The following is a 72089-nucleotide window of genomic DNA, read 5'->3' on the forward strand; positions in this document are numbered from 1 at the left end:
GGGCTTAAAATGAGAAGACCTTAATAGTTACCCACTTGCAAGATGAGAACATGCAAAAAAATGAAGCCAACTTCCTTTGCAAAATGAATATAATGACTTCAACAAAAGCATATTTGGTTGATTCTAAGAAGTATGTAGTGCAATTGAATACCATAATATACATGCTAATTTACTATGATGACATAGAAATTGCTTTTGGGTTTCAGGGACATGCACACAGGTTCCTTTTTAAAAATTTTTTTTAGTTATAGTTGGGTTTAATACCTTTATTTTATTTGTTTATTTTTATGTGTGCCGAGGATCGAACCCAGTGCCTCACATGTGCTAGGCAAGGGCTCTACCACTGAGCTACAGCCCCAGCCTCACACAGCTTCCTTTAAAAAAAAACACCAGATTTTTATTTGAATATGAGTGAGCGCTCAATTACCTCCCATAAGAAAGGAGTCTTTTACTGCTCACATTAAAGCACACAAATTATCAAAACCTGAGTGACTGGCTGATAGAGAGATATACTTTAGTAATATGTAGTTTTTATAATAAATTTAAATACATATTTAATTTATATATTTAATGTAGCATAATTGAATATATTTAATTAATACATTCTTAATTTAATAGAATTAAATTTTTATATATAATATTATATGTTAATGTATTTGTATGTTAATATATATTATAATCTAATATATTGATATAATATTTACTTATATCATAATATATTAATATATAAATCATTGCCAAGACAAATATCAAGGAGATTTTCACTCAGAATGGATTGGCTATTGCAGCAGTGCTACTAACTTCCATTTCCTTTCACACTACCATCTTCATCCAGTTTCTTCCCCTTCTCCAGTTCTTTGGAAATTTGTGATCAGGGGAGTCTTAGTTACTTATTTGTTTTGACTCTCTTCTTGTATGCTGTGGGCACTGGAGTAGAGATAATTTTACTCATAATGAAATAGCAATATGTATTTCTAGAGTGGATTTAGTCAGCATTTCAGAAAACTCTTATATTTATGGGTTTTAGAGATTAATAAAAAGAAAATATCAAACTTTTAATGACAGCCTTTCTAAGTTCCACTTGTCCAAATGACTTTTTATTGGTTCTTTTTAGTTATATGTGACAGTAGAATCCATTTTGAGATAATTATACAACCATGGAATATATTTTATTCTAATTCAGACCCAAGTATCTCTCCTTTCCCTCCCTCTTCCCCAACTTCTGCTCCCTTCCCTCTACTGATCTTTCTGCTATTTACTCATAGTTATTATTATTTTTAAGTTAATATCTTGTGGATGCACATGATGGTGAGATTCACTATGGTATATTTATTTAACTTCAATATATGAATGAATAAATTGTGGTATATATTTCTTTATTCATTCATATATAAATATACCAAAGTCATAAAGAATAATGACTTTATGGCATTTTTTCACTAAATTAACGAGTCTGGAGACTATTGTGCTAATTGAATTAAACAAATTCCAAGAAACCAAATGTCAAATGTTTTCTCTGATATGTGGAAACTAATGCACAATAGGTGGGGGGGGTATAGAAATTCAGTGGATTAGACAAGGGGAATAAACAGAAGGGAGGGGGAATAAATAAAGGAAAAGACAGTGGAATGAATCTGACATAACTTTCTAAATGATTTTTGTGTACACGTGCCTTAATTGCAGCCATGGTCATCTAACAGGAGTCAACAGTGTCCAGGAGAGTTTAATGTGTTTAACCCATTTTTCTCTCTGATCAGGTTTCCAAAATGTCCAAATCACTAATGAGTCCAGTGTACTATAAACATACATCCATTGAATACACTTATAGCCATATCTCCTTCATATATACTTAGTTCTTGTCATATATATTATTGTTTAGTAGGATATACCTACTAAAAATGTTCTAAAGCATATTGACTGATCTCTGACCTTTCTGACTTTGCCTTGACAACCAAATTTCCTACTCAAACTGTGAACCTCTTAAAGTAAGAGGCTGTTTCCTATTCATCTTTGTATCCCTAGTGCTTAACACAGTATCTGACACATGCTAGTGATCAAGAAATGCACGGATGCTTTATCTTTGAGATTGATTTCCATCTACTTTGACTCCAATTTAGAAATTTGGTTTTGAAATACTATTTATTCATTTGACTTAATGGTTTGATCTGAACTTTTAGAAACTCTTTCTAAGATGTAATTAACCTAATCATAGTGACTTGGTAAAATAAGCCCAGGTCCCTTTCCCTAAAATTGGAATGAAAGAAGTGCAAAACAGAAAAATAATGGTCCTACATATAGTAATGTGGATATTTTACATTAAAATAATTTGAGAATGAACTAACATGAACAGGATAATTTTTGTGATAGTCATTTTCAATAAGCAGAGCAATATAAACATATCATATATATATGATATGTTTATATATATATACCAGAGCAATATTTTGAAAACTAGTTAAAAAATAGTTTTAGTTGATAAAATTTTCTAGATTTGGTAGCCAGCATGGTGGTACATGCCTATAATCCCAGTGTCTCAGGTGGCAGAGACAGGAGGATCGAGTTCAAGGTCAGCCTCAGCAAATACAAGGAGGCAGGCACTAAGCAACTCAGTGAGACCCTGTCTCTAAATAAAATACAAAATAGGGCTGGGGATGTGGCTCAGTGGCCAAGTACCCCTGAGTTTAATCCCCTGTACCTCCCCCCAAATTTGCTAGGTTTGTAGACAAAATTAAGCTCCATGAACACACAAAAGAAAAATCTAGTTTAAATAAAATAACCATAATTTTATTAAGCCACTTAGACTGATTGGAAGGAAAGAATAAATTATATATTTATCAAGGTAAGTTTCCCAAATCCAAAAGCAAAACAACAAGGTTTCTGTTTAAAGTTACATGATTAGAACTTTTTTTTGTATTAATGATTATATAGAAATATGGCCATAAATCCAAAAGATATTGAATTTTTTTCCAGTAGCATTTTGGTCAACTATTGCAAAGTAGGGCAAGAACAAGAAAATTTGGTGTGTTTGTGTGAGTGTGTGTGTGTGTGTGTGTGTGTGTAGAGAGAGAGAGAGATGGGGGGAGGGAGAGGGAGAGGGAGGGGAGAAAGAATGAGTTATAGAAAAGGTGGCAAGCAGAGGGTGTACCTTTTGGATACTTCTTCCGTCTACCACACTACTCTCAGCCCAAGTCACCAGTAAGGAAGTCTAAAAGATGTTTTTTAAAATCTATTTGGAAAAAGTAGAGAATCCTTTAGACCATTTCTCTCTTATCCATGTATTATTGAATTGCAAATGAGAAAAAGCCACTCATATTGCCATCAATAGGACTCTGGAAATGCTTGTAAAATTAGGGAACACTTGTAAAAAGACAAAATAATTCACCAATACTTTATCATGATTTAGATGACAGAAAACAGAAAGGAATATTAATATCCCAATTTTGGTTGAGGAAAGATGGAGAAGTAGTAAATTATCAATTAATTCTTCAAAAGTGATCACTGTTATACCTGGTATTTGCATGCTATTTTATGTCTCCCAATATTGCTTCCTTTAGTACTTACAACAGGACAAAGAAGTAGGAATTATTGTAAACTTCTGATAAATAAAGAAAAAGGATTGCTTAGGTTTCCTACACTTAATAGTTTTGCTACTCCTTTTACCTAGTAATTTGTCATAGTAAATTCCTAATAGTCATAGCATAAGGACTAAAAGTTTGTATTTGCAATTCACCTAAAGCTCCCATTTGTCTCAAGATTCTTTTATAAAGACAGACTCAGGTAGGCTAGCTTATTTTATTAAAAATAAATTAAATCAAATCAAAATTATTTTATCTCAACTGAGTTTCTATTTTCTTCCATGTCAACACAACCTCAGTAAGAAATAATTCCTCCAAAGCAGTGGTAAGAGTTTTTGCCTTAACCAACTAGATTATGTGAATTTTAAATTTTTATATATGGGCAATATTTGAAGCAGTCTAACTGCTTTTATAGATGTTGGCATCTCTTCTCTTTAGCAGTCTCTGAATAGAGCTTCATTTTCTTTTCAGATCACTTTGGTCTAAGATTCTGGAACCCTATGTTGGGGCAGGGTACAAAGTTCCATCTGGCATCCACAGATTTTATGCCAAGAAGTTTGTTTAATCTAACTATTCACTCTGAGGCATTCTTTGCTAAACAAGTGCAAAACTACACTGGCCAAGTACTTTGGGACCAATAGCTGAAAGCTAAAGACTGATTACAGCAACTTACGTATAGTACAAATGGGCAAAGAATAGATTGGATTCAAACGAAACATTGAAATTCACCAATTTCATTTAGATCAAAATTTATAGCATCAATGCAAATCATTTTACTAAGGAACTTGTTTTTCCATTAGTTACCAAAATTCCATCATCTTCTTTATTCATATCAATATTCTATCAGCATTAAGCTTTAATCCTTTACCCTCTTTTCTGGTCTCAAGTACATTTGCTTCTCAGCATCTCGACTACCATGACCCTTGTCAGAACCAATATCACCTCTTGGTTTGACTATATTGCAAATTGGACCCCTGATCTCCACTCTACAAGTCTGACCTTTAAAGAAACAGAAACAGTGTCCTGTAATACCTGTGCTCCTTCTCAGGCTCTGCTATACTAAAAACCATGCAATGAATTCTCATTGCTTAGTATAACAATAATTTTTTTTAATATAACCTGTATGCACTGCTTGGTTTCCTTCATATCTACATCTGGAGTATCATCTTTTCACCAAGCTTCCCTGAAGTTTTTCTTCTCCAATCACACAAACTTTTTGTGTATGTGTGAATGTATTTACTCTAATTATATGCCTGCAATAATAAGAATTTCTCACATATTCCATTAACTAAATCATTCTTCTGGAGAACCTTCACCATTATTTTTAAGCAAACTCTTTAGCATTCTTTTGATCTCACATATAATTTCCCCAGATAAGCTCTCTAACCTCTCATACCATGCCAGGTATATATTCTGATATATAGTCTCATAGCACATGTACTTTTTCTTCATAGCACCTACCAGAGATTTGACTTCACATTTTTGTGTGTATCTGTGATGATTTGATTACTCTTTGTCTCTACTACCCAATTGTAAGTTTTATAAAGGATTAAGCTATATCAATTTTGCTTACCAATTTATCTCCAGATTCTAGCACACTATCTGATAACTGGAATGTATACCACTAACTGGCTGATATGACCTTGGACAAGTCACTTAACCTGTCTGTGAAACAGTTTCTTCATTTCTAAAAGACTGATGTGGAAAATGACTAGTAAAATTAGTTTACTAATGTATCAACACCTCTGTGTGAGGTGTTGATAAAGAGAGCCATGACAGTTTGGTATTATCCTTTTAGGATGGTGCTATCAGAGGAGAGAAGGTATTACTTTCATTGCCAAGAGAAGGAACTTGAAGTTATTGAGCCATTAGTCTGTGTCAGGCTCTATGCTTTGCACTTTATATGCATTATCTCATTGAATCTTCTCAGCTGGAAGTTTGCAGAGCCAATCTGCTTGAGACATATAAAGAAACCAATATGTCTGTCTCTCTTTCTCTCTTTCTCTTTCTCAACATGATATCAAATTGCAGTGCAGCCTAAAATATCACCAAGCACCACACGATGTTCTGGTTGGCAATTAAGAAAAACCTAATCAAACTTTATAGTATTTCTTTCTTCATGTAACTCATATCAATAGACCTGGCTATAGACAATTGTTAATGTATTTTCACTGCTAAATTTAACTTCTGTGTAATTCTTTTTTCAGTCACCTTAGTTAATGAATTAATTACCCTAAAATGTTTTTCAGGTCAGCCAATTTTCTCCTCATTTTACAGATGAGGGAACAAAAACAATGAGATTTCCTTAATGTCATAGCTGAGTCACAAACCCTTCAATATGATACTCCTTGGGAATATTGACTTTTTTGAGTTCTTCCGAGACATCTTCACTCACCTCAGGAACTCAGTATCATGATTTTTATGTTAGTAGTAGCAACATGAACAAACTGAAGTTCAGACTTTGTAGTCACTGCTTTAAGACTTTCATTGCTCTTAGAATTAGTTCTTAGAAGCTGTAATGCTATGGTAAAACTATCAAGCATGATATACATACTAAAAGGCACATTTATGTCTCCTCTATGATTTAATCATATTCAGACAACTCTTACTTCATTAAAATACCAGATTTCTCCATCAACCAGGATTAGTGGCATTAAGTGCATATAAATGGGTGGCAAAATGTGTCAGCATTTACATTTGGTTTTAATTTTTTATTCTAAAGGATTTTTATACTCTATTTCAAGCAAATTGAACAGAAACTTATTTTTATTATATTTTATTTCTTTCATTTTAACAGGGAAAAGGATACAAAATTTATTACTTGCCTAAGGCATGAGAGTATTAGACTCCTCTGTTCCATTTCTCATAGTTAAGATTTCCCCTATCTGGTCAGACAGGATGTAACATTGTGTTTTGTGGAGAAGGGAAGAGGAAGAATCATACCATTATTTTAGAAAAGATATTTAGTACTACAACTGTAAAACTTCCTGATCAACTTTTGTTTTTCTGATTCCATACTTAGGCAAACAATATAGATCAAAATACAGTTTAATATTAGGAATTGCATTTTTCACTTACAAAAAGACAATTTTTTTCAAAACTATGTCCTCGGCAAATCCTACTTCTACCTTTTTCTAGTTTCCTGTCCCAGTCAATGACCATGGAAGATCAGAATGATACAACATTCTCTAGAGTCAAAGAAACAATAATAGTCCCAGGAAAAGAGACTTTGGACTTTTGTGGTGGGCATTTTGGGGATTCCTCGTAAATAAAAGGAAAATAAAAGTAAATTCAGTTGGGCTGTAAAGAATATAAATATCTTTCAAACCTCACCCCCATCATTCAATTAGTTAAGATTTTATATGCCCCCATTTCCTTTTTCTTAATTTTTTTATTAGTTGCTCATGACAATACAATGATCTTGATATATCATACATTTTAAGACAGGGTCTCACTAAATTGCCAAGGCTGTCCTGGAAATTGCTATCCTACCTTAGCCATCCAAATAACTGGGATTACAGGCATATACCACCACATCTAGTTTATACCTGGAACCTATCATAATACTATGCCCAACATTCATACACAGGTGAAGGTAAATTTAAATAATGGTCAAGAAAGACTTGGGGAAGGGATTATAGGCATGTACCTCAGTGCTTCATATGTTTCCTTTTAATTAAGAGATATCAACAATCAAATTCTTTCTTATTACAAATTCTTAATCTTAGATACTTGTGATCTGAAAAAGCCAGTGTGAATTTTGTTTTTTGGGGGGGAGTACACTGGATTGAACTCAGGGGCACTCAACCACTGAGCCACATCCCCAGCCCTATTTTGCATTTTATTTAGAGACAGGGTCTGAATTGCTTAGCACCTCACTTTTGCTGAGGTTGGTTTTAAAATTGTGATCCTTCTGCCTCAGCCTCGCTAGCTGCTAGAATTACAGTTGTGTAGCACCATGCCTGGCCCAGTGTGAATTTTTTGATAGGAATTATTTATGTTTATCTTAGGCTTCATTGAAAACCAATGAGCTTTCCTTCTAAGGAATGGAGAAGAAAAATCACTCTTTTCCCAATTTAAGAAACAACCATACATTAGTAAATTTAGAGTTATGAAGTAGAATTTGAAAACAGAGCCAGCAGGACCTCTTAGATATAAGGTATATCCCTGTCCAAATAGCTCTCAGGTATTAAAAGTAGACTCCTATAAAGGAACCTCTGTTAACCAGAGGAAGCACCATAGTTAACCCAGGGAACAAGGCATTTAAACTGAAACTGAGGCTTCTTTTTCTCTCCATGATATAGTAAGTCTACCAAACACAATGTTACAGAACTTTACTAATCAAAAAATAAATGAATTCATAATGAAATGTTAGCTTTGAAAGTGAGAATCATTTAACATGCTAGAATCAAGAATGTATTGGTTCACAATTTTCAGGCTATATAGGACAAAGACTTTACTGTGTTGCTTAATAAGGGTTTGCTGTAAAGCTACATAAAGATATCTGGGCACTGGGGTATTATTGCTCAGTGGTACAGAGTACTTGACAAGCATGCATGAAACCTCGGACTCCATCTCCAGCACCTCAAACAAACAAACAAAAAAGACAAAACAAAACACAAAAGCGTAAAGAAGCACAGGAAACATTCTCACCAATTTAATAGTCGGTGTCATGGAAGTTTGAAGCATCATTAAAAATTGTATAGTAATCATAATCACCCAAGAATATATCTAGCAATTAAATATTATTAGATTTCAGCATCTCTCTTCTCTTTTTGCTTCTACTGGATTTTACTTTATGGATCATATCCGTACTCTTCACAGGAGAGACTTTATGTCAGCTGATCACTCTCCAATATAGGGTATCTCTTATAAATAGATTTTTTAGTTTTTTTTTGTTTTTGTTTGTGTTTTTCCAGGGCCATTTGTATACTGCTAGCTAGCCTCAATCTCTCTTCCAATCATATATGCCAAAGGTGGAAGACATAATAACAAACCTGTGGCTATTTTTCTCAAAAGGGTCAATGTAATTACAAAATAATGTAAGATTTTGAGTCTTGAATAACAATATTTTTGTTGCTATTTATTACAATAGTTGTTGAAGAGTATAAAGATAAGGTCAAGAGATATAACAATGTGTTTTACCTTTTACAAATTTCTGAAATATTATAAGAAAGTTATGGAAATTTTTAACAAGCTACCTTCAGAAGTAACTCTTTTGATTTCAAGAGAGAATCATGAGCTTTCCTGATAACCTTGTCTAACTTATCCTGTATATTCTATCTGGATTATGGGATCAACTCCTCAATTAAAAAAATAGATATTTCAGTTTTTTAAAAAACAGTACCATCCTCATTGGTATCTACCTTTATTGCCATTTTCTCCCTACTTTCTCCTCTTGACCTTTTTCTAGTTGATCCTCAATAATTTCTAAAAGCCTCTAGGCTGCAATGCTCCCCAGGAATGGGAATTATATTGTTGACTGAATAAACATAAGGAAGAGCTTGTTTACTGGAAAAACATATCAGAACCTTTCAATTAGATTAACTAAACATGTTTCACAGTGTAGTAAAGCATTAATAATTACTTCAAAACTCATTCGTGTCATGCATATGACTAAATCTGACTATTAGAAACAGCTAGAGCATGACAATTTTCTTGTTTTATGACAATTGTCATTTATTATGAAAATGATGACAACCTTATGAATATTGTCTACTTTAATCTGAAATTCTTCTTTCAGTGACTCCATTGCTATTGCACTGATTTGGTGTGCTTGATGATAGAAATGAAAGATATAAACATCAGTTAGAGAACTGATAAAGATGAAGAGTTTCATCCATTGAGATAATGTTTTAAAGCATTATGTCTGTGATAAAAATCCATTAGCTACCTTTAATCTCTTGTACCTTAGGGAAAATTACATGTTACCTTTTTGTGCCAAGGGGGAAAAATTAACTATATTTGAAGCAATAAATAATCAGAAATTGAAATCTTTTAAAATGTGCCTTGTATGGGTTAGAAAATAATTATAAGTGTTTGTTTTAGCATAATTCTTCTACTTATTGGAAGTAAGAATCAACCTGATTCCAAAATAAAACAGAGGCACAGTTTATCTTCCCCATAAAGCCTTTACTGAGTGTTGAGACTGTAGCTCAGTAGTAGAGCTCTTGCCTAGCATACGTGAGGCACTGGGTTCGATCCTCAGCACCACATAAAAATACATACATATACACATGCATAAAATAAAGGTATTGTGTTCATCTATAACTAAAAATATTTTTAAAATAAAATAAAGGTATTATGCCCATCTATAACTAAAAAAAAAAAAAGGCTTTACTGAGCTGCCCCAGACAATTCAGTATTTACATCTTATTTTAGTCTGCTTTTTTTTTTTTTTTTTTTTTTTGGCTAATAGTGACTAAAAGACCTGATGGGAAAAATTTAGAGGAGAAAAAGTTTATTTAAGGTCTCAAGAGTTTCAGAAGTCTTAATCCATAACTAGCTGGCTCTATTCCTTAAGGTTCAAGGTGAGGCAGAACATCATGGTAGAAGAGTGTGTTGGAGGGAAGCAGCTCACAGATTATCAGAAATCAGAGAGAGAGAGACACTCCACTGCCAGATACAAAATATATTCCCCAAAGCCATGTCCCCAGTGCCTACCTCCTCCAGCCACACCCTATCTGCCTTCAGTTACACTAAGTTAATCCCATTATATGATAAAGTAACTGATTGGGTTAAGGCTGTCATAACACAATCATTTCTTCTCTAAACCTTCTTGCATTGTCTCACACATGAGCTTCTGGGGGATGCCTCATATCCAAACCATAATACCTCTCTTTTCTGTAATGGTTCATTTTATGTGCCTACTTAACTGGGCCACTGGTGCCCAGAATGTTCATTATACATTATTATCCTATGTGTCTGTGAGAGTGTTTTTCAGAGAGATAAGCATTTCAATCAATGGGCTAAGTTCGAGTAAGCATTATCCAATATATTGAGGGCCTGAATAGAACAAAAAATGTGCAAGAACATTTAATGAACTCTGCCTTTACTATTAGATGTGGCATTGATCTCCTGCCCTCAGTACTCCTGATTCTTGGGCCTTCAGACCTGCCCTGGAATTTATAGCATTAATTCTTACTCTCAGGCCCTCAAACTATAATACCAAGGGCTGGAATTGTTTCTCAGTGGTAGAGGGCTTACCTATTGTGTGTCAGACATGGAGTTTGATCCTCAACACCACATAAAAATAAATAAATAAGATAAATATTGTGTCCATCTGCAACAAAACAAATTAAAACAAATGAAAAATTACAGTATCAATTTTCCTGTCTCCAGCTTGCAGAAGACAGATTGAGAGACTTCTCAGCCTCTATAATCATATATCATTATATCATAATCATAATTAATATATGAATATTCTTTCTACAGTTATTATATATCCTATTGATTCTGTTTCTCTACAAAACAAATATGTTCCTGAAAGTCTTCTTATACATTCATATAACAACAGTATTACCTAGTAACAGAAGAAGTTGACTTCCAAGCAAAGAGTTGGTTATTGCATTGTAACCTTCCCACCCTTCATCAAGATAGGACCATAATCTTTTCATCAACATATCAACATTGTAGAGGATCTAGCACATAATTCTATTTAATGACAAATAAGTGCTCTAGATCCAGTAAGATAAAGAAAGCCTTACAACCACTCTTATCTCTATATCTGTCTTCTATCTTCTATACCTGAGTGTGTATATGTTAGCATGTATGTGTGTATGTTTGTGTTGATCCTTTTTAAAAATTTTCTAATTTAGTTGTTTTGCTGGGACATTACAGAGGGTGCTTTGTCTACATAAAATAACATAGGCAAAGGGTGACACCACACTTTCTCATACCTGGAATGTCTTTCTCTTTTCCAAATACAACCATTATTTCCTTCATGAACCTCTTCATCCAAGAAATCTGCCTATAACCTAACCTATATTAATTGATATTTGTGTCCCTTTGTGTACATTCAGGATTTGTAATTAAATCAATTCTACTCAAAGAATAACAGTGAAGAAGGCTTTAGAGAAAATTTAGTAAAGTGGCATTAAGATTTATATTGGCCATTGTCTTGGTCAGGGTTCTCTGGTGAATCTGAAACAATAGTGTGTGTGTGTGTGTGTGTGTGTGTGTGTGTGTGTGTGTGTGTGGTATATGTGTGGTGTGTGTATGTGTGCAGAGAGAGAGATTTATTATTAAAAAATGGCACATACGAATATGAAGAATGATCAGTCCAAATCTGCAATGTGGGCTGGCAGCTAGAAACCCTGAAGAGTTGATGGTATAGATCAAATCTGAAGACAGTCTGCTGAAAAATTCCCTCTCGCATAAGAGGTCACATTTTTAATTTTTTAAGTCCTTGATGAACATAATACCTTTTTTTAAGTTTATTTTTATGTGGTGCTGAGGATCAAACCCAGTGGCTCACACATGCCAGGCAAGTGTTCTACCACTGAGCCATAACCCCAGTCCAGAGGTCACATTTTGTTGTTGTTGTTTTATTTGGGCCTTCAAATGATTGAATGAGGCTCATTCGCATTATGGAGGACAATTTGTTTACTCTAAAGTCACCAATTTAAATGCTAATCATATCCAAACACTATCTTCAACTTGACATATAAAATTAACCGTGGCAACCCTAAAAGCTTTCTCAAATGAAATCTTTCATCAATATCATTATCATTATTGTCATTTGCCATTATTACCATCAAAACTGATTAATATTGAGACATTACTATACTTGTTTAGGTTTTTAATCTTTACAATTACACTGTGGTACAAGTACATATCATCATCATCTGCTATGGTTTTGATATGGTTCCTCCCTCAATGTTCATATGTTGGAAGATTTGTTTCCAAGGTGACAATATTGGGAAATGGTTCGAAACCTTTAAGAAGTAGGGTCTGGTGGAAGGATCTTAGGTCAATTGGAGGTATGATTTCTGAAGGCATTGTGGGACCTCAATGTCTCTCTGACTTCCTTTTTCAAGTGATCTTTTCTACACACACTCCTGTTATCATGATACCATCTGCTCCCTTCCCAGAGGTGAAACCAATGGGGCTGCCTAATGTCGAACACTGAATCTATAGAGCTGTGAGGTAATCATTAGCTTTCTTGATAAAGTTTGCCTACCTCAGGTAATTCCTTGTAGTAACAGAAAATGAACCAATACATTGAACTTGTTTTATAGATGAAAAAAGTGAAGTATAGTAAGGTTAAACAACTTGTCGAGGGTTATATAATTAACAATTACTAGACCAGGATTTGAACCCATGCTGTTAGAATTCAGGCTTTTCCATGAGACATTGTTTCCTCAAGGAAATAAAGCACAAATACCAGATTTTTCTAAAAATAGACATTTAAGTATAGCCAGTAAAATTCAGTTGCTGAATGCATTTGAACTCTTTGTTGAACAGATAATTATACATGTACTGTCCAATTCTTATCAGTGTTATTTAACCCAAACTTTTACTATAGACAAGTAGCTAACAATTTATTTTCTCCAGTCTTAGATCTTAGGCTTGAAGAAGAAGGAATCAGGAGGAAAAGCATAAACTGCAATCATGTTTAGGTAGTTGGTTTAAAAAGAATGGTGCTTGATGGTCTATGGAATAGAAATTGCAAATTAGCCAGATGTGATGGTGCACATCTGTAATCCTAGCAGCTTGGGAGGCTGAGGCATGAGGAGTGCAATTTCAAAGCTAGCCTTAGCAACTTAGTGAGACTCTGTCTCAAAGTAAAAGATAAAATATGGATGGAGATGTGGCTTAGTAGTTAAACATTCTTGGGTTCAATCCCAAGCACCTGCTCCCCTCTACAAAAAAAAAATCCAAATTAATGGTTATCCTGTATTAAAAGGATTTTTTGTTTATTCTTAACATTTGATGTACACTTTGGTCTTACCACTATAGTAAGGCAGAGTGCTCTTGGAGAAGGAGGATTCTATTTTTCCTTTTTTTAAAAGAGAGAGGGAGAGAGAGAGAGAGAGAGAGAGAGAGAGAGAGAGAGAGAGAGAGAATTTTAATATTTTATTTTTTAGTTATCGGCGGACACATCTTTGTCTGTATGTGGTGCTGAGGATCGAACCCGGGCCACACGCATGCCAGGCGAGCGCCCTACCACTTGAGCCACATCCCCAGCCCAGGATTCTATTTTTCTATTCTGGGATTCCCTTATAAACCTTACTCAGAACTATGAAATTTCCAGAAAAGAAAACTGACTAAATAAAAACATAATGCAGGGTTTTGGAAAAGGTAGTTTCTCTTTTAGTAAATATCAAGTCCTAAGCCATTTCTAGAGGAAATATGAAGAGGAAAAGTACAACACAGCAGCTAAGAACATAGGCAGTAACAAAAGACAATTCTCACATTGAGTTTTACCTTACTAGACACAGTTTAGCCCTATCTCTGTGCCTCAGCCTTCTGTTGAAAGGTTATTTTACTAGCGTCCTGAGTTGTAGTGAGAATTAAACATGGAAATGAACACCAAATTCTCAGCACAGCACATGGAACTGAATGAGACTTCAAAAATAAAGGCTAATTTGGTGATATTTATCTAAGCAATTATACCATGATTCCTCACCAAGCCATTGAGTTGAGTATTACTGTCATTGCCATTTTACAGGAGAGAACTGAGGCAAGGTAACTTGCCCAAGATCACACAGCTAGTTAAGCTTCTGAAAGGAGGTTCAAACTCACAGTGTCTATCTCCAGAAACTATGCAGTTGGCAGCTGCACCATATTGCCTTTCAGGGTGCAGTTGAACTTGTGTTTGTATGATTTCTCCTATAGAAGATGAGGAATATCCTCTTTAAAATTGGAGAAGTTTTGTCTTTTGTTTCGTGTTGTTTTGTGTTATTTTTTTTAACAGTACTGAAGATTGAACACAGGGACCTGCTACTACTAAACAACATCCTCAGCCCTTTTTGTTTTTTGATTCAGGGTCTCACTGAAGCTGGCTTTGAATTTGAAACCCTCCTGCCTCAGCCTCCTGAGTTGCTGGGATTACAGGTGTGCATCACCAAGCCAGCCCACGTCCCTTGTTAAAGAGACCCTAAATTGCAATAAATAGATGGGTCTTGCATATGGGGGAACAGAAGTCTTCCCAGTTTCTCAAAAGTCACTGGTGGCTACATGTACCCTTTTTCAGAAGGTTTTCCTTCTTCACTGGCCAAATTTAGTGAATCTGCTTTAACTACTTCCCCTTCCCCGTCAAGTGATTGATACACAGCAGGGATGGAGCTGTCACCATATAAATGAAGCTTCCCCAGTCCTGACATGGTGCATTAAAATATTCTTTAAATGTTTTCAGAGACATCAGCCCACTGAAGCAATCATTGTGTTACAGCAGTTACTTCACCTGATGGATATTACAGCTTTCAAATGGGAAGACATCATTTTTCAATACTTCAGTTATGACCAGACTCAGGCTTCAAAATTAAATTGACTTCTGAATGGGATACAATCTCACTGTGAACACATTTCTTTTAAAATTCAGCAATTAAACTAAACAATACTAAAATATCATCAATGATTCATCACTGCACAGCAAATTCAAAAGACATCATTTTGTGAAGTAAAATGTCTTAGGCCTCCATCAGTGTGACTGCATTTAAGAAATATGGGTACATAAGCAGCAGTGATTTAGAGCTGCTACTGGATATGCAAGTACTCTATTTCTGGAGGAACTATACTTAATTAATAGATAGGTTGAATTATAGACAGCTATTGAGGATCTGGGTATAAAAGACTATTCTCTAGCTCAGAGATTCTCAAACCCTGATCTATAGAGAGCAAACTTTCCATTCAGTTACCTTGGGAGCCTTTAGCAATATCTTTGAAACAACATATTGTGCAAAGGCTTGATTGACATCCCTACTTCTTTAACCAGAGTATCTCCCCATTATACTTTGATGTATTGGGATTCTTCATAAGGTTTCCTTTAAATTGAAAAAAAATATATTTTATTAAAATGATCCTTAGAGACAAAGAAAGAATCACATATTTAGGATTTTCAGTGAGACTTTCTGTTTTGCAGGGATACAGAATACACAGTACTAAGCAAACCAGCAAACTATGATTAAAATGTCTTGTGCAGGAAAGAATAATTTTGAGTCCACCCAAGGTCATTACATAATAACCAGAAGAGGAAGCACATTCTGCCAGGCATTTTATATTTATTATCACAATAAATCTTTAACCAAGATAATGTTCTCATCATTACCATTTTATGGAACAATAAACTGAGTTTCAGAGAGTTTTTAAGTAATCTGCATAAAATAGCATAACTAATAAACTCTAGGGAAGGGATTTAAAGCCATGTCTGACTGTCTCCAAAGTCCATGTTTCTTTAATGTTACACCAAACATCTCCAACACATATTGCTATCATAGGATTTCAGAAATACATAACATCACTTTTGGCCATACGAGTCCCCAGAGGTTCACCAAATAATTCTATTGAGTCTAGGGCTCAATTCTATACAGTCTCTTTACCATTTTGCCCATTGTCTATTATAGTTTCAAAAATGTTAAATGACAGAGATTACAGGGACGCTCAGGCTGCATTTAGCTTACAGTTGTGCTTTGTTTGGCCTACACAGAGTTTTATTTTCTAAAATTTATTATTTTAGCATGTATCAATTATATACATTTTAAAATGTATTAATTATGCATATCCATTGGGTTCAGTTTGATATTTCCATACATTCAGGTATATATATATATATATATATATATATATATATCACATTTTGTTTATCCATTCATCTGTAGACAAGTACCTAGGCTGATTACATATCTTAGCTATTGAGAATAGCACGCAATAATCATGGGTATGCAGTTGCTTCTGATGTATGCTGATTTTATCTCCTTTTTATTATATATCCAGAAGTGAGAAAGCTGGATCATATGATAGATCAATTTGAGAAAACGCTATACTACTCTTCATAATGGCTGTACTAATTTACATTCAGACCAACAATGTATGAGTTCCCTTTTCTCCACATTCTCATCAGCATTTTATATTTTTAACTTTTTGATGATAGGCATTATAACTGGGGTGAGATGGTATCTCAATGTGGTTTTCATTTGCATTTTCCTGATGATTATTGATATTGAACATTTTTTCATATACCAATTGGCCATTTGTATATCATCTTTTGAGAAGTGTCTGTTCAGATATTTTGCCCATTTTTAACTGGATTACTTATTTTTTGGTTAAGGTTTTTGAGTTTCTTACATATTCTGGATATTAACTCTCTGTCAGATGAATAGTTGACAAATCAATATTTTCTTCCATTCTGTAGGCTTTCCCTGCATTAATTGTTTCATTTGCTGTGCAGAAGCTTTTTAGTTTGATGAAATCTCATTTGTCATTTTTTGCTTTAGTTACTTGTGTCAATGTTTTCTTCTAGTAGTTTCAGAGTTTCAGATCTTACATTTAGATCTTTGGTCCATTCTGAGTTATTTTTGTATAGGACTGCAGAATTTTAAAATCAGTACATTCTAATTAGGATCCCATTCTTATGTTTGTACATGATGTGGAGTTATACTGGTCGTGTATTCATACATGAATATCGGAAAGGTAGACCCAATTCATTCTACTGTCTTTCTCATTCCCATCCTTCCTCCCTTCCTTTCATTTCCCTTTGTCTAATCCAATGTACTTCTATTCTTCTGCCCCCTTATTTTGTGTTAGCATCTGCATGTCAAAGACAACATTCAGCCTTTGAGAGATTCTAATTTCCAGTTTTCTTTTTTTTTTTTTTTTGAGAGAGAGAGAGAGAGAGAGAGAGAGAGAGAGAGAGAGAGAGAGAGAATTTTTTAATATTTATTTTTTAGTTTTTGGTGGACACAACATCTTTATTTTATTTTTATGTGGTGCTAAGGATCGAACCCAGCGCCCTGCGCATGCCAGGCAAACATGCTACTGCTTGAGCCACATCCCCAGCCCCAGTTTTCTTTTTTGAAACATAGAATTTTTGGATAGCTTGGATCTTACATTTCTGTATGACAGAAATTACATATACCTAAATAGGTGTTGCCACATTTAAATAAAAGAACTATATGTTCTCTAGGTCATCACAGTACTTGTCATTCACTACTGAATTTCATTGGATATTGTCCTCATTTATTCTATGTGCCTGACTTTTGTGGAAAATTCACTTTTATTAGGAACTAGAAACAAAAGGGGAGAGAAGCTTCCTCCAACTATCTACCTGAAAAAGTTACTAGTGGAGGTTAGATTGAGAAGCACATTAATAACCTGGAGTGAGATCACCATCCATGAATAGAGTATGAAAGAAATAGTGAATTCAGTAATTTAGCTGAAAAATACCAATACTATATAAAGTTAATAAGAGCATGAAAGAATATCTATTCATACAACACATACTTATTAAGTACTTTCCATGTTTCTCAAAGCAACAGGAAGACAGAAAGATATAAGACATGGTTCCTGCTCTCAAATTGCCCAGTCTAGTGAAGTAAAAAATATAAGAAAATGGACAATTAAATGTAAAAAATGAAAGGCATGATGTAAAAAAATATGCACAGTGTTATTATTGGGCCACAATGTATAAAACTAGGATGAATTTTATAAATGAAAATTAGAAGTCACTATGTGAAGAATAAATTAAAGAAGAAGAAAGGGCAATCAAAGTAAAGGAATAGCATTTTTGAAAACAGGGAATTTGAAACATCATGGCTCTTCAGAGAAGCATAAGTTTTTTCTGTATGATTGTAACAAAGGAAGCATTCTAGGGAAGAAGTTGAAGAGGAAGTTAGAAGAATAATCATATGCTCATACAAACTATATTCATATATTTATTCCACAGAAGCTTAAAGGTACTGATTAAGGCATTAGGAATATGGACAGAGAGAACCCTACCATTACAAAACATAATCTGAAGGATTGAATCAGATAAATAAACAACATAATTGAATAACTAGATTAGTACCACTATGGAAGTTTTTTTTATTAAATGTTATAATAGAAATGAATTAGAGTAGAATTTTTAAATAAGATCATTTAGAATATCCAATACTTCATAAATGAAACCTACATATCTTTAAAAAAATAACTCTCAGTTTTATTCTATGGACCACAGGGAACCACAGAAGTATTTTAAGAGGAATAGAATTGTGGTACAATCAGATGTGTGTTTTAGAAAGATAATTGTAGTAAAAGTGTGAAGGACAGATTGGATGAGGGAAACAGCAAAAGCAAGTACGGCAGTTGGAAGACTTGCTGGTAGCACAGATAAAGAGGTGACAACTTCAACTACATTATTTTTTGTAGAGATGAAGAGGAATAGATGGATAAGGAGTTGTGGACTTGTTGAATGACTGTAATGAAGGAGAGGGGATTTGGTAGTAGACCCAGACTTCTTTTAGTACATCAGTATCCAACTATAGCTTAGTTTGAGTGAAGGTTAGGGAAGGTGAATTTACTTCAGAAAGCAATAAGATTTAGTCATAGACTCTACTAACAATTAGTTTGGTTGTAATGAAATCATAGTTTTACCTGAGTAGTATCAGTCCCCTTTTAAAGCTATGCCCTAATTAGGTATCTTCTAGAAAGGTCACTCACTATGGCATCTAGTATTTGATAAACCAACAAAACATTCATGGAGAATTTTACTCAAATCTATTATGATAAAAAAAATTTAAGGATGGAAAAATTCAGAGAATTACAGACTAGAAGGCAAGATAAAATAACAGCACAACAAGCAAGAGCTTCAGAGACAGAAAGATAAAACATTTTTAAGGGGATAGTGGCTGATGCAGAATACACTGGTGTAAACAGAAAATGTGGTATTCCAAATATTTCCTATAATTATTAAAATAGAAAGACATTAAGTACTCTATTTTTAGAAAGTTTGCAGAATTCTCTATTTCCAAATGATCTGCCTGCCAAAAATTTATCCACCTTCTCCTAACACATTTTGATTAAGTTTCTATACATATATGGCAAATAGATTAATTTTTCTTATGAAAATATAACACATTGAGAAATAACTGCCAGAATATTACCTAACCAAATCTAAGTCATGACAAATGAAGTACAACCTGGCAATTATGGGAAATCTCTTCAGCATAAATGAATGGACTCAGGAGAGAGTTAACATTTTAATAGAAATGTACATTCTAAATAAGATAGGATAAAATCAGCCTATTGAAACTGTGTAACAGAGGGTTACATTTTCTTCCCATCTGCTTCAGTTTCATTAAAAACCACCATCTGCAGAGAGAATTTATATATTAGAAAAACTACTTCATTTTTACTCCTGTGACTTTCTACATAAAATCCAAGTAGACACCTTTCTTTCATGTTGGTACAGAAACGTAGAGGTGGCCTGATTTTTTTTCTGTAAATTGAACTCAAGGACATTTACCCACTGAGCCACATTCCTAGCACTTTTATTTTTTATTTAAAGATAAGATCTCAATAAATTGTTGAGACTGACTTTGAATTTGCAATTCTGGTGCCTCAGCAATGCAAGCTGCTGGGATTATAGGTGTGCAAGGTGGCCTGACTTTTGGCAGTAACTCTGATATTTGAAATCTATCTTTAAAATACCTGAATCTCATAATATATAGTCTAGAATCTTCAGAAAGAACATATAGGGGGTGGGACTTTAGCTCAGTGGCAGAGTGCTTGCCTAGCATGTGTGAGACACTAGGTTCAATCCTCAGCAGCACCACATAAAAAAAATAAATAAAAACTATTCTGTCCTTCTACAACAACAACAACAACAAACTAGCACACACACACACACACACACACACATACACATATATGTAAATTAAAAAAGAACATGTGAAGTAGAAGAGGCAAAATTCCACAAAGTCTCTAAAGATGGTAACTGACTAAATCTATTGAATCCGGAGAATTCTGTACAGCAAGAGACTCTAAAGCTTTTCTCAGCTCATATGTAGTTTTCAGTTCTAAAGCACTGTCTTTCGTTGTCTTCTCTTTGCTTCCTACCTGATTTCCCAAGGCATTGTGACATTCTTTACATCATTATGGCTTGAAGTTCAGATCAACTCATATTCACTAAAGCAAAATGAAAGGTTTATTTAGTTTAGATGGGGCCCAATTAAGATCAGTGTTCCCAATCTTTATTGCACTTCATTTTAGATTCAATTTTTGGTATACTTAATGTACTTCTATATTTTAGTGATCAGCTTTAAAGATTGGTTTGGAATTCAGTGTTCTTAATTAACAAAATGAGAGCCATTTAGCTACTCTCAGAATAGCCTTCAGAGTATGCTTACACATATTCATTTAGCACAAATTCACTTCTTCATTAAAACAGAATAGTGATGTAAAATATCTTGTATATGTTTTATTGAGTGCTAAAAACATTTCAAAAGTATTAGAAACACATTTGTTTTAGCTAAAATACTTAATTATAAATAAGATGTATTAATATCTTAATCAAATAAAGCTGTTTTTTTTTTGCAGGGGGCGGGGGGAGATAGGCTAAGTATGGCAGTACATCCAAAAGAAAACAAATCTAGGGTTGGGAATATAACTAAGTGGTAGAACACCTACTTAGCATGTCTGAAGGCTGGGGTTCAATTTCCAACTCTGGAAAAAACAAATGATCATGTCAGTGTTTTAGAAAAAAATAACACTGGAGCAGGGTCTTGAATGATGAGTAGATTTTCACAAGGCAAAATGGTGTATGGTTGGAATCACAAGGAAATTCCAAGAAAATGGAACACTTTGAGCAAATGCCAAAGGATATCCACATATAGTATATTAAAACTGCATAGGCTGGGGATGTGGCTCAAGTGTAGCACACTAGCCTAGCATGTATGAGACACTGGGTTCAATTCTCAGCACTACATAAAAACAAAATAAAGATATTTTGTCCATCTAAAAATAAATATTAAAAAACTGCAGAGAATAATAATTAGCATAGTATAACTAGAATATAGTTTATCTGATAAGGAGGCAAGAGCAAATTAAATGCCAAAAACTAGGGTGGGTTGAGGTCAAGTTATGACAACCTTGAATGCTGTAGAAAGGAATGTGGACTTTATATTATAGAAAATAAATAGACCATAAAATATTTAATCAAAATAATTATATGCTAAGAGTTATGTTTTAAGAAGAATATGGCAGCAATGTAGAGAATGAATCTGAGGATAAAGAACAGTAGAGATGTGAAGACTGATTAGAAAGCTAGCAGAAGCAGCTAAGCAACTGAACTAGAGAAGGAGTCTAGATGGAAAATAAAGAACACAAAGGAGTCTGAAGAAATAGAAACAAGACTTGGAAAATGCTTTTAGGTTGACAATAAAGGAAAGGAATCAAGCAACTATAACTGCTAGGTGACTAGCTTGATTAACTTAGTGGATAATTACATCTTTAGTTGCCAAAGAATTTCAATAGAAAGAAGTATGGAGTCAGGGTCACAGGGGTAATGAATTCAATTTAGGACAATTCATGCAACATCCAGCTGTGTATACAGATCTAGAGATAGAGAATTCAAGAGTTATTGGAAAGTATGTTGAACCCACCCACAGAAAAAGTACAGAGAAAACGAGAAGAAAGTTGAAAAACCCTAGAGGACATAAATATTTAGTCAGGGATGGGAGGAAGATGAATCAGAGGCAGAGCCTGAAATGGAATTGGCAATTTGTAGGAGATTCTGGAAAGGTAAAAAACAGAGCTAAGAGGAAAGAGAAGATTCCAAGAAGGGATGGTAGTCCCTCTTCATCATAAAGATCCCACACTCCTGAATCCTCAACTAGCTGTCTTTTGTTACAGTATAGTCACATACATCCAGATACAGAATGCCAGGAAACCAGTAAAATCCAAAGATATATTACTACCTAAGACCTTATCCAATATGGTAAGGTCTACCTACCCATGGAGCTGAGTTGAATCTTCAGGAGCTGAAAGAACTATTTTTTACTCTCAGCTCAGGCATGAGAAAGAGACTTGATGAGTGCCCTCTCCTTTGGAACCATTTCCCTAATCTTTTGTCATTTAAGCATCAACAACAAGAGACAACATGGGAAAAGAAACACAGATTAAAAAGCCTTCTCCCCATGGCCATAGTCTCCTGTCCTCTTTCCACTAGGGCCCACTACAGTCAGAATTTTACTGTAACCAGGCTTAACCTAAAGCTATCCTCTAACTAAGCCAAGGAAACACTTATTTGTTATATTCAGCTACACTGAGGTAAATTGACCAACCCAACTTACCATTTCTATTGTATCTTTAAAAACTCAAGAGTTACAATCCCTTGTGCGTATCTCCCCAATCCCATTCCCTTCCACGATATTGAGATTGGTAAGTATAATTCTGATTGGTTTACTTACACATATTAGTTACATTCATATTTACCTATAAAATATGTGCTAATATTTTTAATTTGTAATGGTAGATTGTACTGGATATGGTTACATGACTATAATCCCAGAAACCCAAGGCTGAGTCAAGTTCTAGGCCAGTCATAGCAACACGGTGAGGCCTTATGCAACTTTGGAAGATCTTGCCTCAAAATTTTGAAAAAAGCAAGCAAACAAAACAAAACAACTATTTTTTTAAGAGGCTGGAGATGTGCTTCAGTGGTAAAGTACCCCTGAGTGCAATGCCCAGAAGCAAAAAAAAAAAAGGTACTTCTTCATAAATATCATTTTGGAAATTTTTACTTATATTAAATATGTATGATAGGATTTGCTTCTTATTCCTTAAGTTATCCAGTAATTCATATTTTAAATTCTAGAACATATGTGTGTATATATATATATATATGCATATATGTGTGTGTATATATATATATATATATATATATATATATATATATATCTTTTAACTACAGTGTGTTCAGAGAAAGTTGGCTGCATGATATGGTTCTTTAAAATTTGTTTTCATTTCATTCAGGATCTAACACATAGTAAATTTTGGTAAATATTTTATGTAATCTTGAAAGCCATATTCTTTATTTCTTCTCTGAAATAATGTGGGGTGTGTGTGTCTGTGTGTGTGTGTGTGTGTGTGTGTGTGTGTGTGTTTGTGTATTAAGATCAAGGTTGTTAATAATATTGTTTCAGTTTTCTAAATACTAATTTTCTATCTGCTTGGTTTCTTTTGATATGTCATCTCAAAAAGAAATATATGAAAATTACCATTGTAATAGAGTTTTATCAACTGCTACACATAAATTTATCAGTTAATACTATATATGTTTTGGAAGCTATGTTTTGTTTTGTTTTTTGGTTGTTTTTTTTTTTTTTGGTCTATAAAACCTCATACCAGTTACAATTTCTTGGTAGCTTGATCCTATTATTATATTGTGATGTCCCTTTTTACCTTTTTTAATGCTCTGTGTTTTAAATTCTATTAAAAGAACCCTTATGGGGCTGGGATTGTGGCTCAGTGGCAGACCACTTGCCTTGCATATAAGAGACCCTGGATCCTCAGCAACACATAAAAATAAATAAATAAGTAAAGGTATTCTGTCCATCTACAACTTAAAAAAATTTAAAAAAAAATTAAAAAGAAGCCTTGCTCATCCCTCCTCTCTCTCCTCTTATAGGCGGCCTTAGCCCCCAATATTTTAACTTGTTTAATCATGTTTCAATCCTAAAATAATATATATTAAATTCTGTACACTTTAATAATAGACAAATTAAATCATATTGTGTATGTGTGTGTATCATTTTAATTTTTGGTACCAGTGATTGAACCCAGGGGTGTTTCACCACTGAGCCACATCTCCAGCCATTTTATTTTATTTTTTTTAAAGAGAGAGTGAGAGAGGAGAGAGAGAGAGAATTTTTAATAATCATTTTCTAGTTCTCGGCGGACACAACATCTTTGTTGGTATGTGGTGCTGAGGATCGAACCCGGGCCGCACGCATGCCAGATGAGCGCGCCACCGCTTGAGCCATATCCCCAGCCCTCTCCAGCCATTTTAATGTTGTACTTTTTAATTTTTTTTTCTCAGTTGCTTAGGGCCTACCTAAGTTTCTGAGACTGGCTTTGAATGGGCAATCTTCCTGCCTCAGACTCCCAAACTGCTGAAATTACACATGTGTACCACCATATCCAGCTGTATGTATTCTTTGTTTTTTTTAATTTTTTAGCTGTAGTTGGATACAATACCTTTATTTTATTGATTTATATGTGGTGCTGAGTATCAAACCCAGGGCCTCTCACATACTAGGTGAATGCTCTATACTGCTGAGCCACAACCCCAGCCCCCTGTATATATTCTTTTACAATTTCCATCAATCAACATTATGACTAACAGATTCATCCATGTTGTTGTACAGCTTTGCTTTTGTTGCTGTATATATTTGCTGTACAAATGTACAAAATTTCACTATTTTATGGTGGATAAACATTGGTGACATTTCCAGATTACAGCCATTAACAAATAGTGCTCGTAGAAACATTTCTATAAACATCTCTTGATATACATATACTAAACTCACCCTCTGGGTTTGGCAAACTGTTCCTGTAGTGGGCCAAATAGTAAATATATTAGGCTTTTTAGACCACATCACATACTATTTTAGCCACATATTCTTTTTGTTTTCTATAAACATTTAAAAATGTCAAAAAATCATTGTTTACAAGGTCTTACCAAAATTGGCTATAGAACATACTTGGCCATGGCCTATACTGTCAACCCTTATGGAGAAAATAGCAAGGAATACAATAACTGTCAAACTTTTATATTTTTGCTAACAAGGGGAATGTAAAATGACATGTCATTGATTTTAATTTAATGAAGCTAAACATTATTTCCTATGCTTATTGGCCGTTTGAGTTTCCTTTTATGTGCAATGACTACTCAAGACTTTGGCTCATTTTTCAAATGAATTGCTTTTTTGTATCTCTTGCATATTAATCCTTTCTGAGTTATATATTTGCACATATCTTCTGTTTATGTCTTATTGTTTGCTGAAAAGAAACTTTTGATCTTAGTATAATCCATCTATCTTTATTGTGAGAGTTTCTTTTCCCTTATATTGTTATCTTCAAGATTTTATAGTATTAGTTTTAAATCCTGAATATACCTGGTGCTATGATTTGAATGCATTTACCCCAAAGTTCACCTGTTGAAAACTTAATTCCCAATGCAACAGTGTTGAGAGGTGGGAACATTTAAGACGTAATTAGTCTGTGAAGGCTTTGTCCTCATGAATGGATTATTGTTATTGTGGCAGTGGTATCGTTATCATGGGAATGGATTCCTGATAAAATAGTAAGTTTGATTGCTCCCTCTCTCTTGCACACATATGCATTCTCTTGTCCTTCCACCTTTTCTCATGGGATGATTCAGGAGAAGTACTTTGCCAGATGCCAGCTCCCTGATCTTGGATTACCTAGCCTCCAGAACCAGGAGAAATGAATTTCCATTTCTTATAAATCAGACTGTGATATTCTATTATAGCAGCACAAAATGATCTAAGGTGCATGGAATATATTCTTATGTACAATGTGACATGGAAGTACAATTTCATAAAGTCCATACTTTCCCTATTGAACTAAACTGCTGATTTTTTATGAATAAATTCATATGAATAAATTCAGTTATGCTTCAATAACAAATAACTCTCAAATCTTGGAGAATTACACAGTTTATTTCTCGCTCATATTGCATATTGACAGCACATCAGCACTAGGTCTCCTCTACATTTATTTTTTTTTTAATTCAAACTGAAAGAGTATTCCTTATTTGGAGCATGACTTTTTTTTTCTTTTTCAGGAGAAAAGAATTGTAAAGTGATGCAGTGAAATTTCTGTCATTATAGTTATATAGTTACCATGGTTGAAGTTTCTGTCATATGTACTATATGTCACCTCTGATCACATTTTTCCCCGCTTTGGTACCAGGGATTGAACACAGAGAACTTAACCACTGAGCAACATCCCTAGCCCTTATTTTTTACATTTTCTTTAGAGACAGGGTCTTGCTGAGTTGCTTAGGGCCTAAAGTTGCTGAGGCTGGCTTTGAACTCATGATCCTCCTGTCTCAGCCCCCCAAGCCACTAGGATTATAAGCATGGGCCACCTAGCTCTGATCACATTTTATTGGCCAAGAAAGGTGGGTCATGCTCAACATAGTAGGTTGTAAAGGCATGAAGGAGAGTACACTCCTCTCACATGATAGCATTGCAAGTTGTGAGTGGGGTTATATAATCCTCTTATAGGAAGTGGAGCAATTTGGGGGAATAAATAATATAGTGTTCTACATTTATGTGTGTATCTTTTATGGACAATCTACTGTATTCTTCTGGTCAGGTAATCTATCCTGTGCACATGCCACACATTTTAATTAGTACAGTGTCATAATAATTATTGATAGCTAGTAAAGGCAAGGCTGTGCACCTTGACTTCTTTTTTGAATAATGTCTTGACTCCTCTTGGTCTTTGCTCTTCCATATAAATTTAAAATGCATTTGTAACACTAGAATATTTTAAAATATTTTACCCTACTAAGCATATTTTTCTTATATATTCCATTGGTATCTGATGAATATAAACAGAGTTGATGGATTTTTATGTTTAACAAACTTGCCAACTTGCTATTAATTGTATTAATTCTATAGATTTTTAAATTTCTTAATGTAGGTAATATATCAAGTATAAAAATGACAATTTGTATACTTTTTCCATTGCTTCTGTTTTCCAATATTAATTTTGCTTTTTGTGTATTATATACAAAAATAACTGATTTTTAAAAATGTTTTTTAGTTGTCGATGGACCTTTATTCTATTTATTTATATGTGGTGCTAAGAACTGTACCTAGTGCCTCACACATGATAGGCAAGCACTCTACCACTGAGCTACCACCCCAGCCCAAAGAACTGACTTTTTGGAACTCCAATCTGTTGTTTTCATTTACTCCTTTGGTTATGATATATTTTAGTGTATTCCACTCATTTTGTGTTTTTTTTTTTTTAATTCGCTGTAAGCCTTTTTTCTTTTCTTGGGTATCCTGAAATCTCAGATTATATTTTTATCTCAAGAATCATTAAGTTTTATATTTTTTATATGTCCTTACCTAAAAATGTCTCTAGTAATTTCTAATAGTATTCAGTGCATCTTTGTTGATTTTCACAAAAATAAAACAACATTGACTTCCTTTAAATAACCACTGATCATACTGAGGAGCACCAGCTCAAACCCTATTATTGCTATTATACATTTAGGTTTCAACTATTATTTTAATTGTAAAATGCTACTTTCCATTCAATAGGGAATTAAATTTACTGAAACATCATCAACATCTGTGGCTTGCCATTGTTTCTTGAATCCACACTTTTACATTCACTTTTCTTTTTGTAGAAAGACATCCTTCAGACTATCTTCCAACAAAAGTTTTTGTGTGGTTATACATACTAATCTTTATATTTTAAACAATATATTGTTTATGCTTTTGGATGGTAGTTGCACTGAATTGATTATACCATGGACTTCTGGCACCTTCTTTGTATTGATGAGAAATCCACTTGTTAAATTATTGCTCTTTAATAGATCATCTGTCTTCTATGTACTGTAGCTTTTAAACTTTTTCCTATATTCTTAATATTTTGCAATAACATTCTGCAGTTTCATCAAGTTGTATCTATTTATGAATTTAGTTTTAATTATCTTGCTACTTAACGTTTACTTTTGAAGTACCATGGCTTTCTTCAATTCTAGAAATTGTCCTCAAAGATACTTTGAATGTTTTTTCCCTCTCATTTATTATTTTATAAATCCTATAATACTTATAGTGGAACCTTTCAATGTATCTTCTATTTTATTATCATTCATCATTTCTATATCTTTATGTGTGTATTCTGAATGGATTCTTTGGCCACACATTCTATTTCATAAATTTCCTCTTTGCTTATGGCTAGTTTTGATTTATCTTGTCTACTGAATTGTTAATTCAATAATTGCATTTTTCACTTCTAAGATTTCTCATAGGGTCATTTTTAATCTCATCCTATTTATATCCTATTATCTCGATTTTATATATATTTAAATTGTTTTATTAATATTATTCATTTACTTATCTACTTGTGGATCCTAAATACACTTCATTTAAATTTTTTTTTCTTTTTAAATGAAACAAATGTATCCTCAAACTTTGGTTATCTGGGCTATTTTTCCTAACATTATTTTTACTATGTGGGATTTATAGATTTATTGTATATAGGGTATGTTTTAGTCAGCTTTTTCACCACTGTTACCAAAAGACCTAACAAGAACAATTTTAGAGGAGAAAGGTTATTTGGGGCTCACTGTTTCAGAATTCTCAGTCAATAGACAACCAACTCCATTCCTCAGGGCCAAATGTGAGGCAGAACATCATGGCAGAAGGGTGTGGTAGAAGAAGGCAACTCAGGACATGATATGATAAGAAGCAGAGAGAGAGGTTCATCCCCCAGTAGATTTAAAAAAATATGATATATACATGCAATGGAATGTTTCTCAGGTATAAAAAGGAATGATTCTGATATATACTATTACATGGATGAACTTTTAAAAATTATGCTAGGAGAAATAAGACAGGCATAGATAAACAGTATATGACTTCACTTATGTAAATATCTATACAAGGCAAATATGTGGATTAGAAGAAAGATAGAAGTAGATTAATGGTTACCAGGGCCAGGGTGAAGAAATAAAGTTATTGCCTCATGGGTATAGATTTTCTGTTGAATATAATGGAATATTTTTACAAATGGATAGTGCTGATGGTTCTAAAACACTGTGAATGCATTAATACCAAGAAGTATATAGTTAAAATGGTTTAAAAATCAGAAATTTTATATTATGTGCATTATATCATAATAAAAAACTAGAAATAGGTAAGGCAGAAAGATTGTGGATACTAATATTTTAATATGTTTTTTTTCCTTTTCACATATACCACTGTTACATAGTAGATGTAGAAACTTGGGCAAACCATTTCATTTTCTGACACTCACTTTCATCATCTGTTAAATTGGAATCATTTCACACTGCTAGGCTCAGTTGGTTTGAAGTTCATTTGCAATTTAGTATGTACAAAGTACCTAGTAGTGTAAGTGCTTCAAGTACTTAGCCCATCACATTTTATAATAAGCATGTGATTTTAATGTAGTTTTTCTATTAATAATAAAAGTGGCTTTGCTGATGTTTAGTTAGCTTTTCACTGATGTGACCAAAATACCCGATTAAAACAACTTAAGAGGAAGGAAGTTTTATTTGGGGATAATGGTTCCAGAATTATTAGTCCATAGACAGCTGACTCTGTTGCTCTGTGTCCAAAGTGAAGCAGCACATCATGGAAGGGGCCAGCAAGGAAAGATGCTGAGTTTATGGCAGGGTCAGAGAGCAGAGGGATGGGGCATAGGGAAGATGCACCCTTCCAGGATATGCCTCCAATGACCCACCTTTTCTAGTCATGCCCCTATAGCTACCACCCAGTCTACTCAACCTAGGATGGACTGTTAGGTTACAAGTCTCACAATCCAATGATTTCATCCCAAAACATTTCTGTATTAATATAGGAACTTTCAGGGCACATCTTATATCCCATCCACAACAGCTAGAGATGGCTGTTAAAGCACATCTTCTGGGGAAGGGATTTTTGCTATATAACAATTATAGCCTGGACCAAGTAATTGCTTCAATCACCAAATAGTGTGCAAAAAGCCAAAATTTCGAGTTTTTTTTTATCACAAGCATCTTCTATTTAATGATCCTAAATAAATTCTTTAACATCTCTCCTAAACACTCCTCAGCTGAACCTTCCACATCACAGTAACACCATCATATGCTCAGCTGATCAAAACAGAGGTACTTCCTTCCTTGTATTGCCCACCCCACACTCATTCTGCTACCAAATTCAGTCCACTCTACTTCCAACACACATCGCTGATAGGCCTCTTTTTCTTTCTCATTTACACTTGTTACCCCCTGGATTGATTGCCCCCAAATTCAGACTTCCTCTATAATTTTTTTTCCTATTCTACACAGAGTAACCAGAGTGACCCTGAATATAGAGATTGGGTTATATAACCCTGTTTGAAAATCTCCATGGTTTCTCATGCACGTTGAATGAGTCCCAAACTTCTTAATATGTCTCTTCATGCCCATGCATGATCTATCCTTTACCTACTGGCCAGCTTCATCGTGGCTTTCTATTCCTTCACTTACTTTTTACTAGTCACACTCGTCTTCATTCCTTGGACTTCTTCCCTTCTAGAGACCTCGTCCATTCTGTGGCTCTGCCTGAAATATTTTTATCTCATTTTCTTCTGGTTTCTGTGACTTCTTTAGGACAACTAACCATGAAATCTATACCTAAAGTCAGTTCTTTAATGACTTTTATCACACCTGCACATTGACTTATGCACTTGTTTCCTGCTAGTTTCTCATATAACATAATGTCATCTCTCTAAAAATACAGGAGGCACAGTTGCTTTATTTACTATTATCTCTGTAGTACAACCATGGTGCCTAGCACATTGGTGAGTCTCAATAAACAATTGTTAAATGATTCACTAAGTAAGCAAGCAAGCAATAGTGCAGTACATATTAGTATTTATGTGTCTCATGAATATATACAATTGTATGTATTAATGTCACTCAAGTAAAATAGTTACATGTGCATGACAATATGTTGTCATTTTGATCAGTCACGGGGCATTACTTGAACATTTAAATTTCCACACAGACCATGACCATCTCATATTCCACAACAAAGTGTTTTATGGGAGTTGTGTGGATGAGTCATCAGTCTGAATATTCTTGCTTTTCTGGTACTCTGTAAATAATCCAATCAAGATCCAGGACAATCATTTCTAATGAGACCCTTTTAAATTTGAATGTTTTGATGGGTCTGGTTATATTGCATCATATACTAAACTGATTTTTTTTAATCTAGTACTTTTTTTAAAGTTAACCCTTCACTTACATCCAAATTCAATCACACACTCATGTACCCAAAAACCTGCAACAACACATACACACAGGTTTCTATTTGTATCCATAGCAGTACTTTTAAAACAACAGAATTTTCCTTATTTTTTACAATTGCAACATTAGATTCAAACTGCAAAAAGTACATTGTAAACAGAGTTCTTGCACAATAGAGGTAGTCAGAGAGCTGGGAAATAGAGGACTTTCATAGACCAGTTTCAGAGGAGATTTTGAAAACCCCTCTTTATGATGTTTGTTAATGCTCCTCTTGCCAAGTGTTTGTTGATGTCCAAATCAAGACTTTCATTATCTGATACTCTATAAGCTTTTTACCTTGGTAAAATTGACAATGGAAAGCTACTTCTCCAAGTTAATTAGGTTTTTCATTAACTTTTTAGCTCTGGTATCATTTTGCTTTCAATATGATGGAGAGTGTTTTGAAGTACCAAATTTAAGTAAGGATCATACAAACTTAATTTGGGAGGCTACAGATATCCTTTAGCCAACTTTCATTAGATTGGGCTGCAATCAGTCAAAGGAGAAGGAACAGTTAGAGGAGGATATGTTCTCCAATTGCAAGTAGTTTAAAATGTGCTATTAGGGCAATTCAGTGGTTGATTTGGTTTATACAATTTAATTAAAAGGCAACAAACCTTTAGTACTCATCATTTCATATTAGCACTCTTATGCTTGAAAGCTGTTCACACCAAATCACATCTTCTTAATATAATTACCAGCTCACCATAAAAGACAAGCCGCAGCCTGAAGTAAGCTAAGGCCATAGAATGTTAGCCCAGAAAAAGCCTTCAGCCATCATTTATTGAAGAGATTTCAAAAACTTTAACAAACTCTTTTCTCAAACACTGTTTTAGAAAGGAAGCACTAAATGTAAAACACGTAATGGTAATGACATTCATAGCTAATTCCTGAATGGCCTTAGCTTTATGCCAGGCCTTGTTCTACATCCTGTACAGTAACTTATTTAATCTTCACAAAATCTCTAATATCAACATTCTTATTTTATACATTGGTAAAAAACAAAAGATGGTTAATACCATTCTAGTAAGTTGTAAATCCAGGATGCAAAGGCTGGCAATCAGCTGTTAGAGTCTGTTAACCACTGTTGCCTCTGTAGGATAAAGAAAACTATTCCAATCAGGAAGGGAAATACAGAGTTCCTGCTTTAATGAACTCTAGAGAGCTATCCCCAAAGTAACCCCCTTCCCCTTAGACACCTTGCACAGGAATTTATCACATAATTATTTATCAGATAGCAATAATGATGGGACCAACATCAAACATGAAAAAGCAAAATGTATTAATATAGGATCTGAGTCTCTAAGAGGAGTACAGACTTCACCAGCCAGAATTTGGTAGTAAGAGAGGTGGCAATATTGTGAAAGGAAAGTTTTATGTGCTAATTACAGAAGGACTACACTTGTAAGGAGTCAAGTCAATACAATGGGTTGAACCATATCACTAAAAAGTGCACCAGAAAGGGAGTTTGTAATACACAATTTAGTATCCTGCCTTATGGGGCACTTATCAACCAAACACTCACAAGGTCTGGGGTATTAGCTAAGGAGTGAGAAAACTAGGGAGAGTTGAGTGAGAGGAACTTGATTGAGCTCCCCTTGGAAGAAAAGGAATTAACATCAAGCAGCTACCACAGACTGGTGGGTCCTTTTCATTACATGTGCGTGCGTGCACACACACACACACACACACACACACACACACACGTACATCCACACACCTATTCATATTTTTTCTTTCCACAGAAATAGTAGGTTTTTTACTGATGACCGAATCCTGGAATCCAGAGAGGTTATGCTGCTTATTCAAAATTTACATTTGCCAAATGAGGGCTTATTTTGTTGTTGTAATGGTGAACTTGAAAATGACTTCTGAAAGAAACTCTATGGGTATTTGAAATGGTTCACGTAATTGGTTAGATACTACTTTAATGAGTTTTTTTCCATATCAGTGATTTCCATTTGTTTAAATCATGGTTTTGTCCATATCTACTGATGTAAATGACAATATTTAGATTACTGTTGATACACCTGAATAAAATTTCACTTACAAAAAGGAAACCATTATTGCCGAACTATAGCAATTATCTTTCTTGCTACTGATTAACTGATCTCATTTACACTGTTACTGGCTTTTGGGGAAATAAAGCAAAATTAATTTCTTAAATGTATCAAATTAACAAAAGCATTTAAAGACAAAAGTCATTCTAATCTTATTGAAGGAGATATTTGCCTATTGTAAGAGTATTTTTAAAAAGAAAAAGAGAACCTGATTTCTTTGCTGTCTGTAAAGCAAGAAACTGATACTCAAGTTTTATCATTTATCCCTCTAAAATACCAGGGCCAGACCAAAGTCCTGATGTAATTTTGTGTATTAGAAATTTTATATTCACAGCATCCATCTCAGAAATGCCAGCAAATTTCTTATATGCATTTTTGTTTTAGTTTGCATTTCCATGATTATTAATGAGTTTTAACATCTTTTACTATGTTTTACAACATTTGTAGCATTTGGACATCCTTATTTTGTGAAACTGCATGTATTTTAAAATTTTTATTTCAAAATAATTTCAAATTTGCAAAAATATGCAAAAATGCTAGAGATTTCCCATAAACCCCTCATACTTTTTTTTAAAGGTTTTTCTTCATGCTTTTATTATTTTATTTGTTTCATTTTTATGTTGTGCTAGGGATCGAACTCTGTGCCTTACACATGCTAGGCAAGCACTCTGCCAGTGATCTATAGCCCAGCCCCTTCATGCCTTTTACTCAAAAATGGAAAATTTCCCCATTAGCTGTTTTCAAAGACTCTAGTCACCATGAAACATCAGAATTATTCTGTTAGGAACAAAGTAAGACTAGACCTATTTGACAAACATGACCGCATAGAAATGGTTCTCCTGCCATTTTGCAGATAACAATTTGACAACCTATGAGATTGTAGTAAAAGGCCTTCAACTAGAATTAAAGCAGTAACTAAGGTAGAAGATTAATACATTCCAGCTATAAAAAGCTTCTGACCCCAACATCAGTCCAGAGTATGTGAATCACTTCTTAAAATTCAAATTATATTTCATGAACTTAAGTCAACTCTTTCTAAGATGATAATTCTTACATTTTTATAATGAGCATTTATTCTGCACCACATGATTCTTTATATACATTATCTCATTTATTCCATGGTTACTCATCGGAGAACCAGATTTCATCCCGGGCAGTTGATTTAAGAGCCTATGATCAAAAATACCACATGACAGCATCTCTTATTAATTCATCTCTTCACAGATATTCTAACTCTAGGACGTTTGCCCTAGGCCACACTTTTTCATATAAAAGAATTATATTCTCAGGTAGGATTTTCATGACATAATTAATATTTTGATATCTTCATACTTTGAATGGATTCTTTCATGAGGTTCAAAATAATTTGGAGAAGTCTGTCTCCCACTGCTGTCCTAGTTCATTCATTTCCTGTTGTTGCCCCATCCATCCTTTGCTTATTTATCTTTGCAGTTTCTTTATGCAAACATAAGGGAATAGAACTACATATACTCACTTCACTATACTACAGCGAATTCTATAAACAGTGTAATGACCCATACCTGTTTCTCATAACAAGATGCGTTGGAAGTTTTTAATATCAGTACATAGAAGCTTCCTTATTCTTTTTAATAGCTGCTTTGCATATTGCCATAATTTATGAAAACAGTCCCCTTTTGAAGAACATGGAATGCTTTAATCTTTTGCTGTCAATACAAATAATAGTTCCATGGGTAATCTTGTACCTACCATTTATGAGACACATTCAGTCTATTTTTTTTTCTGATCCTTCCATGCTTTGCAATATAAATCAATCCTTGGAGGCATTTGAAAATAGGCAAAATCTACAAGTTCTGAAGTTACTTCACCATCCTCCACCTTCCACCACTGCAGCAGCTTTTCCCTGAGATTGGTACAAAGGAAAGAATTATATAATAGTTTCCCACACCCTTAAGATGCTAACTATGTATTTGCTTAATGTCGGGAAATGACATTGCCTTTTTCCAAAATGATGAATACCAAATATATTATTTCAAGAAACATGATAATTGATTTTAGGTCAGATGTGAAACTTTTCTGCTATCTTTCTAGTTCTGTTTAGACAAAAGCATACCCTACCTAATTATAGGCTATTTGGATAATTTTCTTATCTTTACTGGTTCTATGTTTGTTTATATTATAGAAGCCCAACATAAATGTGTGTAGGGTTTTGTCTTCAAGAGATCACAAGCATTTACAAACCAGGTCCCAAGTGATTTGTATTACTCCATTTTTTTCAGTAAGATCAATAAGATTCCATTCTCCAAGACTGATAGGGTTTTGTTTTGACTTTTGGGAGGGGGTTTGTTTGCTTTAAGTTTGGTCTGGCAGTTCAAGATCCTGCCCTGGGAGTGTTACAGGGCTGGGGCCTTCTGGAAATTGGAAGTATAAAGACCCCACTGGCCTTCAAACCTTGATTCCTGCAGTCAAGTCAGAAAGATTTCACACATTTCACTAGGGAGAAAAGGGATACTCTCAAAAGAGAAAGTGGGTCCTCTGAGAGGAGAGGGATAGAGTGCCTCTTCTGAACTCCCGTTTTGGGGACCCCAGAGAAGTTTCCAGAGAGTATCTCCCAGGTCCACATCTTGACTTTTGACTGACAGAAGAATGACATCAGACTTTCAATTCCCCACTTCCATGATAACTCTATGTTGTTTTGGCCCATGTTGACTGGTTCTGATTGGATTCTTAACCATAAAGTCTTGCAGATTTCCCATAAACTCCCCATACCTTTTTTTTTTTTTTTTTTTTGTCTTGCAGACTTTATGGTTAGGAGAAATTGTCCTTATCTCCCTAAGTTTCAGGATCTGCCTCTGAAAAGGGTCACAAAAATCTCCCTGTCCAGGGTAACTTGGATTCTTCTTATGGACATTATTTTGGACCTGCATTTCTCCTTCAGGTAACTGGTAGTTTGCTGAGGCCATATCCTGTCTACTTAGACCAGGCAGGGTTGAAGATAAATTGCTTCTTGAAAAGAAAATATGTGGGGATCAGAAAAGCGGGCCCATTTTATAGAATTATTTCTTTAGCCTTGTGTTCCCACCACTCTGATCAGTCTGTCCCCCATCAGGAGGAAAAAGAATAGACCTTAATGATATTGAAATCTTGGTCCTTATCCTCAATGCCAATTCAATAACAAAGTTTTATTGCTTTGCTAGCAAAGCAGAAACACAGGAGACTCCTGTCCCAGAGGCTGTGATTCTTCATCAGGGAGAACAGAGGGCTTTTTAAAGAGGTGATTCAAAAACTGCATTCCAGGTGTGCTCTGGTGGGGAGGGGAGGGTGTCAAAATTCACTTGCTAATTTGAGAGCAGGAGAAGAGAAAAAAGCATGGCTGTTTTAAAATAAGCTTCAATGCCAGAGCAATAAGGGCTATATTCAAAGTATGGGTGGACCATTGTTACATTAACACTCAATGCTGCAGAAATATTCAGAGTCAGATTGGTAGGAAATTACGTTTTATTCACAGCCAGGTTTGAAGGAAGATGGAATAAACATAATTGGTTTAAAAGTTCCATCTCCAAAACCCTTGAAAATCAGTAAAACTTTTAAAGGAAAGGAGGCAGAAGAGAAGTGACAGTGGCTATTAGTGAGACAAAAGGTGGGAAATGTGCATATGCAGATTTAGTTGGCCTGCTGTAAGCCTGAATGGGCAATCTCCATCTTCTTTGGCACAGGGCAAGGGGTGGGGGGGTCACATCCCCTCCAGCCTCCCCTTTCAGCAAGAGGGGGAGGTGTTGGGGGGGTGGGAGTGGGGAGGGCTTCCTAATTTTACATGGGAGGGTCCCAAATTCAGTCTTTCAAATTGGGGACATAGGAGGGAATAAAAGGGAGAAAACCAAAGAGTTCAATATTTTTCAACAAAATCTTGTTAATATTTTCCTTCTTCAACTCCCTTGGGTCCCATCAGACATTTTCCTAAGCAGTTATGTAGCACAAACTCAGATTGGTGAGCCAAGAAGAAGAGGAGAATAATAATAAAGAGCATGGTTTTGGGCACCCACTCCCCGGATTTGAATTTCAGCTCCATTACTGACTATCTCACCTTGAACAAGGCACTCTTATGCCCTTGTTTCTGGTATTTATAGAATAAATATACTGACATCCTAACGGGGTTGTTGTGTAAGCAAAATATATGGTATATGAAAAGTGTTTAGTGCCGATTATGAGCTTAATAAATTTTAATCATTATATTTTATTACATCTTCACTGGACTGTGAAGTCCTTGAAGGAAGGCAGAAACCACAAATTTGTCTCTGTACTCCCACTCTCTAGTCAAGTACTGGGCACATAATAAATGATGAATTAATGTTTATTAAATGTATGAATGAATGACTAAATGAGTGTGTTAGGTAGGAATTCAGGGACACCAAGATGGCAGAGGCATTGTACAAGAAAAATGCCACTGGAGGACAAGACAGGAGAGGAGTCATCATGTCCTTGTTTATGAAAGCCTCATTACTGTGACAACTCCTGCTAGAAGTTCAGTATTCTAAAATAGCCAATGAGGGTAAAGTGGACAGTATTCTAATTAAGTTTTCTAAATTAATCATTAGGGGGAAATTGGACACTATTCTAATTAGGTATTATAAGGTAATCAATGGGGAAAGATCTTCAATCAGGTCTGAAGAGGGAAGAGAATTCCTCATAGCTCAGCACATGAGTCACTGATTTCCAGACATCAGGGCTTTGAGCCACTCTCTCTTGCTCAGCCCACTCCACTCTACCTTACGAAGTGCTAATTCTATATTCATCTTCAATAAATCTGTATTTTTGCCTGTTACTTCTGTTTATCTAGCTCAATTCTTTGTTCAAAACACCAAAGATCTGGACCCCAGCTGAAGGGAAAGCAAGGAATGAGAGAAGGGTAAGTGAGAAATGAAAGATGGAGATCAGGTAGAGATACACATGAGAGTTTATTTGTCAGAGTTGACAAATAAAGGCCATCTCTGTCTAGTGGAGAGGAGCAAAACAAGTTTGAGTTCTGGGACTTTTATAAGGCAGGCTCAGGAATCAGAGCCAATCAGAGCCGATTGGGTTAGGGATTGGGTTAGGGATTGGGTTATTATGAGGAAGTAGTGAGCCTTTCCGGAAATGCCCTTGGGCAGGAAAGTGAAATTTTTTCCTTAAAATGGCAGCTGTCACTTAAGATGGCCATTCAGATACTAAGCAAGGACTTTATACCAGCTGAACACTCTGATAATAACAAGTGCACTAAAGGCTATGAAGTCCTTCCATTTTGTTGGTATATCACCCATCATTCCTGATGGCTTAGAAAAGGAGAGATGAGTAGTTAAGTGGAGCCATCTTACAAAGCACCATTCCTTTGCTTATATATATAGAGAGAGAGGCAGGCAGGTGACAAGCACTATATGAAATCATATCTTCACAAAATTTTGTTCTTTTTAAAACAAATTGTTGATTCACAAATATACACATACACACACAGACACTCACACACATTTTCTACCTGTGTGAATCTTTTTGTGTAAATACATTTGCATTTACAAAGAAAAAATGCCTTTTTCATATTCTGTCAAGTCAAAATCTTAGTTCAGAAAAAATATTCATTTTAGGGCTTGCACTTAATTTTTGGCCTGTCAACGTTTTCCCTCTCCTCCATAAATCCCCAATGATTTAGTTAAAAAAATCCTATTGTATATGTGCCTTTAAACATGAGTCACTTTGAATTAATTTTAGTAGCAAGTTGTTTTAGTCAGCTTTTTTCACTGCTGTGACTAAAAGATCTTACAAGAACAATTTTTGAGGAGGAAAAGTTTATTTGGGGGGCTCATGGTTTCAGAGGTCTCACACCATAGACAGCCAACTCCATTCCTTGGGGCTCAAGTTAAGGGTCAACATCGGGGCCAAAGAATATAGTATAGGGAAGTGGCTCATATGATCAGGCAATAGAGAGAGACTCCAAACACCAGATATAAAATATGTACCCCAAAGGCAGAACCCCAGTGACCCATCTCCTCTAGCCACACCATATCTACCTTCAATTACCACTTTGTTAATCACCTCAGATGATTAATTCACTGATTAGTTAAGGCTCTCATAACCTCTAAACCTTCTTGCATTGTATCATACATGAACTTTTGAGGACATCTCACATCCAAATCATAACTCAAGTAGATATAATCAACAGATGATAACTAGAGAGCTAGAAAGACATAAGATGTAGAGAGATGGATATGATAAATAGGCAATTCTTATAATGGTAGCATACATGTAGAATAGTTACTATTAAAAAGGTAAACAAGTGATATCTGTAAATTTTTCACTCTTGTAGGAAGTTCAATTTAAAAAGTCAAAGGCTTGCATTTTCCCCCAAAAATAAAGCATCAGTAATGTCTTAATCTTTAAAAACTCAAATGAATGCCTAACTTGGTATTTTCAGTTGAATGGAAAATTTAATAAAATTTAATATCTTCTCTGTAGATCTATTGATTATTCCCCATTTTATCCTGGTCTTCATCTAAATAAATAGCACCACATTCCTCTTCCAAGCTAGAAACGTATCATCAATTCTACCATGTCTTTCACCTCTATAGCCAACCTATTAATAACACCTATTATTCTACCATCAAAATATATCTTGAGCCATCAGTTTCTCTTCATTTCCATTGATACTACTTTCATCCAGGCCATTATTATTTCTCTCTCACAGACAGCATCTCTACCTGTCTTCCTGTTTTCAGTCTCATTTTTACCCCCATCCATTTTACTCACAGAAACAAGAAAATTATCTTCTTAAAACATAAATCAATTTGTGTTACTCCCTTTATTTAAATCCTTCAGTAAGTCAAGCTTTTTATTAAGACTTGGTATTCTCTGCAGAATATGACCCCTACCACATTTTCAACCTTGTTTTCTTTTTTTTCTCCGTGATCACTCTATTCCAGCTATTTTTATGACATTTTCTCTAGTATATACCCACATAAATAGGCTTATATTCTTATTCATTGATAATTCACCTTTAGGTATTACCTATCTACTTTCTCTTATCAGAAGTGAGGATTCTGTCTCTTGTACCTTTTTTGAATTTTTGTAAATCACTAAGCACTTTCCTGCCTGAGGTCCACTGTAGGTTCTGCTTCCTGTGTCAAAAATGTTCTTTCCACTATCACCAAGCCTATCTTCACATAGCTAGATCTTTTTTTTTTTTTTAGATCTAAGTTTAAATGTTACCTTGTAACAAGGGGGAAACATTTGGCCCTTCTAAAGATTTGCTAGAATGATCTGACAATAGATAGCTTAATAGGAGAAAAAAAGTATACAAATTTATTAACATGCATGGATGACAATCACAGGAGTGTTATTATCTAATAACCCAATGAGAGTAAGATGCTCATTTATCCTTCTTTAAAGGGGAGAAGGAAATGGGACATGTGAACATTTTGAGGGGTAGTAAGTGATTTTAGGTGGATGAATGGGCCAATGTTCATACAATAGTAAATAATTCAATTGGAAATTGAAATTGACTAGAATACAGATAATAACTCATGATAAAATCTGTACAGCTAGGCTGGGGTTGTGACCTGCAAGGCACTGGGTTCAATTCTCAGCACCACATAAAAATAAATAAAACATACAATTTGATTTTTTAAAAAGGAAAAAGATGCATTGTTGCTCAAGCCAATGAGGATAAACTGGTTTTCATCTTCCACATGTAGTGGAATGATCAAAAAGGCATTAGTAGGAGCTAGGTTTGTGGCTCAATGGTAGAGCACCTACCTGGCATGTGTGAGACACTGGGTTAAATTCTCAGCACCACATATAAATAAATAAATACAAGAAAGATCTATTGACAACTAAAAATATATTTAAAAAAATCTTTACAGGTGTGGTTACATGATTTAACCTTTCTTCATGGAGATATGAGTTTGGTTCATGAAAATTCAAGAATGGAACAAAGATAATTGCTTTATTCTTTGAAGGGTCTGGTCTTTAAGAAGGTATGAAAATACTTTAGTAAAGCCTCTTCTAGCATCTGATACTCTACAAAAGGCCTTTAATTTTAAAAATAATCAGCATACCAGAGAGCCAATAACCTCCTTAAGGATACCTTTCCTAAAAACTCATTTTAAAAGAGATTTATTCCTTACTTTAAAAAAAAAAATCTTAACTCGTTTTCTCCATTGGACTAAATACAATTTACTTTTAAGTCTCTCTGACTTAAAAGTAAGCCTAATGAAGAAGAGATGCTGTTACTGTGTTCTCACTTTTAAAATTTATTTTTTATGTTATTTATTTATTTTTTGGTATTGGGGATTGAACTCAGGGGCACTTAACCACTGAGCCACATCCCCAGCCAAGTTATTTTGAGACTAGTTCTCACTAAATTACTGAGGGCCTAGTTAAGTTGCTGAGGCTGTTCTCAAACTTGCAACCCTCCTGCCTCAGCCTCCCCAGTCATTGGGATTACAGGCATGATCTAATGCATCCAGCTTAGTTATGAGTTTATTACTTCGCTAATATTTACACTGTGCCTATCATACACTGCATATGGTTAAATAATTATTTTTCAACTGGTGAATAACTGAAGGCAAAAATTTTAGAAGTTTTATTTTAACATCTCTCATTGCCAATGGAAAATAAACAAACAAACAAACAAAAAAAAAAAAAACTCCAGCTTAAGCATCTATATAGTGTTTGTATTTATGAGAAGTCCATGGGTTATCAATGCTTTATAACACTCCTCCTAATTCTGATTTTGCCAAAGTTTGAGTATATTAACAGTGTTTAGAACTAATAATAATAATAATAATAATAATAATAATAATAATTTTCAATGTCTTTTTAACTAAAACTGGACACAACAGTTCAACAAAGGTTAGGCAGAAATAAATAATTCAAGTGATTCAAAAGAAAATTTTAATTTTACATATAAAAGCAATTCCCCAAGACTTTAAAAACTATATTTGTCTAGCAGTAAATTTTTGGAGGTACAAGCATACTCCAAATAATAACCAATTAAATTACCTAAGGCATAAGTTTGAATTTAGTTATAAATATTTCTGATTTTTCTAAAAAATGAGATTTAAAAACCCTCAATTTCAGAAAGAGTAGGTTCCTTTTATGCCAGAAAACAAGTTTATGATGGGTCTTTAATGTCAGGAACAAAATATATAAAGGCACCATCAACTTGATCAAGAGGCATTTGTTAACATGACCAGCTGAACATTAAGATATTCTATAAATGAAATGTCTGGCTAATGGTCCATTACTTACCACAACAACTTCAAAAGAGCACTTGTTTTCTGAAGAAACAGCATGCATTTTTGACATCTTATTGTTTTTCATGCATGGGTCAGAGTCTGGAGGTCAGGCAACACTCCTGTGCAGCACTTTTAAGTAAGATTCTCCTACTGATTTCAAAGTCACTTTCACACAAAGAAAAGTTCCACGCAGTAGGAGAATGGACCACGCAAAGGGCAAAATACAAATCTATATTTATTATCTATCTCTGTATCAGAAAAGCAAAAGAAACCTATCATTCACATGCTTCAATATTTTTACCTTGATTTAAATTAAATTAAAACATTCAAATTATTTAAAATTGCCATAGCTTTGTAAGGTTATAACAAAAACACTGGTCCCCTACTCCTTTCCTTTAGATCTCAGATTTCTTTCTCCAAAGAAAATGTTCTTTGTTATTTGTTTTGGTGTTTACCTACGTGATTGTAAATAACATGCTGTTTTAGTCAGCTTTTTCATTGCTATGATCAAAAGACCTGCCAAGAACAATTAGAAGAGGAAACGTTTGGAGTTCATTGTTTCAGAAGTCTCAGTCTATAGATGGCTGACTCTGTTACTCTGGGAACAAGGTGAGGCAGAACTTCATGGTGAAAAGGTGGGGAGGAGAAAAGCAATTCAGGACATGGCCAACCGGAGGGAGGGAGGGAGAGAAAGAAGGAGGGAGGGAGACAATGAGAGAGACACTAAGCTGTGCTCACCAGGGACTAAATATATACCTCAAAGTCACATCCCCAATGATCCACCTCCTCCAGCTACAAACTACCTGCCTACAGTTACCACCCTATGGGGGGATTAAAGCACTGGTTATGTTAAGGCTTTAATGACTCAATCATTCCACCTCTAAATTCTCTTGCATTGTCTCACACATGAGTTTTTGAGGGAAGTCTCATATCTAAACCATAACACCTGCTCAAACACACACAAACATGCTCCCCTTGCTCTATTTACCATAGATGTATAAAATCAACTCAGGTTAAATGAGTATTCAGTGCTTACATTGTGTTAGGACTATATAATGACTATTTATCTATAATCATAGGGCTGTATGATCACCTTTTTTCACAATTTTTATTTAACCTGGAATTAAATATAAAGATTTTTTTCTTTGCTTTATTAACAACATAACTCAATGATTCAGTGCTAAGTTCTCTATCAGAGACATAAAAGTCCTCTCATCAGCATCCAGTCATCATAAGATTTCTTTGTTTTTGTTTTGTTTTGTTTTGTTTTGATACCAGGCATGGAATTCAGGGGCACTGGATCACTGAGCCACATCCTCAACCCTATTTTGTATTTTGTTTAGAGACAGGGTCTTCCTGAGTTGCTTAGTGCCTTGCTTTTTGTCGAGGCTGGCTTTGAACTTGCAATCCTCTTGTCTCAGCTTCCTGAGCTGCTGGGATCACAGATGTGTGCCATGGCACCCAACTGTCTCTTCTTTTTCTCTTCTGGCTATCATTCTTTCAGGAACTGTCTGGCCTCTTGCTCCATTCTGAACTGCAGCTCTCTAGATCTGCTGTGAAGGGCTTCCTCCTTCTTGAAGCTTCTCTTCAAACCATCTTGTGAATTCCTTTCACCTCTCTATTCCACTGTTTTCCCAGATTCCACGTGCTTTTCTAACTTGCTTTGCCTACTAATTCCTATCAACTTTCTTGTCAAGTGACAAAGGTAAGATAGATTTTTGAGATAGCAAACATCTGAAAATGTTTTTATTCTATGATTATAGTTCAAAGTTAATCTGAATGTGGACTTCTAGGTTGGAAATCAATACAAAATAAAAATGTTTTAATTGAACTTTACTTTCTTTTTTGTAAATCTATATGCCATGCTATAGTTAACATCTAAGGATTATCTTTGTTATAATCTCTTGTTCTATGTTTTTGGAATCCATTTCTTGCTTGGAGAGCACAATATTATATTTACTATCCCAGTAATGAAACCACAAACTTCTAAAGAGAGGAATCAGATGGTTTCTCTACTTTGTGTTACTCCTAATATTTATTGAGAATTTCTTATGCACCAAGAATTCTTTTAAGTACTTCATATTATGAATTAATTACAACCTTGCAATAATCTTATGTGATACTTTTATTACATTCATTTTACAGATGAAGAAACTGAGAGAGGCTAATAAATAATAAGGCCACTGACCATGCAATTAGCAAAGCAGTAGAGAGGGGATTTATACCTAAGAAGTTTAACTCAAAAACTATTTTTCTTACTCTTTTAACCACTGTACTATACTGCCACTCAATAGCCTTTAAAAAGAAATTTCATTAGGATACCAAAGTTTAGTTTAATTTTTCCTTTTGCTCTCTGTGTCACTTTATTTGTTCATTTCCTCAGTTTTGATTTCTGCTTTTAATTCTAGAATTTTTTCTCAGGATCAACCCTTGATTATTCATTCATATATAAGATTGAGGAACTAAAAATTGATTGATAGTTCTATGTGCTTGAGCAAGGCCTATTAAATGGTGCACTTCACTACAGGCTGATTAAATAATGATATAGCTATTTCCTTGGGGCATCTAACTTGTCACTATCCATAGACATTTGTTCCAGCCTGGGCCAATTTTTCTAGAGAGGTATCTTCCTAATTCCTGTGTGGGGATTTTAAACTGGACTGCTGGCTTTCTCAGTGAAATTAGAGAAGGGGCTGGAGATATCCTTGCTTAATATGCAGATTTCCTCTTAATTCTTCTCTTTTCAACATGGCACCACTCTGCTCAAGCTCATCTGCTCAGCTACATCTGAATCCCTAAATCCAGATCCTTCTACTTAAACTTCTTAGGAGAATAAAACAGGAAGCTCATCATAGGGGAAGGACTTTGGTAGTCAATATCATTTCATTCCTGCTACCATTCTGAAATAAACTGTTAATATTTGCCTTACAGAGCTATAAGGTTTGTAAACATGTTCCTCTTCCCTAGATGCTGAAGTACATGCTAGCTTTTTATTTATTTATTGGTTCTTTTTAGTTATACATGTAATTATACAAATATAGACTATATATTGTTCTAATTCAGTCCCCAGTAACATGTTAGATTTTATCAATTTCTTAATTCTACCTCCCAATGTAAGCTTTGTCCTGCCCCAGTAGGCTTGGGTTTCAACTTTGTCCTTCCTTCCATGACTTCCCATTTATTTATCTACTTTCCAGATTTTAAAATTGGGTTAATATGGTCTGCTCTGCTGTTCACTCCTCCCCTGTGGATTCATGTCTTTTTATATTATTAGTAGGTTTTAGGAGGGAGTAGAGATGAACATGTGTTTACAATGTTTGACTAGAAGTTGGCATTGACTTTCTTGATAGGCCAAAGATAAATTGTAGACAAAATCATTTTATGTACTGCTACCATTCTGAAATAAATTTGTTGATTATTATGTGAATTCAACAAGTGCTAATAATGGTTAAGTTGTGTGTTAAATATCTTTTTAAGTGTCCATTATCTTTGCCCTGGTCTTGGGTCACATCTATACCTTAGCCTTCTCCTACAGGAGAGCTCACAAATATGTTCTAGGGTCTATAACAGGATCAGGTGAAGGACTAATTGTAGTCCTTTTTACTTCCCTTTTATGAACTGGAAAATATTCACAAATACCATGCCTATGCATGTGCTTAAGCAATAGCCTGAGATTTCTCTTGTCTTATGATCATTCTTCAGAGCTCCTTCTCTCTGAATATGCAAAGTTCTAGGAGCAGGGTGAAAGTACTTGCAATCTTCCAAGTACTTGCCAATTCCCCCTTTTATGCATGTTTTAGGAACTATGGTTAAACACTCAGTAGATAGTAGCAAGGCAGAACCTGAGGTAGTATTAGTGTGCTTAGGGGCAGAACTGCTTGCTTCATTATTGTCCTGCCATCTGAGTCAGAAAGGTTGTATAGAAACAACATAGGACTGGGCTAAAATACAACTGGAGCCAATTTAAATCTTTCACTTGACACTAAAGATCCAGAACATTTGCTTTACTCTGCACACTATTTTCAGTCGCTCTGTCCAGGAATAAGATGCAGAATCATCTAGTTAATGTCAATGTTGCTGCAGGTGTTAATGCTACCCTTTAGAGCTCCACACTCCTTAGAGTTTTGTTTTGTTTTGTTTGTTTGGTGCTGGGATCAAACCCAGGGCCTTAAGAATGCTAGGCAAGCATGCTTTCCCACTGAACCACATGCCCAACCCTCCTCAGAGCTTTGTGTCCACATCGATCTCCCTACTTAAGTAATTTTGACATAATTAAAAGGCAATAATGCTTAACTCTTCTAAGCTGAATATACCTCAGCAACACTCTGCAAATCACCTATTGTTTAATTAAAACACAATAAATGTCTCATCATATCTAATTAAAAGGCTTTTTGAAGGGAGGTAATTTACATTGCAATTATTTCTCTAGTTTAACAAGAATCTGCATTAGTAGAAGTCTCTACAAACACAAGAATTAGAATGTGTAAATGAATTTTAAAGTCCTTTTTACAGTTATCTTTAGAATTTCATTTTGATCGACTCTATCATGTCTTGAAATTTGCTCTCCAAAGTCATTTTTGACCTCCAAATTCCTAAATTTATGGTATTTCCTTGGTCCTTATGATAACATTGCTGGCTGTTTTTATTCTTGAAACACTCTCTTCCTTTATGTTCCCATTCTCCACTCTTATTTCACTTTCACCAATCTGATAACAAGTGCTCAGTATACTCACACCTTCACCATTGGGATTCTATTTCTCCACATACGTCTACCAGGTAAATTTAGTAAACTTGTCCTTCTCTCATGATTTAAGTTCAATCCCATGTCATCTTACAACTAGAATATCACATATGACTCCTATCTGGCTTTTGCCACCAGTTCTATCACAGTTACCTTTCTAAAATATAAATCTGCTCACATCAGACATATCCTCAGAAGTTTCTAACAGTCTCTCCTAGGGTTGTTCTTTTATATTTATTATAATTAGTTATACATGACAGTAGAATGCATTTTGATAGCTTCTCATTCTTCTGGTTGTACACAATGTAGAGATACACCAGTTGTGTAATTGTATATGCACATAGGGTAATAATATCCAATTCATTCTACTATCATTGTTACCCCCACACCACCTACCCTACCTTCACCCCCCTCTGTCTAATCCAAAATACCTTTATTCTTCCCTAGCCACCCCTGACACCTAATTGTGAATATTAGAGAAAACATTCGGCCTTCGGTTCTCTGGGATTGACTTTTTCACTTAGCATGATATTCTCCAGTTACATCCATTTGTCTGCAGATGCCATAATTTCATTCTTCTTTAAAGCTGAATAATATTCCATTGTGTATATATAACACAATTTCTTTATTCATTCATCTGTTGAATGGCATCTACGTTGGTCCCACAGTTTAGATGTTGTGAATTGAGCTGCTATAAATATTGATGTGGCTGTGTCACTGGAGTATGTTAATTTTAAATCCTTTGGGGATAAACTGAGGAATGGGGTAGCTGGGTCAAATGGTGGTTCTATTCCATGTTTTCAGAGGAATCTCCATACTGCTTTCCAGAGTGGTTGCACCAATTTGCCATCCCACCAGCAATGTATGAGTGTACCATTTTCCTCACATCCTCACCAATATTTAATGTTACTTGTATACTTAATAATTGCCATTCTGACTGAAGTGAGATGGAATATCAGTGTCCTACATTTATTTTTTAAAATCCATATTTTTCAACCTATTCAACAAATGATCAAATGAATCAGAAATTTCTCAAAGGAAGTACAAATGGCTAAAAATTATATGAAAAAATGTTCAACACTTTTAGCCCTCACTGAAATGCAAATCAATGTACATTGAGGGCTGGGATTATAGCTCAGTGGTACAGCACTTGCCTAGCATGTGTGAGGCATTGGGTTCAATTCTCAGCACTATATAGAAATAAATAAATAAAGTCCACTGACAAAAACAACAAAAAAGTACATTGAGATTCCATCTCACTCTAGTCAGAATGGCAATCATTAGATACAAACAACAATAAATGCTGGCAAGGATGTGGGGAAAATGAAACACTCATACTTTTGGTGGGATTGTAAATTGATAAAACCACTATGGAGGTTCCTCAGAGGATTAGCATTGGAACCCACCATGTAACCCAGTTATACCACTCTTTGGTATTTATCCTAAATAATTAAAGTTAGCTTATTATAGTGATACATGCATATCCATAGTTATAGCAGTACAAGTCACAACAGCTAAACTACGGAACCAGCCTAGGTTCCCATCAATGGAGGAATGCATAAAGAAAATGTGACATATATACACAATGGAATTTTATTTAGCCATAAAGGTAAAACATGAAAATAGATGAAATTGTAGATCATTATGTTAAGAGAAATAATCCAGACTCAGAAAATCAAGGGGCATATGTTTTCTCTCATATGTGGAAGCTAGAGAGAAAAAAGGAAAACAGGGGATCTCATGAAAATAGAATAGAGACCAGTAGGGTAGAAAAAGCAATAAGGGGGAGAGAGGAGTAGAGGGTAAGGAGAGGATGTACTGGGGACTGAAATTGACTAAATTACGTTATAAGCATGAACAAATATGTCACAGTGAGTGAGAATGAAAATTAATATAGCCACTATGGAAATCAGTTTGGAGGTTTCACAAAAGACTAAAAATGGAAAAAGCATAAAACCCAGCTATATCACTTTTCGGTATTTATCAAAAAGTTAGCATACTTTACAGATACATATATTCCTGGTTTTATGGCAGCACAATACACAATGGCAAAGTTATGGAACCAGTCTTGGTGTCTGTCATTAGATAAATGGATAAATAAAATGTAACATACTCTCATACACACAATGGACTTTTATTCAGCCATAAAGAACACAATTATATGATTTGCAGGAAATTAAATTAAAAGGAACTAGAGAGCATTGTGTTAAGTGAAATAAGCTAGATTTAGAAAGACAAGTGTTGTATGTTTTCTCTCACATTTAGAAGCTATAAAAAATGAAGACCATTAGTGTAGGGCAAGGAGATCAAGAGGAGGGAGGAAGGTAGGGCAAGGAGATTTACTGGGAAATGAAGTTGATCAAATTATGTTATACACATGTATGAACAGTATACCAGAATGAAAGCCACTGTTTTATATAATTAATATGTACTAATAAAAAACTAAAATTTGCATATTATTCTGAGAATAGAATATTAAAGCTTTTTAATTTTTCAAATATATCACTTATTAAATGTTAATAATTTTCCTCCAAAATAAACACATTTACTATCTACTATGTATTAAACTCTGTGAGATACATAAAAATAAAATATACTGGGGCTGGAGTTGTTCTCAGTGGTAAAGCACTCGCCTAGCATGTTTGAGACCCTGAGTCCGATCCTCAGCACCACATATAAATAAAGGTATTGTGTGCAATTACAACTAAAAAATAAATGTTTACACAATAAATAAAAAATAAAATATACTTATTGCTGTTGAAAAAATCCTTATTTCTCAGTATTTTATAAAATAATCTCAATCATACCCTCAGTTTTATCTAATACAGATTTCCCTATCAATCCCAGCCATTCTACCCAAGAGCTGTTGCTCAAACATACCACTCATTCTCCTAACTTTGTTTTTACTTATGTTTTCTCTTCTACACATGACCCCTTACTTTCTGCCTTTGCTCATATAGTCTTTTCATTTCAAGATCTTACTCAAGTCAATCTTCTTGAAGAAGATCTCCCCGTGAATATGCATTTTCATCACCCCTTTGTTCTTTCCTTCACATTTTGTAATAAATGAATTATAGAAAAACATTATGAGTGTTATGTGCTCAACTTCTAATAAAGTATAAGCTTCTGGATGGCAAAAATAAATTTTCCAGGTCTTCTTTTTTCTTATTTCCATTTAATTATTTAACTCCTAATGATTAAACTTGAAAAATGGACTCATTACAAATAAAGCAAAATAATACAAAAAGTCAGCCAAACAATTTTTGGAGGTTTTATTATTGCTGAAAGCTTCTATCAGCTGAAAGCCATTTGTAGTTTGTTTACGCAGAGGAAGCTGTGACAAACTGCCTTGTTATATATTTTGAATTTCTTTTCCACATAGATTTTTAGATTTTAAAATTTATTTCCCCTTTTAACCAACTTAGGAATTTCACTTCTACCTGTGATACAGGAAGGAGGGAGAAGGGCTAACTCTTTAAGTTTTACTTTCATTAGAGTCATGGTGTGACCAGTTTAGTTTATATGCCACTATTTTAAAAATAGTTTACTGATATAAAATACATAAGCCATATAATTTTAACCATTTAAATTGCCACAATTCTGCATTTCTTAGTGTATCTAAAGAGTTGTATGACCATCAACACAATCAGTTTTAGGACATTTTCATCACCCCTGAAAGAAACACCCTACCTATTAACAATTATTCCTCATCTGTTCCTAACCCCCACAGTCCCTAAGCAAATAATAATCTAATTTCTGCCTATATTTACCTCTTTTGGACACTTATTATAACTGAGGATAAAATATGTCAGTTTTTGCATCTGAGTTTATTAGCATAATGTTTTCAAGATTTCATAGCATATATAAATTCATTATTTTGTGGCCAAATAATATTTCATTTTATAGACACATCACATTTTATTTACACATCAATTAAAGAAGTCTATGTTGATGTTTCCACCTTTTGACTATTCTGATTAATTACAAGCTTGTGTGGGGATATATGTTGTCCATTGTCTTAGGTAAATGGCTAGGTGTAGAACTGCTAGATCATAATGGAACTCTATGTTGAATTTTTTGAGGAGTTGCCAGACTTTTCTCCAATGCACTGCCACATTTCCTGCTCCCAGAAGCAGTGTACAAGGATTTTTATGTCTCCACAACCCTGCCAAGCATTTTTAAATTATCTGTATTTTTTATTACATAGCCACTCTAGTGAATATAAAATGATACCTTATTGTGTGTGTGTGTGTGTGTGTGTGTGTGTGTGTGTGTGTGTGTGTTTTGTACCAGGGATTGAACCCAGAGACAGTAAACCACAGAGCTACATTGTCACCTCTTTTTATTTACTTTTTTTTTAAAATTTTGATACAGGGCCTCACTAAGTAGCTGAGGTTGGCCTCAAACTTCTAATCTTGTTTCCATCTCCCAAGTCCCTGGGTTAACAGGTATGTACCACTGTTCCTGATCCTTCTTGTGGTTTTAATTTACATTTCCCCAATGATTAGTGCTGTTGACCATCTTTTCATGTGCTTCTTGGCCATTTGTGTATCTTCTGTGGATAAATGCCTGCTGAAATCTTTTGCTGATTTATTAATTAGGTTAGGTGTCTTTTTATTATTCAGTTAATGATTTCTTCACACATTCTGGATAAAAGTCCCTTATCTGATACATGACTAGCAAATGTAGTTGACTTCCATTCAGAAGGTTTTTTTTTTTTTTTCATAAAGGGTAGTTTCCCATAAAAGACATTTTAATTTGATGAGGTCAAATTTGTCTTTATGTTTTTTGTTTTTTTTTTTGTCACCTTCTTCTTTGGTGTTGTATTTTAAAAAAGGCTTTGAGTTAACAAAGATCATAAAAATATACTAGTATGTTTTCTTCTAGGGCTTTTATAATTTTTACTTCTATATTTAAGTCTATGATTCATTTGGAGTTAGTTTAATGTGAATTTTTATAAGAAACGAGGTCAACTTCACATTTTTTCATGTGACTATCCAGTACTATATTTAGAAAAGATAATCCTTTCTCACATTGGGTTGTTTTGGCTTTTGTGAAAAGTCAAATGTCCATAAAGGTATAGGCTTTTTTCTGGACTCCCAATTTCATTTTGTTGATTTATCATTATGCCATAACCATACTGTTTTGATTACTATAGCTTTGTAGTAAGTTTTAAAATTGAGAAGTATCAGTACCCCAATAGGATTTTCTATGCATAGGGTCATATTATCTGCAAATAGAGATATTGAACTTCTTACTTTCCAATATGAATGGCTTTTATTTCCATTTATTGTCTAATTTCCCTGGCTAGAACCTATAATGTTCATTGAAAATGGTGAGAGTGGACATCCTTCTCTTACTCCTGTTTTCTAGATCCTATGGGGAAAATATTAAATCTTGAAATTTTAAGTTTAATGTTAACTGTGAGCTTTCCAAATATTGTCTTTATCAGTTTGAGAAGTTCTCTGTTCTTAGTTTAATGAGGGTTTTGAATTATGGAAACTTGATAGCTTTTTCAAAATATTTTTTTCTGTGTCTACTGAAATTGTCAGGTGGTTACCATCCTTTATTCAATTTAAATGTTGCATTATATTAATGGATTTAGTAGAATAAATGAATCTTGTATTTCTCAGATAATTTTTACATGATTATGATGTACACATATCTTTATATGTTGTTAGATTTAATTTTCTAGTATTTGGGAGGAGCTCTATGTATATTCATAAGTAGTATTTGTCTTTATTTGGGGGGGGGAGGGGGACTAGGGATTGAACCCAGGGCCTAACACTTGCTGCTCGGCAAGCACTCTACCAGTAAGCTACATTTTCAGCCCTGGTTTTTAGTTGTTGTTTTTTTTCCTGTGATATCATTGTTTGGTTTAAGAAAGAGTAACTCAATAGAATGTGTTTAGAAGCATTTCTTCTCAATTTTATTTTTATTTATTGGGGTAATGGAGAAGGATTGGCATTAATTCTTCTTTAAACATTTGATAAAATTCACCAGTAAAGTCATCCTCCCTTGGGCTTTTCTTTGTAGGAAATTTTAAAATCCTAAATAAATATCTTTATTTTTATAATAAAGATATTCAGATTTTCTATTTCATGTCACATTATAGTTTGTGGCATCCAACTATACAGAATATTCCCTTACAATGCCTTTTAATTCTATAAAATCAGTACCAAGGATTTCTAATTCTCAATTTGATAATTTTAGTATTCTCTCATTTCTCTTTCCAGCCTATCTAAAGTTTTGTCAATTTTACATTGCTCTTAGTAAAGAAATAGCTTTTGGTTTTAATAATTCCTACATGGTTTTTCTATTTTTTAGTTTGTATCCATTTTGTTATTTTCTTCATTTGGTTTGCTTTGGATTTTGTTTGTTCTTCTTTGCCCAGTTCTCTGTGGTGTTAGGTTATCAATTTGAGAATCTTATTTATTATTTTACAGCTATAAATTTCTCTCACTCTAAGCGTTGTTTTAAAAGCATTCTATATATGTTGGCATGTTTTATTTTCATTTTTATTTATCTCAAAGTATTTTCTCCCTAATTCTCACTAGCTTCAGTTCAGTTCCACTGGCTCCATTATTATGAGCCTAAGGGGAGTCAGAACATCAGGTGGTGGAAGGGTATGACAAAGGAGAGCCCTTTAATTCAAGGCAGATCGGAAGCAGATGGAGAGAACAGAAGGGACCAGGAACTAAGTGTAGTCCCCAAAGGCACACTCCCAAGGATCTACTTCCTTCAACCAGGTCCCACCTCCCACAGCTTCTATCTCCTTCCAGTAGTTTATTCAGCTTTCACTGGATTAATCCACTAATGAGATTAGAGCCCTCATGATTCAATTCAACTGGGAAAAGCCCCACATCTGAACTTCAGTGTATTAGAGACCAACATATGAGGCTTTTAGAATAATACAGATCTAAACTATAATAGGCCCAGAGCTTTATGATCTATCATCTTGCTCACGTGCATATTTATGCCTGAGTCCTAGATTTTCCATATATAAAAAAAGGGATAATAAGATCTTAGTACACAAATTTAGGTAAAAATAGCTTCTATTTTTTAAGTATTTAAAATGAGTCACAATACTATTGCATATGTAGAATCCCATTTTTTGTACACTGAAATGATTTGACATTGTCTATATTATTATCCCTTTTAACAGATGGAGGGAAACTGGACCTTAAAGTGTTTGTATAATTTCCCTAGTTCATTTAGAATTTAGCATCAACATTTGAACTTACATTATATATATTTTGGTCTACCACACTTTTGCAAAATTCATTGTCTTAATCACTAACACACAATGAAACATAGAAATGTAACTTTTATTTCCTTCCTTCCTCCATTCATTTATTCACTTTCTACCTGGGGTGGAGGCCACAAGGTTGACAAAACACTTCTTTTAAGCTAGGAAAGTACATAATTGATAGATAGATAGATAGATAGACATATTTGTTTAATATGTATTTCGTGAGGAGGACTCTTAGAAGACTGTTCTAGAGAACAACTGTAATTATTCAGTGCTTATCCTTAACATGAACTACCTGAACAATGACAGAAACAAAATAAAAAAAAAACATGGAAGTCAGCTTCCAAATAGAGAATCTGTGTCAATAAGATAGACCACCAGGGAGCCAATCAGATAGTATGCCTGGGAGCCTGTGGTGAGAAAAAAAGCAATAAAGCTAAACCAATGTTTTCACCTGCCTGGTCTGTTTCAGGGGGAGCCGGGGTTGGGGGGAGTGAGGCAGGATATGGAATGAATTCATGTTTATGTTTATGCAACAGAAACCAAAAGGAAAATTTAGAATATCAGTGCCTTTTTTTTACCAATTTGGCTAATTTTTTAGTTTTCAAACAACATCTTCTATTATCCCCAAATGTTTAGATGGTGTTTCTTCTAAAGAGACACCTCAAAAGCAATTATTAGACTCAAAATATATATGACACATTAGAAGTCACTCTTCCTTTTTATTTGCCAAGGAAACATCAGATATATGTACACACAGACAAACCATGCCATTACTCATTTTGCTGAAATTGTTTCATATAAAGCCCTCAGTATGGTACTGGAAAATTTATAAAAACTAGCCATTTTCAGATGTCCCTCTTGGCTTTTCAATTTTATGTCAGTAGCTTTTTTTTTTCAACAAATGATAGATGATAGTAGTAACACTGGCTTTTACAGATTCACAGAGGAGGAAATAAGAAAAGACTCTATGACCTTTTGAAGATGTCAAAAGTTTTTAAAGTAACTCTCATCCTTTTTAGGTGACTAAACACTTATTGTTAATTGTCAATGATGGTTAAAATTAAACATGTCGATTTTATCACTTTTTCTATGTGTAATTTGTGGCCCATAAACATCAGAATCAATTCAAGAGCTTGGAAAATAGACAAAATCTTATACCTATGGAATCAGACAGCTCAGGGATGAGGCCATGGAGTCCATATTTTATAATTCTTTCCCAGATGAATCTCATGCACAAATATCTAAGAATAAACAAAGTAAATCCTTTGAAGAAACCATGATTCAATACAGAAAACACATAGTTTTCTCCATAGTTTTAGTCCTAAAAGGAATATTTTTAATGGTAAATAAAGTAAAAATTTACTGACTACTTCCTGTATTGCTTTATGAGTTCAAAATGTATTACTTCCTTTAATCCTCCAAATCACCCTACTAATTAAGGACTATGATTGCTCTCATTTTATAGCAGGGAAATTGGAGGACATTTCAAGAGACATCACTGGAAAATTTACCAGTGAACATCAATCTAGCATAAAGAAATATTAGACCAGCATATGATTATAAACAGAAGATGTTTAGAGATGAAAGACATCCGAAACTTAGAGAAAGAATATTTGAATATCTACTACATATCAGTTCCTATACTGAGGTACTAGTCTTATCTTATTTAATCATCATCTTATTTAATCACCTTGACTATTTGATATAAGTATCCCTTTTATTGTTATTTTACAGACGAGGAAGCTGAAAGTCAGAAAATAAATTAACTGGTCCAAAGTCACAGACAGATGGTGACAAAACTGGGATTTAAAGTTGTCTGTCTCATTCCAAACCCCATGGTTTCTTTATTTTGCTATTTTTCCCTCAGGAGAAGTTCAAAAGTGTTTTGTACCAAATGTTGTTAACTCCTAGTCTCATTAGGAATATTATAAATATATACTATAATTTTAGATAGTAACAAATTCTATAAAGAAAATGAAAAAAATGCTCTGATAGTGATGGAAGGATGGGGATGAGAGACATCAAATAGAGACAACTTCTCTAAATAAGTAACATTTGAGCTAAAACAATATAAGGGATTATGTCAGGGAAGATGTAGAGGATAGCAAAGGAAAAATATTCCAAGGAAGGACAGTGTCACTGTATTTGATGATCAGCAGCATGGTTACTGTATGGAGAACAATTAAATATAAAAGAGGATGGCAAGTGATAAAGACATATCATACACAGTCCTGTAAAATATGACAAGGAGTTTTGATTTTAGACTGATGGAAAGGCATCAGAGGGATTTGAGCAAGGAATAATTATGACTTAATTCAAATTAAAACACAAACTTTATTCTGGATTCTGTGTGGCAAGTAGATTATAAGAGGGCAATAGTGAAAGCAGGGAAACTGTAAGAAGAAAATAATACAGATGAGAGGTGACAATGGCCTGGAGGTAGGGTGGGCAAATGTGGAATGGGTAAGATGTAATTGGATTTGAAAATTATTTTCAAAGTAGAGTTGGTAAGAGTCGCTGATGGATTAAGCATGAGGAATGAGCTAGAAAGATAAATCAAGATTTTGAAATTGAACAAGAATCTTAAATTGAATAAGATCCTTAAAGTGAGTAATTCAATTAAATTAAACAGTGTTGTTGTTTTCATTCAGTTAGATGGGGAAGATTGAGGAAGACATAACAATTTGGGAGATGGTGAGAGAAGGAGCGAGGAAATGGACACATTTTTTAACATATTAAATTTGAGATGTTTATTCAACATCCTAATGAAGATACCAAGCAGGCAGTTGCACATAGGAGTATTTTCAATATCATTAAAACTAAGTACACCTGTTCTTCCCATGTACCATTAAGCCAATGGGCAAGACAAAAAGTGCCAAAAGATTATTAGTTTCATATCCATTTTGTTACCTACTGTTCCAGTAGGGCAATAAGGTACCTTCCATATCACTATGAAATGTTCTACCTGGAGCATCCCATTAAAAAACAAGTATAACTTTCAAAACCATTATTTTCTTGTATCTGCATAGACTCCTCAAGAACCTACCATTTAAACAAACACAACACAACACAAAACAAACTTATTATATCTACTGCCAACAGATAGCCCCTCAATACATTAAACATTCAAATGTGTATGTACAGATAACAGATTTAGATGGCTTTCCCCCTTGTAACAAGCCATAGTGAAGAGAAAATTAATTTAAGCACCAGAAATAGATCAGAATTCTGTGTTTTTCAATAAATTTGGCATTGTGCAACTACTTTGACTTGGATCTTATTTATCTCTTCTGTAAAATAGAGATGTTAATAGTACTTATCATATAATCTGTGGAAAGCTGTTTTAGTCATCTTTTTCACTGCTGTGACCAAAAGACTTAACAGGAACAATTTTAGAAGAGGAAAAGTATATTTGGGAGCTCATAGTTTCAGAGGTCTCAGTCCCAAGATGGCAGACTCTGGGACATTCTGAAAGGGCATGGCAGAGGAAAGCAGCTCAGGACATGGCAATCAGAAAGCAGAGACAGAGCTCTGTTCACTGTGGACAAAATAAAAACACTAAAGGCAATATTTTAGGGGTTTATGACCCAACTCTTCCAACCACACCCTACTTGCCTATAGTTACCACCCAGTTAATTCTTATCAGTGGATTAATGTACTAATTATGTTAAGGCTCTCATAACCCAATCATTTCACCTCAAAAGTTTCTTGCATTGTCTCACACATGAGCTTTGGTGGGACCACTAATATCTAAACCATAACAAAAGCTTTAACACAAGCCTCATTAAATGTTCAATACTTTTATTCTTGAAATTATACTTGATTGAATCAAATAAAATTGCTAATACTAATTTTTTTTTATTTTACTAACAAAATTATGATTGTATGTGATTTAAACACAAGACAAGTAAAAAAAATCCAGTCTAGTTGGCAAAGCCAAAAATTTGGTGGCTATATTCTACTCCTCAAAGCACATGAAAGCCAGCACACTTCCAAAGCAAAGCTATACTTTAAGGGTGTTGTAATGGTATTAGACATTATCCTTCTCACAAATATATAATACAGGTAGGGTATAAGAAACTCACTTCAAAGTCACCAGAAGCTCTTTTGTATGTGGAGGACATGCTAAATTATACATTGTCAGGAGGAGAGAAGAAGGAAAAAGGCATACGAGGAGCCCAGAAATAAAGCCTTATACAGTGTCAGTGCCACCCAAAAATATAAATAAAAGACTTTCTCCTCTCTGAGAGTTCTGAACACATCCTCTGAAGGTTCTGCATATGGTGCCTCCAAACTGAGGCATAAATAAAACTAAAGAAGTTCTAAATTTACAAAAAAATTGTTAAGATAGTACAGAAAATTCTAGTATATCCCACACTCAGTTTCCCTTATTATCTTATTAATATTGAACATTTGTTATAACACATGATATTGAAAGATCATCATTAACTAAAATCCATACTTTATTCAGATTTCCTTAGTTTTTATCCAATATCCTGTTTCTGTTCCAGGATCCCATTTATGTTAAGTCACTACATTCACCCTTTCTCTTTAGGTTGTTCCTGGTTGTTATAATTGCTCAGACTTTCTTTGTTTTTGAAGACTTTAGTAATTTTGAGGATTATCAGTTGGATGTTTTTTTACTATGTCCCTTATTTGGGATATATCAGATGATTCTTCTAATAATTAGTCTGTGTTATAGGAATAGGAAGAATACAAAGGTAAAGTGACATTTTCATCATATCATATCAAGGGTACACATTATAAACCACACTATCACCATTGATGCTGATGTTGTAAACTTGGCTATGATAGTGTTTGGGGGGTTCCTCCGCTGTAAAATTACTCTCTCTCTCTTTACACACTCAATCTCAGAAGGCCATCACTATGCACATATTCCATTAAAGGAATATGAAGTTATGCTCGCCATCATTCAGAAGTATCTACATAAATTATTTGGAATTTTTCTGTATAAAAGATTTGATTCATCTTCCTTATTTTGTAGTCATTTTTTTATATCCATGGATATTTACTTTTTGCTTTGGTTTATAATCTACTATTTATTTTTTTACTCAAGTTATTTTAACTTTGGCCTTTTGGAGCTCTTTCCTTTGTCTCCTGTGTTCCTCTAACAAATCCTCATCTTTGTGGGGTTTGATTTACATTTTTTGAGAATTTTATGACTTTCTGGTATGACAACCTGCTTCTGGCTCACCTTTTTTTTTCCTGCTACAATCCTGTTTATTTGCCTGATTTGAAAACTTAAGTACACATAAAATCTACATGCAAATGGTTAAAATACCATTATTTGTAGTTAGCAAAATTTATAAACATCCAAGATGCCCTTCATTTGACGAATGGATAAACAAATTGTAGCACATTGGAGGAATAAATATTATTCAGTAATTAAAAAGGAGATATCAAACCATGAGATAGAACAAATTAATCTTAAATGCACATTGATAAATAAGTTAGTCACTCTAAGGCACTGGTGTAGGAAAAGGGTTTTTTTTTGATAAGACCTTAAAAGCACAAGCAATAAAAGTAAAAGTATACAAATGAGATTATATCAAACTAAGAAGTTTTTGCACAGCAAAGAAAACAATCAGCAGAGTTAAGAGACAACCTATAGAATGAGAGAGAATATTTGCAAACTATTCCTCTGACAAGGAATTGGTATTCAGATTATATAATTGACTCAAAGAACTGAAGACAAAATACAAATAAAAATGGCCTAAAGTTTCTAATACATACTTTTTTAAAAAAGACATAAAATGGCCAACAAGTGTGGGAGACCAACCTGGCATGACTGAGTTAACTCTCCTGCTGGGCGATGTGGTTTCAGGCACCTATGCTGCTTGACTGCCCTGCTCTTCTAGGGTTCCAGTGACTGTCTTCCTGCCTGGGCATGACTTCCTACAGCCCCATGGGTGGAGCTATGCTCACCTGTTTCTCTCTACTATAACCCCTTGCCCTGTTTACGATAGTGCCACAACAGTTTGGCTGGGCACAAAATCACGAGCCACTCAAGCAGGAACAAACTTTATTTTTTGAAACTGCTACCAATGCCCCGTACGTCCCCGGGAAGAATGCCAATCCACGCATGCAGCACACACAGCGTTCTCCTGGATCCTAAGAGGAGGTTCCTCCTCTAGAAATCCCTCCTACCGCACTTCCCCAACCAATGGGAACTCTCCAGGAGTCGTAGCAGGCCGAGGTGGATAGCAGGAGTCCAATATTCATATGAATGTAAATCTTAACATAATCATATCATCTCAATGGCTAGCTGGCGTCACCTTTCAACCAAAAATGCCATGCATCATATTACTTGGCTGTGGCTCTTAGCAGGATAGAATATTCCATGGAAGTGCCTTGTGGGTGTCCCGTCCTCTTACTGTGCCCTTGGGTGTGGCCTACCTAGATGTCAGTCAACCTACTGACAGTGGACATCATGAAGATAGACTCAGCCCCCAGAAACCTGACCCCTTGCCTCATTTGATTAGCTTCTCTTCAATAAAAGGGGTCAGGGGTCAGTGCCTGCTCTCACTCTCTCCTTCTGTGGACCCTTAAGGTCAGAGGACTCGTCACAGTGACCGACCCCAAAGAAAAAGGTATTTGTGTCTCTTGTGTGGTTATTTTGCACAGCCCAATTAGCCCAGTTCAACAGGAGTGACCCCTGAGCCTTTTAGTCTCGAACGAAACCCGGCAAACAAGTATATGAAAAATCGCTCAATATCTCTAACTATCATTTTACTCCAGTTAGAATGACTATTATCAAAAAGACAAAAAATAACAAATGCTGATGAGGAGGTGGAGTAAGAGAAAAATTTTTTTTTTCTTTTTTTTGGTTCTGGATAATGAACCCTAGGGCACTTTACCAGTGAACCAAATCCCTAGCCCTTTTTAAAAAACTGGGTATCAAGAATTGAACTCAGGGGCACTCAATCACTGAGCCACATCCCCAGCCCTATTTTGTATTTTATTTAGAGACAGGGTCTCACTGAGTTGCTTAGGGCCTCTCCATTGCTGAGGCTGGCTTTGAACTCACAATCCACCTGCCTCAGGCTCCTAAGATGCTGGGATCATAGATGTGTGCCACTATGCCCAGCAAGAAAGGAGACTCATGCACTTTTCATAGGAATGTTTATTAATATACTCATTATGGAAAACAGTATAGAGATTCCATTTAAAACTCAAAGTAGAGCTCATTTGATTCATCAATTCCAATACTGAGTATGTACAAAAGACAAGAAGTCATTATACCAAGAGATACTTACACTCTCATGTTTATTGTGGCATTATCACAACAGTTAAGGTATGGTATCAATCTAGATGCCTATCAGTGGATGAATGGATTTTTTTTAAAGTGACATACACACACACACACACACACACACACACATACACACACACAGAGATGCACACACATATATATGCACATGCAATGGAATGTTATTCAGTCATAAAAAGAGTGAAATTGTGTCATTTATAGCAACAGAACTGGATGTCATTATGTTAAATGAAATAAGCCACACACAGACAAATCCCACATGTTCTTACTCATTTTTAGAAACTAGAAAGTCCAATTTCATAGAAGAATAGAGTGGAATAGTGGTCAGTAGAGACTGGGAAGGGCAGGAGGGAGAGGATAGAAAGGAGTTTGATAAGGGGCACCAAAACACAGAAAGAATTACTTTTGTTTTTGTGTAGAATAGTATGGTAACTATCAGGTACAACAATCTATAATATATTTCAAAATAACTGTAAGCGTACAAAAGTTTCAACATATAAAAATGATTGATGTGTAAAAGGATAAAAGTTCTTATTTCCCTGTTTTGACCAGTACACATTATTTACATAGATTGAATTATTGTAAAGTGCCCTAAAGATGTACAGATATTATTGCTCAACAAAAGAAAGAAGTCATTTTGAAAAGACTACACACTTTGTGACTTAAAATACATGACACTCTGAAATTATAGTGATAGTTAAAAAAATGTTGCCACATGTTTAGGATGAAAAGGAAAAGTGGATAGGTGAAGCACAGTGGACTTTTTTTTTTACCATGGTAAAACTATTTTGTCTAAAAATATAATGATGGATACATGACACTTTGAATTTATCAAAACCCATAAACCTTTATATAACAAGGATTAAAACTTAATGTATACAATTTTAAAACATTATCTAGGTCAGGGCATTGCCATACAGAATGATTAATATAACAAATCAATCTGATTTACAGGCAGATTCTCCTTTCTTTAAAAGTGGAAGAGAATAACCTTGCTGACCTAAGTAACTTTGGAACTGAATGGAGACTGCAAGAATAAAGTCAAAAGAGAATGCTCATGGGCTTGGGTTGTAGCTCAGTGGTAGAGTACTTACCTAGCACGTGTGAGGCACTGGGTTCAATCCTTAGCACCACATAAAAATAAATGAAAGTAAATGTATAAAAAAGAGAATGCTAATAAACAATGGACTCCAGTTGATAATGACCACCCCACACCATGGAGATATAGTTTAACAATTTTGATACTGCTCTACAAGTTTTCTGAAATAATTACTTCTTATATGATGGCTTTAGCAAAATGGAAAAACAGTTTTAATATGAACTAAATAATTTTTTAATATTTATTTTTTAGTTTTGAAAAAACTCCATGGTGATTTCAATAGAATACTGTGATAGGATCCTGATATAAGATAAGGTGCTTTAAATTCTGTACAGAATGTAAATGAAAAATATTAAAATAATTATAACTATAAACTATAACAATAATTACTAATGAATATATAATATATAAAGGTATAATTTGTGACATCAATGACAAAGAAGGGATTGGGTGATGTAAAAAGAGTAAAATTTATATATATGATTGAAGTTCTTAATAGCTTGAAAGAGAATTGTAAGATGTATGATTAAAGCCCCATGACAATCACAAAAATACACAAAAGAAAATGAGATAAAAATCAAAGCATATCATTTAAAACAAAAATCAAAAAACACTAAAGAAAGCAATAAGACAAAATAACATTAAGATGAAAAAGAATAAAATGGCAATAATCACTCCTTCCCAACAGTAATAACTAAATATAAACAGATAATCAAAAGAAATAGAGTAGCTGAACATGATAAGCATAAGATGTAACTATATGCCATTGACAAGATACTCACCTTAAATGTGAAAGGACACATAAGCTGAAATTGAAAGGATTGAAAAAGATTTTCCATGCAAATGGTAATTAAGAGATCAAGGTGGTCATACTTATACAAAATATACTGTAAATCAGCAATTGTCACAAGATAAAAAGAAAGACATTGTATAATGAAAAGTGTCTATCTTCTGGTGAGAAAGGTATACCTTCTATAAATATATGTACCTAGAGGAAGAGCACCCAAATATATGAAGGAAACATTGACACAATCTAAAGGAAAAATGGTAACAAAATAATTGTGGGAGATTTTAGTATACTACTTTTTAAAATGATTAGAACAACCAGAAGAAGAATCTATAAGGAACTACAGTACTTGAAAACCACTATCAACCAATTGGACCCAAAAGATATATTATAGCACATCCCACTCAACAGCAGCAGAATACACATCCTTCTGAAGCACACACTGAACATTATCCAGAAGGAATCACATTGGGATACATATCAAGTCCTAAGCAGCTTAAGGAGATTAAAATCATACCAAGTATTTTTATTTTTTATACTTTTAGATGGACAGAAGCTATTTATTTTATGTGTTTATTTTTACGCAGTGCTAAGGATCTAACCCAATGTCTCACATGTGCTAGGCAAGTACTCTACCACTGAACTACAGCCCCAGCCCCCAAGTATCTTTTCTGAGCACAATGGAATGAAACTAGATATCAGTAGAAAAGCTGGGAAATTCACAAGTGTGTAGAAATTAAACACTCTTGAACAATCAAGGGCAAATAAGAAATCACAAGTGAAATTAGAAAATATTTTGAGACAAGTGAAAAAAGAACACAACATAGTAGAACTTAGAGGTTGCAACAAAAGCAATAATAAGAGGGAAATTTATAGTATCAAGTAGCTTATTAAAAGAGAAGAAACATCTCAAATTGACAACCTAACTTTACATCTAAAGAACAGGAAAGAAAAGAACTAAGCCCAAAGTAAGCAGAACAAGGAAATAAACATAAGAGTAGAAATAAATTAAATAAAAAACATTTTAAAAATAAGTAAAATTATAAATTAGTTTCTTTCAATATTAAAATTAGCTATACTCACAAAAGTAAAAGAGAAGACTCAAATTACTAAAATAAGAAATGAAAGAAGAAGCATTACAAATGATGCCACAGAAATTAAAAGAATTGTAAGAGAACACTATGAACAATTACAGGCCAACAAATGGGAATCCCCCTGCCCCAAATGGATAAATTCTTCAAAACATACAACCTACTAATACTGAATCAAAAAGAAATACAAAGCTCCAACAGATAAATTGCTTATAAGAAAGCTTATTCAATAACAAAAAAACCTTTCAACAAGAAATCCCAGGATAAAATGGTTTCACTGGAGAATTGTGCAAAATATTTAAAGAAGATTTAATAAAAAACCCTTTTCAAATTGTTCTGAAGAAAAGAAGAGAATATTCCAAACACCCTTTATGAGGCCAGAATTATTATACCAAAGCCAGACAAAGATACCACAAGAAAAGAAAACTATACTCTAAGATATCTGATTAATAATGAAGTAAAAAATTCTAAGCAAAATGATAGCAAACAGAATTCAAGAGCATATTAAGAGGAATATACAATATGACCAAATGAGATTTATCAAAGGGGGGCAAGGATGGTTTCAATTTATAAAAATCAATATAATATGCCGCCATAGTAATAAAAGATAAGAATCACATGATCATCTCAATTGATGCAGATAAAACATCTGATAAAATTAAACACCATTTCATGATAATGATTCAAAAAACTAGGAATAAAAGGTAAATGCCTCAAAATAATAAAGGTGATGTGTGAAAACCCCACAACTAACATCATACTCAATGTTAAGAGACTGAAAGAGTTTTCTTTAAGATCAGTAAAAAAAGGCAAGTGTGCTTACTCTCAACAGTTTTAGTCAGTATTGTACAAGAAGTCCTAGCCAGAGCAATTAGGGGAAAAAATAAAATTCAAATTTGAAAGAAAAAAGTAAAAGTATCTCTGTTCATAGATGATATGATCTTACATATAGAAAGTCCTACAGTTTTCACACACAAAACTATTAGAACTATTAAATGAATTTAGCAAAGTTGCAGGATACAAAATCAACACTGAAAAATCAGCTTCATATCTATAGACTAACAATGAAAAACCCAAATAGGAAATTAAAACAGCAATCCCATTTACAAGAGCATCAAAAAGAATAAAATACTTAGGAATAAATTTAAGCAAGGAGGTAAAAGACTTATATACTGAATACTGTGAAACATTACTGAAAGAAATTTAAGACACAAATAAATGGAAAGATACATCATGTTTCTGGATTGGAACACTTAATATTGCTAAAGTGTCCATACTAACCAAAGTGATCTAGAGGTTCAGTGGAATCTCTATCAAAATACCAATGGTATATTTTTTCAGAGAGAGAAAAAATCATCCTAAAATTTAAATGGAATCACAAAGCACCTGGACTATCTAAAAAAAAGTCTTGAGAAGAACAAAGTTGGAGGTCTTACCCTTCTCATTTCAAAAGATTAGATAGCTACAATAATCAAAAGAGTATGTCACTGGCATAAAAACATATTAATGAATTGAATGGAATAGAGTCCAGAAAGAAACTCTCATGTATATATTCAGATAATCTTCAACAGGGATATAAGAAAAAACAATGTGGGAACAATGTTCTCCTCAATAAAGGTATGAGGTGAACTGGATATCCACATACAAAGCAATGAGATAGTTTCTTATAACTTATGCAAACATTAATTTAAAATGGATTACAGATCTAAACATAAAAGTTGAAATGATAAAGTTCCTAAAAGCAACCTAGGAGAAATCTTTGGGTTTTTTTTTATTATTTTGGGAGATGATATTAGATTTGACACCAAAGCACAGGCAACAAAAGCAAAAATAGGCAAATGGGATGACATTAAATTTTAAGTTTTATATAGCAAACAACTAACAGATTGAAAAAAACCTATGCAATTGGAAAAGTATTTAAAGTCATATATTGGATAATGAGTAATTTCTAGAATATATAAAGAATGCCTACAATTCAACCACTACCACCACAATATGATGTGATTTAAAAAGTAGGCAAAGGATTTTAATAGATATTTCTCCAAGGAAGGTACACAAATGGCCAAGAAGCTTACAAAAAAGATGCTTAACATCACTAATTATTAAGAAAACCATAATGGAATATCACCTCGCATTCATTATGTTTTGCACTATTAAAAAGAAAAACAGCAAATAACAAGTGTTGGCGAGAAGAACATGGAGAAATTGGAACCCTTGAACACTGCTGGTAGGAATGTAAGTTAGTGCAGCCACTATGAAAAGCAGTATGGAGGTTGCTCAGATTTTTAAAATGGAACTGACAAATGACCTAATAGTCTTCTTCAGTGTATATATCCCAAGAATTAAACGGGATCTCAAAGAGATATGTGGACACCCAGGTCATTACAGCATTATTTACAATAGTCAAGATATGGGAGAAACCTAAATATTCATCAACAAATAAAGAAAATGTGGTATCTACATACAATAGAATATTATTTAGCTTTAGAAATAGAAAGAAATCCTGCCATATGCTACAACATGAATAAACAGTCAGAACATTATGATAGGTAAAATAAGATAGTACCCAAAGATAATACTGCATGATTCCTTTTATATGAGTTATCTAAAATAATCAAACTCATAGAAATAGAAAGAAGAGTGGTAGTTGCTAGGTGCTGTGTGGGGAGTGGGAAATGAGAAATCATTGTTCAATAGATATTGAATTTCAGTCATGCAGGATGAAAAAGTTCTATAGGTCTTCTGTATAATAATGTAAACATAGTTAGCAATATTATAATATAAACTTAAAATTAGTTCAGAGTTTAAAATAATGTTTCAATAATGTTGTAAAGAAAATGTAAACTTTAAAAAATTTTTTTATTAGTTATTGATGGACCTTTATTCATTTATTTGTTTATATGTGGTGCTGAGAATCAAACCCAGTGCCTCACACATGCTAGGCAAGCACTCTACCACTGAGCCACAACGCCAGCCCCAGAAAATGTAAACGTTTTGATACTCCTCAAAGGAAAAGAAATGTTATTGTCAATACTAGCCTTGTGAAACCTTAATTAAAAATTGTTTTGTACTAAAAAAATCCATAAGGATAGTAATTAATTTTATGCATAAATGTTTGGTGTAGTTGCTTCCAAATCCTTCTTAAATTCCATGTTTAAGTGTTGCAAAGTAATTGATTATGGTAAACAAAGCTCAGACCAGTTTTCCAACATATGGGCTCTGCATGTGTATTCATAAGACAGGAGCTTTTGATTTTCTTGGCACTTGTTACTGTTTAGTGAGGTTTTAGGATAAGTTCCAAAGTGGTGTGGACAATTTGAAGGTCCTGATGAAACATAATTAGATAGCAATACCTTTACAAAATCCTTCTTTATTACATTCACCATAGTGAGAACATTATGGAATCATTGTACCCTATAATATACTACTCATTGTCAGTTATCAATGAGAGGATTTGCCATCCACATACTTTTTAAAAAATGTGCCCTCTTTTCCTAAGAAGGGGTATGCAAATGAAATGTGAACAAATCTAAAGCATGATCATTATCATACAAAGCAATGAAATAGAGGTCTTACAAGGATAATCTCTTGTATATTCTATGGCTTTACCATGTGATTTTTCTCTATATCCTTAAAAAGTCAGGCATAATTCCCAACAGTACCGAGAATAAAATGTTTGATGATCTTAATTCTGTGCCCAACTACAAGCATCACAGACTACTTGAGTGCTGTCTAACAATGACTTTGAAAGATCCTTTCAAGGGGTGTTTAGCAAGTGGTTTGTTTACCCTATAGCCTACTTAACAGCAATTATCATACAATGAGATGCTAATGCCAAGATAAAAAGATGCTGTGGCCACATAACATTGCACACCTTTAGAAACTTGCACACTTGGCAAGAACTTTATACTTCAAACAGAACAAAAAATGAATCATGTACTTATAATTGTGAATTATGTACTGAGATTATAAACAAATATCTTAGACATAACAGCTTCTAAAATTCTACCCTAATTCCTAGTTGCTATCCTTCTCAGATGCCAAGTTCTTTCAAGTTGTTTTTGGGCTACCCCAAATTAGCATTCTTCTTCACAATCACCCTGGGTTTTGATCCCAGCTAATAATGAGAAGAAAAATATCCCATTGTATTAGTTCACCCAAATGGCTACCTTTCAGATCTATTGAATCAGGAGAATTGATAGGCCTAAGGATGGTGACCATGATTCAAATCATGCCACATTCTGATGAGCTTTGGTGGTAAAATTAAGAACCAAGTCTCAGCATGTCTCAATTTAAGACTCAGTGGTTTTTAGCCATCTCAGTCTCAAACCTCTGGGGTTTTTTTGGTTCTCAAATAGATCCAGAGCATAACCAGATTAGTAAATTATCAAGAGTTGACCAGTTTGACGACGATTTAACCTATGACAAGTGCCTTTTTAACCAATACAGAGACCTACTAATCCTTTAGCCCTCAGTACTATGCATCTTGTGTGGAACTATTTCAAGTATAACTTTAAGAACCCAAGCATATATAAGTAGATTGCTTAAGAATCACTGCTTTCTGTTTCAATCATTGTCTTTTACATTATGCCAAACATAGTTTAACTACAGCCAACAGCCCAAAAGGAGTTAAAATCACATACCTATTAATAATAATGATTCACCTATTCTTTTTTTTCTTTTTCTTTTTTTTGGGGGTGGGGTTGACAAACGATTGAACCAAGGAGCACTTAACCACTGAGCCACATCCCAGCCCTTTTTATTTTATTTTGAATAGGCCCTTGATAAGTTGCTTAGAGCCTCAATAATTTGCTAATGCTGGCCTTGAACTTGTGATCCTCTTGCCACAGCCTCCCAAGTCTGTGATTACAGGTGTGCACGACCATGCTTGGCAAGTTACCTATTTTTTTTTAAGCATATCAACCATCATTCCCTAAAATCTCAGGGTTTGGCCTCTTTATTATGTAATTACAGCATAAGGTATATAGTCCTCATTTATTTACCTTTACCTTCTATTCCTTGGCAATAAGGTATTGATTATAACATAAACTAAATTTTCTCCAGAGAGATGGCAAGACTTCATGGTGAGGTAGTTTAAGAGGTACTTCTGTTAGGAAAGAAGATGGAAAGAATGGATGCATGTAAATAAATTTCTTTATTTAGTAGTAAGGAAGAAGTGAGACAAATGTAAGAACTGAACAGTTAAACTATTTACTTCTTAGAAGTTAAGATATTATATATATATATATATATATATATATATATATATTTCCTCAATTCCAGAATCCTCCAAAGTGCAAAAAACCTTTCTATGATAACATACACTTCATCCAAAGTACATAAAAATTAAAACCATGCCTCTATTTGTCATACTTGTATCTCATATCCTCATTGAATAACATGGTGCCTCGCATATAGCATGTGCTTAATAAATATTTCTTTAATGAGGAAACTGAATGTATTATAATTATTCTCTTGATATGTTCATCTTTTACTAGAGTTGTGACTGGCTAAAGACAGTGTTTATTTCCAAAAATCATCTGGCACGTGTTTAATTTTTTCCTGATCTATGAAAAAGTGGGTTTTAAATATAAACCTGTCACATCTATACCAGGTCCAGTTCTACCTGGCTATCCAAAATGTCTTTCATCCTTAATTTTATTATATATTTTATGTGCTGCCTATGTGGTAGAGCTCTAAGTGCCTTGATATCTGAAGTAATAAGTGTATATGTGGTTTTATTTGTTGGCTTATTTAAAACTCATTTTGGTACTCTAAAGGCCCTAAATCCAAGCTATCTCTGAATTCACAGCTATACTATTACAACTTATTTTTATGCTAAACTCATTCCCACTTTCTCTCATTTCTAGTTATATGTTTCTTTTTTCCCAAGATGTCTAAGTTAAAATATGTCTTGAGTGTTTGTCTGACTGTGCTCTGGATCTGTTGAGTAATTCCTCTTATCCTTAAAGTACCCAGTTGCTCCAGGAAACATGTTTTTACAGAACATTCACAACAGCATGTAGTAGTAAACCTTTCTATCTTTCAATTATTGCCAATTTTTACTTAATTCAAATGTTTTCATAGCAGAATCAGGGAAGAAAGGAATCTCAGATCCTTTTATGAAACTTTTCATCAATGGCCCTGAATAGGCTGGAAAGAGGTGGATGAAGGGAATCAGAAGAGAGTATGATATAGAGCTGGCAAAGGCCTAAGAAGACTAAGAAAACATTGTCTGAAAATGGAACACATGTCCAGACTAATTTTCTCATTCTGTCTCTCCATCTCATGTCTATGAGCCTTCCCTCAACCCTGATTTTGCTAAATACTTAACTGATGAAAAGTTGACATCTTCCAAGTGAAAAGTGAGACTAAAATTATGCCCATGCATTTTAACCAGCCAGGAGCAGAGGAGATGTGACAAGATTTTCCAGAACAAGGTGGAGAAAGCTGAGATACCATTTGAAGGATTTGTTTCAAAAGAAACTCCTAGCCTTTCTGGTAATCTCTTCTCCAAGAGTTCATGTGACCCTGTCCATGACCTAGGTTTGATTTCTAACTTCTCTGAGGAGAATCCTTTATTCAGTAGTTTCCTATTTATGGCCTTGAGGCTCTATGCACCAAACAGTCTTAGTAAATTGAATAAATAAGTAAGATACTTTTGTGTATGAACTCTGTTCAAAAGTATATGTTTTTGTAATGAATAAAATACAAATTTATTTAAGAGATTTACTAAACCCAATATAGCTTATTTATAATTACACATTTCTCAGTTGAAATATACTAAAAGTATAATTACTAATATGAATTTATGTGTGTTAAAATGTGTCCTAAGACTGATAAGCAGTAGAAGATACCTATTTTATATAATCCCATGCCAGGTACTGTGGTGCATGCCTGTAATCCCAGTGGCTTGGGAGACTGAAA

The sequence above is a fragment of the Ictidomys tridecemlineatus genome, chromosome X (assembly GCF_052094955.1).
Source record: "Ictidomys tridecemlineatus isolate mIctTri1 chromosome X, mIctTri1.hap1, whole genome shotgun sequence".
In the NCBI taxonomy this organism is placed as follows: Eukaryota; Metazoa; Chordata; class Mammalia; order Rodentia; family Sciuridae; genus Ictidomys; species Ictidomys tridecemlineatus.